The sequence below is a fragment of the Carica papaya genome, chromosome 2, assembly GCF_054855325.1.
Source record: "Carica papaya isolate Zhongbai chromosome 2, ASM5485532v1, whole genome shotgun sequence".
NCBI classification, from domain to species: Eukaryota; Viridiplantae; Streptophyta; class Magnoliopsida; order Brassicales; family Caricaceae; genus Carica; species Carica papaya.
In genome coordinates, this window is record NC_142310.1 from 30,711,506 (window position 1) to 30,781,118 (window position 69,613).

At 35.6% G+C, this 69,613-nt stretch overlaps 8 protein-coding genes and 3 non-coding genes across 22 annotated transcripts; 3 read left to right on the plus strand and 8 right to left on the minus strand.

Moving 5' to 3' along the window:
* Positions 1–12,090: 12,090 nt before the first annotated feature.
* On the minus strand, positions 12,091–22,906 carry LOC110823853 (RING/FYVE/PHD zinc finger superfamily protein). 2 transcript variants are annotated; one of them, XM_022054346.2, is made up of 4 exons: positions 22,464–22,906; positions 21,571–21,814; positions 19,635–21,167; positions 12,091–13,425 (listed from the first exon to the last, which is right to left on the minus strand). In XM_022054346.2, exons 1-4 carry the CDS (start codon positions 22,756–22,758, stop codon positions 13,422–13,424), a joined length of 2,076 nt encoding a protein of 691 aa, XP_021910038.1. In that variant the 5' UTR covers positions 22,759–22,906; the 3' UTR covers positions 12,091–13,421. The 2 variants fall into 2 exon arrangements, with proteins under 2 accessions (XP_021910038.1, XP_021910037.1); XM_022054345.2 differs by having other exon boundaries at positions 12,091–13,656.
* A 1,215-nt stretch (positions 22,907–24,121) lies between these two features.
* LOC110823657 (RNA-binding (RRM/RBD/RNP motifs) family protein) lies at positions 24,122–26,866 on the plus strand. 3 transcript variants are annotated; one of them, XM_088214031.1, is made up of 6 exons: positions 24,122–24,253; positions 24,778–24,870; positions 25,048–25,151; positions 25,235–25,310; positions 25,402–25,497; positions 26,052–26,866. In XM_088214031.1, exons 1-6 carry the CDS (start codon positions 24,248–24,250, stop codon positions 26,637–26,639), a joined length of 963 nt encoding a protein of 320 aa, XP_088070157.1. In that variant the 5' UTR covers positions 24,122–24,247; the 3' UTR covers positions 26,640–26,866. The 3 variants fall into 3 exon arrangements, with proteins under 3 accessions (XP_088070157.1, XP_088070160.1, XP_088070159.1); XM_088214034.1 differs by having other exon boundaries at positions 25,414–25,497; XM_088214033.1 differs by lacking the exon at positions 24,122–24,253 and adding an exon at positions 24,319–24,460.
* A 73-nt stretch (positions 26,867–26,939) lies between these two features.
* SDS (Cyclin family protein) lies at positions 26,940–32,405 on the minus strand. Of its 7 annotated transcripts, none has more exons than XR_015817226.1 (8): positions 31,186–32,380; positions 30,797–30,964; positions 29,659–29,825; positions 29,058–29,207; positions 28,706–28,886; positions 28,052–28,096; positions 27,663–27,820; positions 26,940–27,376 (listed from the first exon to the last, which is right to left on the minus strand). XR_015817226.1 is itself a non-coding variant. In XM_088214027.1 (8 exons), the coding sequence occupies exons 1-7, from the start codon at positions 32,260–32,262 to the stop codon at positions 27,788–27,790; spliced, it is 1,821 nt and encodes a 606-aa protein (XP_088070153.1). In that variant the 5' UTR covers positions 32,263–32,382; the 3' UTR covers positions 26,940–27,376; positions 27,760–27,787. The 7 variants fall into 7 exon arrangements, 6 of the variants coding, with proteins under 6 accessions (XP_088070153.1, XP_088070151.1, XP_021909788.2 ...); XM_088214027.1 differs by having other exon boundaries at positions 27,760–27,820; positions 31,186–32,382; XM_088214025.1 differs by lacking the exon at positions 26,940–27,376 and having other exon boundaries at positions 27,427–27,820.
* A 3,284-nt stretch (positions 32,406–35,689) lies between these two features.
* ABCI17 (non-intrinsic ABC protein 3) lies at positions 35,690–37,123 on the minus strand. Its single transcript, XM_022054399.2, has 3 exons — positions 36,695–37,123; positions 36,164–36,351; positions 35,690–36,086 (listed from the first exon to the last, which is right to left on the minus strand). The coding sequence occupies exons 1-3, from the start codon at positions 37,038–37,040 to the stop codon at positions 35,832–35,834; spliced, it is 789 nt and encodes a 262-aa protein (XP_021910091.1). The 5' UTR covers positions 37,041–37,123; the 3' UTR covers positions 35,690–35,831.
* Positions 37,124–37,667: 544 nt separating this feature from the next.
* LOC110823571 (uncharacterized) lies at positions 37,668–40,225 on the minus strand. The gene is made up of 6 exons (XM_022053970.2): positions 40,089–40,225; positions 38,639–38,700; positions 38,508–38,526; positions 38,335–38,412; positions 38,128–38,232; positions 37,668–38,026 (listed from the first exon to the last, which is right to left on the minus strand). The coding sequence occupies exons 2-6, from the start codon at positions 38,641–38,643 to the stop codon at positions 37,910–37,912; spliced, it is 324 nt and encodes a 107-aa protein (XP_021909662.2). The 5' UTR covers positions 38,644–38,700; positions 40,089–40,225; the 3' UTR covers positions 37,668–37,909.
* On the minus strand, positions 39,061–39,145 carry LOC148268955 (small nucleolar RNA Z159/U59). The gene has a single exon (XR_015817437.1). It is a non-coding gene; the product is annotated as a small nucleolar RNA Z159/U59 (small nucleolar RNA).
* Positions 39,494–39,577, minus strand: LOC148268956 (small nucleolar RNA Z159/U59). The gene has a single exon (XR_015817436.1). It is a non-coding gene; the product is annotated as a small nucleolar RNA Z159/U59 (small nucleolar RNA).
* LOC148268957 (small nucleolar RNA Z159/U59) lies at positions 39,817–39,904 on the minus strand. Its single transcript, XR_015817435.1, has one exon. It is a non-coding gene; the product is annotated as a small nucleolar RNA Z159/U59 (small nucleolar RNA).
* An 803-nt stretch (positions 40,226–41,028) lies between the features above and the next one.
* Positions 41,029–43,601, plus strand: VIT1 (vacuolar iron transporter 1). Its single transcript, XM_022054262.2, has 4 exons — positions 41,029–41,535; positions 41,624–41,709; positions 41,874–41,988; positions 43,146–43,601. The coding sequence occupies exons 1-4, from the start codon at positions 41,279–41,281 to the stop codon at positions 43,441–43,443; spliced, it is 756 nt and encodes a 251-aa protein (XP_021909954.2). The 5' UTR covers positions 41,029–41,278; the 3' UTR covers positions 43,444–43,601.
* Positions 43,602–43,992: 391 nt separating this feature from the next.
* HSFA8 (heat shock transcription factor A8) lies at positions 43,993–47,385 on the minus strand. 3 transcript variants are annotated; one of them, XR_015817227.1, is made up of 3 exons: positions 46,877–47,384; positions 44,354–45,421; positions 43,993–44,194 (listed from the first exon to the last, which is right to left on the minus strand). XR_015817227.1 is itself a non-coding variant. In XM_022054261.2 (3 exons), the coding sequence occupies exons 1-3, from the start codon at positions 47,096–47,098 to the stop codon at positions 44,483–44,485; spliced, it is 1,044 nt and encodes a 347-aa protein (XP_021909953.1). In that variant the 5' UTR covers positions 47,099–47,385; the 3' UTR covers positions 44,181–44,482. The 3 variants fall into 3 exon arrangements, 2 of the variants coding, with proteins under 2 accessions (XP_021909953.1, XP_021909952.1); XM_022054261.2 differs by having other exon boundaries at positions 44,181–44,766; positions 44,884–45,421; positions 46,877–47,385; XM_022054260.2 differs by having other exon boundaries at positions 44,181–45,421.
* Positions 47,386–51,985: 4,600 nt separating this feature from the next.
* LOC110823824 (putative caffeoyl-CoA O-methyltransferase At1g67980) lies at positions 51,986–53,878 on the plus strand. The gene is made up of 5 exons (XM_022054306.2): positions 51,986–52,155; positions 52,931–53,016; positions 53,099–53,243; positions 53,322–53,453; positions 53,536–53,878. The coding sequence occupies exons 1-5, from the start codon at positions 52,105–52,107 to the stop codon at positions 53,821–53,823; spliced, it is 702 nt and encodes a 233-aa protein (XP_021909998.1). The 5' UTR covers positions 51,986–52,104; the 3' UTR covers positions 53,824–53,878.
* Positions 53,879–69,613: the final 15,735 nt, after the last annotated feature.

The window sequence follows — 69,613 nt, forward strand, 5'->3', positions numbered from 1 at the left end:
TAACACATACATATTTTTTAAAAATAATAATAATAATAATGGAATGAACACAAAATTTCTACTTGCTTGATAGGTAGATTAGATCCTCAGCCAAGTAGATCTTTATATATCGGTAATATCACAATAATACTTACAGATTAGTTAATTATCATATCATAATTAATTATTTATTAGTTAGATAGTTGATATTTTTATTTATTTTCACAAAGGTGAAAATTTGAATTATATTCTTCTTAAAAAGCTATACCATCATTGATTGTGATATAATCAACATGCAAATAGCATATGGTTGCTAAAATATATGAATTTTTTATTTAAAAAATAGTGTATTATAACTCACTTTAATATGAACTAAATTGTTAGCGTGTACTATGCATAAGATATGTGTTAAAAGAACTTTTTATAATTAGATAAAAATCATATAAATATTTATTTTACGTATAAGCAAAGAATTTTTAATAACAATGTAAAAAATTCAGTATCTTTTACAATTTTAGTTCCTTTTTACTTGTTACATATCAGAAAATAAAATTCGTACTGAAAATTGTATTCTCAAAGGCATTCATGATTGGAGTAATTTACTTAGATAAATGCTCAGAAAAATTTTACAAAAATTATTTTTAATTAGAGAAATATAAAGTTTTCGTAAGGTAGCTATTTGACAATACACATATATATGTATATATTCATGTTCACGTATTGTTTCTGATTATATATTGGTTTTGGCATATTGAAAAAATGACATGGTTGTTTATTTGACAACTATAGTTAATTTTAATTGTTATTTTTAATTTGATGAAGAATCAAATTGAAAATGATAAAAATATGTGTCATTTCATGTATTTTTTTAATGAGTTATGATCCCAATTTAAATAGTCATTCTAACAGAAAAAATTTACAGATTATAAAATTATTTTAAATTGGAAGAATCAAACTTTAATCATCAAGAACAATTAATTTTATAACGGATTAAGGTATGTTTTCGTTAATTTCTTTACTTTTGTTTTTATTATATTGACATGTAGGATGATTTTGTATTTTAAAAATTTATTTAAATCTAATAATTATTACTTACTGCGAATGTATTTATTATTTGTTATGGTCCCGTAAATTATTCTAATTTAGTTTCTACGCTAATTTTATATTTAAATCAATCTTTATACTTTTAAAAATATTTAAATTAATCGTTGTCTACTAATGATCATGACATATGTTACTAATTTGAAGACATTATATTATTTAGTTAGTTTTCAATTTTAGAGTAAAAATCTCATTTTCTCTCATTCTTCCATTCATAATTTTGTATTTTTTGTCTTAAGGTGTATGAAATTTGGATTATTATTTTATATTTGCAAAAAGGAAAAATATGGGTAAAAGCTGTAACAAACCCCCATGCCTTTGATGTTCCGCTTTCACTTGCTGGCATATCAAACACTTTGACACGTACTCGACCACATCTTTCTCCATGCCCTTCCACCAGAAACTTTTCTGTAAGTTTTTGTACATCTTAGTACTTCTCGGATGTATGGCAAATTTAGTGTCATGTGCCTCATTAAGTATTTCTCCTCGTAGTGCACGATCACGGGAAACACACATTCTAGCTTGAAATCTGAGTACACCATCACCTTCCACCCCAAAATCCTTCATTGTCCCCTGTTTCACCCCTTCTTGGATCCTCTACATTTCGGTGTCCACCAATTGCCCCTCTCTGATTTTCTGAACCAAAATAGGTTGTGCACTAAAACTTGCCACATACCTTCCGCAATCCCCTTCTTGAATACATAGTTGTTGCATGGCTTGCCGTAAACCCCACTCCGACACCATCAAATGCACCAGTGCCCCTGTATTCTTACAACTGAGAGCATCTGTCACCACATTTTCCCGTCCGGGGTGATACTGGATTCTACAGTCGAAGTCTTTCAACAGATCCATCCATCTCCTCTGTCACATATTCAACTCCCGCTATGTGAACAGATATTGTAAACTCTTGTAACTATTTACTTAGCTCCAGTAATTCTGATCTCGCCATCCTGTATGGGACCTTGGAGATTGGCTGGGTGTCGGGCTGGAGTTCTATGGTGAATTCGACCTCTCTATTGGGGGGGCAGTCCCGGAAGGTCGTCTGGGAACACGTCCAAGAAATCTCTTACCACTGGTATCTCCTGAAGTGTCAGCCTCTTACTCTCGTTCCCTATCAAAGACATAGATAAGTTTGTAACTCATATGTATATATATATATATATATTAACACATTATGTTAACGCAAAACTTCATTTATTCATTGATTTTTCCCATACAGAAAAAGGTTATTCGTTAGGGATCTTAAGCACTACCTTCTTCCGAAAACAGTCTACATGAGCATGTTGTGCCGCAAGCCGATCCATCCCCAGTATTAAATCAAAGTCCTTGATGTCTAGTAAAATTAAATCTACCTTAAATTTTCTCCCCTCTACTTCTACACTACATGAGTTAAATATTACATCGGTACATAAAGCGCTATTAGTTGGCATAGCTATTAATAATACCTGATCCAACACCCGAGGTTCCCTCCCTATTCTAGACGCGAACCTAGGTGATACAAATGAATGTGTGGCGCCAGGATCAATTAGTACTCTAGTAGGAATATTTAAAATGTAAAGTATACCTTGTATTACTCTAAAGTAGCGGCTGCCTCCGGCACTGTTATGGAAAATGCCCGTTCTTGAACCAACGGTCTACCCGGCTCCCTCGACAAAGGGGAATCCCACACAAAATGTTGAGTGTTCCCGCACCAAAAACAGCCCTGACCGCCACTCATACATGGTCGATCCCCATGATTCTTACCGCACTGCATGCAATTTGGGTTACTCAGGGACACCTGATGACTTGGGGCGGAATCTGGTGCCATTCTCTGCCTTTTCTCTGTTTGGCCGGATGATGGTGGTGGGCATCTATAACTGGAAGACCCCTTATTATTCTCAACCTATTCTTTATATAGTGCCTCTACTAACTGTACCTTTTCTAATACCATCTTATATGTGGGTAACGCAAACACAGCCACATGATGATACAATTCTGATCGTAACCCCTTCTCGAACCTACGGGCCTTCTTTGTCTCGTTCATCATAACCTCTGGTGCAAACTGGCCCAAATCTATATATCTCTCAGCATATTCCACCACCGAAAATCTTCCTTGTCTCAGTCCGACAAACTCTGTTTCCTTCCGTTGCCTCAGGAAATCTGGAAAATACTCCGCATTGAAAGTTTTTATAAACACCTCTCAAGTGATTGGGGGGATCAGGGCTCTCCTTTTCAATTTCCACCAACGCTCGGCAGACCCTCTGAACATGAACGTAGCCAATTGTACCTTCTGTTCAGTGGTCACGGTTATCACTTCAAATAGCTTCTCTGTCTCTTTTATCCAATCTTCCGCCACTAATGGGTCAGAACCCCCATTGAAAGCAGGAGGGTTTAGCCTTCAATATTTCTCAATGTTGCTTGTATCCACTATACCCTGATGAACTCCCTGTTGTGGCACCGAGGCTGTCTCCGACAGTAGTTCTCTATCTCTGATTATAGTAGCCAGACTCTCAACTACCCTGCAAAGTCGGTTAAAGTCCTCATGTTGCACACCGAGATACCCTGCCTGGTTTGCCAATGGATCAGGAGCGGGTCTCGGTTGCGCGAAAGGGGCCACAGCGTGGTACGGGGGCGACCCTTGAAATGCGATGAGTGGCACCTAGTGGAAGCCTGGTGCTCGTCGAGAAGCTCCCAGTGAGCCTTGCGCCCCTGGAGCGGTTTCACGACGGGGTCAGCCCCGTCCTTTCTTCGTCACCTCCCTTGATCCACCTGCAGAATAGTTATACCAGTTAGTAGTATTCTTAGTGTGCTCTGATACAAACTGTAACGCCCAGTTTTTTTTTTCTTTAACGGCGCAATCTAAGACAATCCTATGACCCAACACGCAAGTCCCATGCCAAATCAATCACACATAAAGAAAACTTGTAGATCACTCCCGGCTTCATCCCTACTTCATCTGTTAATGATAAAAAGTGAGTTCACATAACTCAATACGGTAAAAATCAAGTTGCGGATATAATATGCAATAACAAAAAATTCAGTATGTCTATATGCATTTCATCCACACAACCTAAGTCATACCTTAGAACCACCCTAGAACTAGTCATCATTAACTTACTCTGAAACTCTAGTTATGGTTACCAGTAGCACATATAACAACAACAAATCCAATATTCCCATAGGTACCCTATCTATACAACCTAAGTCCTGCCTTAACACCACCCTAGAACTATACCAACCCAACATGTCCCGGTAAGTTAGTTATATTGCATGTCAAATGTGATCGCCTTCCAAAGTTACACCATGAACACACATGTTCTCACTCATCATCAACATCGGCGACCAATACTCAATCTTCTACTCTCGACCCCTAATAGGCCACACACACACACACAAAAACACCATTCTCTCATGTCACCAACATCGGTGACCCAATCCCTTACCCGTCGGGGTCTCTCGACCATCACCACTATTGGTGATCAACCTACTCTTTCTAGATAGCGACACCAATATCGGCGTCCCCCTAAAGCTACCACTCAAGGACAACACCATCCCGTACTCGCTTCACCATGTTATCTTGAGACTCCCATATTCCTTTACCCGGTATACCGACCCTAAACACATCTCCCCGTATGTCACACACTAACATTTCACACATACGCCGGCAATGTTCCCTCACCAACCCTTAAATTTACAGCAGTTATACCAACCTATATCCAACCCACACACTCACACCACACAACTACCAACACACCCCTACTCCCACACCTTAAACCACGCCTTACAGGCCCCTCTTTTACTTTCCCAATTTCTAGCATCTACACTCTCCTCCCCTTCTATACCTACCTCTCCCTACAGTCATACCGCGCCTCCCTCACTCGAATCTCTTCATACACACCGAACTCCTCTTCTGCAGCCCACTCTATCGCATAATCATGAACTTTCATCTCCCTCACGGACCTCACACCCCACTTCCCTTCTTCTTCTACCTCCCAATGCCTGTTCGAAACATCTCAACTCACACAGTCACCATCACCAACACTCATCCCTCTCACGGAACACTCACCGAATGAATTCTTCCTCTCTCTCCTCTCGCGACTTCCTCCGCACACCCCGCTCGCACGCACACAAACTCTCCTCATCATCCCGGATCTCACACACTCACCAACCTCCTTGTTCACTATCTCTTCCTGCGACCTTCACTATGTGCTTACACTCAATTTACACAAAACATCCACTCTCTCCCACGAACCTCTCCTACTCTCCAACGTCTTCATCCTCTTTCTTCCCGTGGCCTCCTCCGTGAACGTCTCCACTCTTCAACCTACAATCCACACTACCTATCTCTACATCTCAGTTCAATCACTCTACATGCTAACTAAAACCTGGATTTCTCAACCTACAACCAAAATTTTGAAATCACACCGCACCTATACAAAAACTCAAAATTTTTACCATACCTCCTATCTCCATCTTCCTTCCTCCCATAGCTCGCACTGTTCCGGTCCTCCTTCCTGTTCACTCACTTTCCTCGTTCCTCTCTAATCCAGCTCCTCTCATTCTCTCTCTTTCGAACCTTCTCTTCCCGCCCCCCATCTCTCTCTTCTCTGTTTTCTTTCTTTCTTTCTTTTCTTTTCTTTTTTTTTTCTTTCCCTTCTCTTATTTATACCCCACCAGCCTCTCATCCTACCCGTCCATCTCACCTCATCCCAACCGTCCATTTACCCCTTCTCGAAACGACGTCGTTCCTTCCTCAAACGACATCATTTTCCATCCCCTCTCCTCTAAACGATGTCGTTTCCTCCCCCTCTTCACCAAACGACGCCATTTCACCCCTGAGATTCCCACCTTACCTATACATCCATACATACATACAAATTTTCTTTTTTTTCTTTCTTTCCAGTTATTACATACATACACCCCCTATATATGTATGTAGCACCTGTTGTAGTGCAAGATTGTTGTTTGCAGTTAACACTCAAGCAATACCTTGAGCTTAATGTGCTTTATGGGATTCTGTAAGAGAAATTCCTTAAGCTGGATGTGTTTTATGGGGTTCTGCAAAAAAGAAGAATATTGCAAATTAAACAAACTAAATTGAATTACAATAATTAGAACAAAAAAAAATCAACAGAAATTATGTAGTTATAGATGTAAAAATCATAAATACCTCTCATCCCAAAATTTTAATTAATTACTGACTCTACTGAATGAAAATACAAGAATATCTTCATCATCATGTAGCGCCCGGGGAAATTGAAGAAATTGAAGGAAAAAAAAAAACAAAAAAAACAAAAAAACAAAAAAAAAATGCGTGTGCCACGTCAGCAGCCACGTCAGCAGACCCAGTCAACAGGCCTGGCCAACCGGGACCTGCCACGTGGTAAAACCACGTCGACCGGAGACGGGACACGTTGGCGATCCGCGTGCGCGCGATCGGACGGCCCAGATTAAATCAAAATGGACGGCTGATATCAAAAGGCAAAAGGGTATAAATAAGACCCCCACACCAGACCCCAAACCCTAGCCACCTGCCCTCGCCGGAGAAGACGAACTAGAAGCCGGCCGCCGCCACCCGCCGCCGCACCGGAGGGATTTCCGACCACTGATCGAGGTAAATTTCATACCCCCAACTCGTTTTTCCACGCTGATTTCTCCAGTGGCCAAATCGGAGCCAAAATCCTGGCCAAACGGCCGGAAAACACGGCCGAAAGCCAGCGGCGCCGCCGCGCCCCTTCTCGGTTTTTGCCTCCGATGAGGCCCTTTCCGGCCTCCGTTTAATGCAATTTTTATGTCACCGTGATCACCATTCTTTTCTCTACAGGTTGATCGGAGCCGAATCACCAAAACACGAACTTCACCGGAGAGCCGCCGCACCCGAGAGCACCGCCGCCGGTAAGCTTCGGTTTTTCGTAAATTTTCGGCCCCCCAAGGGCCGTAGGGTTGGTTTATCGCAGGAACCAATGCGAGTGTGGCCGAATTCGGCCAACCCGAGGCAAACCGCCGCCGCAAGCAGCGGCGCCGTCGCCGGAGCACGGCGGAGCCGCCGTGCCGGAGTTGTGATATTGGGCGAAAGGGGCCCTGGGCCTAATTTTGGATTTTTTGGAACACGTGCAGGTACCAGTAGTGCGTTTCAGTTCCCCGAGAAAAATTCAGGGAAAATTAAGGACAGCCTGTAGGCGCACTGTGAAGCCGTGTTCGGACCCCGAAACGTGTAAGGACCCCTCACCCTATTTCCTATCACGGTTTTAAAGTTCAATAAATGATAAAACGGTATTTCATGAATCAACGAATGTGTGAAATTGTTTAAGGTCGCTAATGGAGCTCGAGTCTAGTGTGTTTGTCGGTTAACTGTTATTTGCCCTGTTTTACAGTTTTAAATGCAGTATGAGGTTTGATGTTTTCATTTAATAGTTCGTATGCATATTTTACTGTTTTATTGATTATGAATCGAATGACTGGGATATTGATGCTGCATGTTGTTTGTTTGGCATAAATTACTGTTTTGCTTGTTCGTATGTGGATTAATGATGCTGACTGAGGAAAAAGAGAATGAAAAATTATGTAATTGGGTAATGATATAATGTGGTCAGCCTGACTAGATATCCTGGGAGATGGTGGACGGACCGGGTCCATAGGGAACCCTACCGGGATTGTGGTCTCTCATATCGGATGGAGTATGGAGATCTTATGTGTTTTGGTGCCCATACCAGACGGGGTATGGGGACGGCCCGTTTCACCCTCATACCGGACGGGGTAATGAGGTCTATGTTTTGGCGCCCATACCGGACGGGGTATGGGGACGGCCCGTTTCACCCTCATACCGGACGGAGTAATGAGGTCTATGTTTTGGCACCCATACCGGACGGGGTATGGGGACGGCCCTGAAATCTGATTTCAAGTGTTAAGGATTAACGGGTAGCGGGACCCCTATGGATCCCCATGGATACTAGTGGGCTGGTAAATGAGGAAAACATGTTGTGTAACGATTGAATTACGAAAAGTTTGATAGGTATTATGTTATACAGTTCATATATATGTTTTCATGATAATGATGATGTTATTGCTTTCGTATATTGTTTTATGAATTTCACCAAGGTAAGTGAATGGTAAAAGTTTTATTATTAATAAAATGATTTGTTGTAAATTATGCTCCATTGGTCTTTTTGTGTTTTCTACCCACATTTACCTCCGTGACGGTGAGATATCGTGATGTCTTTACTGGGGTAGTGTAACTCATTCCTTATTTAATCATTTCAGATCAAGAGGACATCGTTCCCGAGCCGGTTCCGCAGGAGGACGATGAAGGGGACGCCTAAAGACTCCATAGTCATATTCGTAGCTTTTACTTTCAAGTCTTTCCTTTAGGTAGTTTGATCTTTTATATTTTGTGAGCACGTTTTTTGTTTTAGTGTAAGGGATGTTATTCAAATTTTGATTTCGCTTCCGCATTTGATATTTATAATATAAATTTCATTTTAAATTTTCGGGGCTGCTACAGAAAAATCAACAGAAATTATGTAGTTATAGATGTAAAAATCATAAATACCTCTCATCCCAAAATTTTAATTAATTACTGACTCTACTGAATGAAAATACAAGAATATCTTCATCATCATCACTAGCATTATCATCACCATCGATAATGTTGTCTTTCTTGTACATTGTTTTTTTACAACATACTACCACCTTTATTTTAATAAATTTTTGTTCAAGAGATTGTGAGATAAGAATTTAAAAGTTACGTACTCACCAAATATTATGAAACATCTTAAGAAAGCAATCTACAATTTTAATATTTGTAAATGCAATTTCTCAAAAAATCCGAAAAAATACTTTGAATCTAATTTGATATTGTTCGTCAACAAATCTGGCAAAAGTTATAAAATAATAATGGATAGCAATTTACAATGGACGTGATTAGACTTTATTTTATTTCAGAAAAACTTGAGAGTTATGTTCTCTAAATAAAACATAAAAGTTATTTACTCACTAAATATTATTAGTGATATGAGACATTTTTAGAAAGTAATTTAAAATTTTAATATTTGTGGATGCATTTTGTCGAGAAATTTGAAAAGATGTTTTACGTGTGATTTGATATTATATATCAATAGATTTGAGAAAAGTAATAGAATAATAATGGATAACAATTACAATAAATGTCACAATGATAACATGGAATCGGACTTTATTTTATTTCAAAAAGATCTAAAAATTATGTTCTCTGTATAAAACATAGAAGATATATACTCGCCAAATATTATCAATGATATGAAAGATTTTTACAAAGTAATCTAAAATTTCAATATTTGTGGATGCAATTTGTTGAAAAATTCAAAAGGATACTTTAGATATGATTTAATATTATATGTTAACAAATCCGATAAAAATAATATAATAATAATGGTGCAAGTGATAGTTGATCACGTGGGATACATATTTCATGCAAGTATATGTGTGTATATATATATATATATATAATAGAGAAATCTAAATAGCTCAGTTTAAAGATTTCAAAAAATTCACTTTATATACTATGAATATTGGTGGTATTGTAACACCACTGCATGATAAGATCGATTAAACTAATAGAAAAATTGAAACCTTTAAGCACATATCTAAAGAAAGTCAGATTTAATTTTTGTAGACTTTTCTAAGATTGATCTTCAAAATCATAACATCAATTTTCTTTTTATGATATTCATGTTATAGATTGTTTCTTGGACAATGATGATATTATAGTTCAAACCCTAGAGAAAAACTAGCATACAATGAAGAAACATTGGCAGTATAATCTTTATCATAATTTTGTAAGTCATGATCTGAATAAATTGAAATGGTTAAGCTTATTGATATTTAAAATTTTAAAACACTATGGACGTTTTTTCTTTTTTAAATATATATATATAAATTTAATAAACATAAAATTTATTCATAAATGTGATAGTATACATTTGTCGTATTAGTTAATTTTGATATTATAATTAACTATTCATTAGTTTGGATAATTAGTATTTTTATTTTTCTTTATCTAAGTGCAAGATCTGAGTTATATTTCTTTTATAAAATTATGTTATCATTGATTGTAATATAATCAATATGTAAATATTACATGGTTAATGAAATCTATGAATTTTGTATAGAATCATAATTCACAGTAATTTACGAATGTATTTGTTATTTTTCCTGGCTTGCTGTTTATTTTGATTTAGTTTTTGTTCTAATTTTATTTTAAATTAATGTTTATACTTTTAAAAATCTTCATATTAATATTTTTTTTGTTAATGACTGTGGCCTATGTCGTCAATTTAAACACACGATTTTAATTAGTAAGTTAGCTTTCAATTTTAGGGAAAAATCTCATACCATCACTTTCATTTTATTAAGTTTCTGATTAATGGGTTGTGGGATGAGGACTTGAGAATTATGTACTCTGTGTAGAGTTTGGGAATTACCTGCTCATCAAATATTATGAGATATATTTTAAGTGAGTAATCTCAAAATTTTAATATTTGTGGATGTAATCTGTTAAGAAATTTGGAAAAATAATTTGAATCTGATTTGATATTTGTATGTTCAGTAAATCTCGCAAAAATAGTAGATTACCACCACAACAGTTATGTATGACCGGACTTTATAAAGTAAAATTTTATGTTTTAAAAAAAATAAAATTGCAACTAATTATATTTTAGGTACCAAAATATATATACTGGTCCGCTGAGGAGAAATTGAGTCAAGAAAATAGAACCGAATGAGAAGTAGTCGGTGAGATAGCATAGGCTAATTAAAAAGAAACACATGGAATCCAAAGACCAAAAACATCCTTTAATGAAATAAACTAATAAACTAATGTGTCCGAAGTAGAAGACTTGGTTAAAGGAAAAAGGATTTTATCAAACGATACAATATCCATTGAGAACCACATACGAAGACTTCACCTTTATTTGAAAAACCTAAACTTTCTCACCTATTATTTAATCACGTTTAAAGCCCAAAACAGCCTCTGTTTTCTATTTATTTTATTTTATTTTCAAACATTATCATTTTTCTAATTTGGATTATACGAAGGAAACATAAAATGTTTAGAACCAAAATAGTAAATGCAAAGATCACCATAAACAGCCCTGATTTTCAATTAGTTTCATTGTCAACCAGTGGGTAAACTCATTCAACAATCGCCAAAGAGCTCCCTGAGACAAGCAGAACCGAAAAGTGGCGAAAAAGGTGAATTGGTAGAGATTTTGAATGCCATTCTTCAAGTAAATTCATTTTTCCAGTCAAGATTGAAGGAAGCAAAAAACTTACTACTTTTTAAACAAACAGAAAGCAGATCGAGTTCTAGACACCTAAACGGTACCAATACTGCCAAAATCATATATCTCAAACACCCCAAAAGTCAACCATCTATGTTATAATATAACAATATATTTAGGCACCAAACCTGTGTAATTAGATTTTGAAAAAATGCCCAAACAGTTCCCTCAAACCTCCAAAGAGTGGCCTAAATTACTTTTTGTCCAGTGTATCAACATAGATGTAGGCCAAGTCATCCATCTTGCCACTTAAATTTATACTCAAAAATAATCCATAGACTATCTTGATTTCCTTATTTCATATCATCAAATGAAGCATCGGAAACAATGATGAATTCTAGATTTTATTCTATGAAGGCACATGAGAATAACCTCCAAGCAATATTGAGAATGACTCTTAGCAAATGGCGGAAACATATTTTTGGCATCAAAACAAAATTTGAAAGACCCCGAAAAGAATACGTACAAGTTCAAAGAGCAAGATTAAAGAAGAAAAAATAACAAAGCAAATGAAAAGTTGCAAAAGAAAGTCAAAACACCTTTAAGCTAAGTTTGAGAATGATGACCATCTGGAGCTTAATGCAAACCCCACAGGAACATGCATGGACTAAGATGCTTTGACTTTGCTCTATTATTCAAACAAGGCCTTCTAAGAGGCAAGGAAAAGAATTTCTCTGATTCCTCCATTCATGCGTTTAACTATTCACAAGTCTCCTTAACAATTCACAAGTCTCCATTGTAAATTAGATTAATCTTAATAAATCCTCAATCCATCTCGTATATTCAATGAGACAACATTAACAGTTAATCATACATAAAATATAAGCAAAGCAGTAACGCTAAACTTTGATTTACATTTTCATGGCATCCTTATTTCAGAAGAGACAACAAATCAACTAAGAAAATAGCAGTTTAGGCTTTTGATTTTACCTAAAGGAGCTCGATTAAGATCCCTATGCTTGCCATCACTACGCCTCTGTCGTCCCTTTTCTGGATCCCTTGCCTTCCGCTTGAATTCTCTGTTTCTTTGCCTTTTGTTTCTCTTTCGTTTTCCTAATTTCTTTTTTTTTTTTCTTTCTTTCACTTTTCTGGTCGTCTCCTCAGTTTCCTTCTCTCCTTTCCGGAGCTTTTCTGTTCTTTCTTGTGGAGAAGGTCAAGTCTTCTCCTGAAGCTCGAATGACGAGTTGCAGGCATGCATGAACCCAAAGTTTTCTTTTCTTTCTTTTGTGAAATTTTTATTTTTAAGTTTTCGTTAAAGAATAACATTCTCTAAATATTTCCATTGAACTCTGAAATTTTATTTATTTGCATTGCAAATTTTTAATTTGAAAAACAGAATGTATATTTCATTTCACATTTCATGGTTTCAAGCAAAAAATACAGTATCAAAAGGGAAGAAAATCAAGTACCAATTCTTAAGTGTGGATTTAAAATAAAATCATAAAACTAAATAGAATCAAGTATCAATTGAGGGCATTCATCATATTATAAGAAAATGTTGTATATAATAAATCTCCAATCTTGAACAGCCTTCGTGTATTTTTTTCAATTTCAGGCTTGTGCGAAGAATGAAGTGATAAATATTTGTGTCTTGACTTCTAAACATCGAAAGGATATTTCACTCATGGTAACAATAGCATTAGGAATGTCAACTTGTCATATTAGTAATACCATTTTCATCAATCTAAAAATTATCACATATGCAATATGGTCAGTATAGATTTACGACAGGGAAGCTTATCCACTAGAATCTAAAATCCCACATTCCTAAGACACCCTATAACATATAAACACCTTCATATAATAGCATAAAAATTACAACCAAAAGCACCAAAACTAAACAAGAAAGTGCAACAAAAAGGAAAAAGAAAGGGCTACCCAAATTACCTCTTCAGCATATCTTTATATTGCAATGAGACTCAGAGAAATCTGGAACATGGATAAATGGAGGCTGATGAGCTTGGATTTGATGAAGGGGATTTTGTGGTTTAGTGTTGTGGTTTTGCAGAGATGAAGCTCCTCCAAGTTGGCATGCCTGCTTTTTCTCTATCTGCAAGCCCAGTTTCCTATCACTTTGATTTGTCGCAACCAAGTCAATCTTCACCACGATCTCTTTTGCTATGTACTTCAATAATTCATTTAAACATGATGGTGATGTGAATTTTCATTTTGGGGAAGGGGGGGAACCGAGAGTTATGAGGATTTTTAATTTTAATCTTCTGTGAAAGATGGAATAATAAAGGAGATAGTCTAATGGTGGGGAAGATGAGAATGAAGAAATCTGCATGAGAGATTAGAGAATGTTGTTTAAAAGTTCATAGAAGAATGAATTGGAGGCTAAGATATTATTGAGGATTTTGAAGGAATTTGAACTTAAGCAGGAATATTTAGAACAGCTAAACAATATTTGAGTGCTATTAAATATACAAAATAATTTTACCTCTAACTTGTTAGGAAATAATTCACAAACTTTTCACTCACATTGGTAATTCTATATTCTCAGCAACACAAGATTACCATTCATATTCTCATGTAAAAAACTAGTGGAACATGAGGATCCATAATGGATTTGGTAAACCAAAAATAAGTTTATCTCCAACACAACTAATCCTTTCAGTTGTTTAGATATTTTTTAAAAAAGAATTTGTATGATGTGCATGCATTACATTATACAGATCTTTGTTAAATTGGAAAAAAAAAAGTTCCATGATAATAAAAGTATAAAAAGAGATGATAATAATAGTTAATAAAATAATAATATGATTAATAATCTCAATGCAATGAGTCGATTTATTGAGAAAACAACATATACAAATAAAATATAATTTCTTTGCTCAATTGATTGCAATCAGAACCTAAGTTTGATTGTAACAACCCAAGAAACCCTACATTATTAGGGGATTGTAATATCTGTAAACTTTTCTCTTGACTAATCAAAATATACAAATTTTGGTGAAATTTCCATTTTTATAATTGTTGGATCCCTTAAAATTCCCCAAAGAAGGAATGAATCGTCCAGGAGGGATAACATCCCTTGGGGAGGGGATAAATCTTCCAAGGGGGATAAAATCCCTCAGGGAAGGGAGATAATTCCCTTAGAGGGGTATTAAATCTCCCAAAAGAAAAATAATTCCTCAAGAGAGATACGAAAAGGCGGATTTTCCGCTAAGAACGAAAAATTTCAAAGGAGAAAATCACAAGAAAAGAGAGAGGGGAAATCCCCCGAAAGAGAGAAACTCCCTCAAGAGGGAGAAATCCCTCGAGAAGGAGAAGAAATCCTCCACCTGCAGGAGAAAATAGGAAGGAAACATGAAAATGGCAGTGGAGACCCCAACTGACTGCAATACCCGAAAGTGCCCATGTGGCCACAACCCATCGGTCAGTACCCAGTTGGTTGGCCACTTCCACCAGCAATGGCCCAAATCACATGCATGTGGTCCGATGGCCCAAAATGCTTGGAATTCCCACTTAAATAGCCCATTTCGGGTGGTTGAGAGGGAGAGAGAGCTCGAGAAATTTGAAAACAGGAGGAAGCTCTGGGAGAAGAGAGAGAAAGAAGGAGAAACAGAGCACGAAAAGCTCTGTTGAACCTTTTCCTTCACCCTCTAACGATTTTTCGGTAACCATATGCATATTGTGTCGGGGTAACTCAGGGAACCCAAATGGAACTCTCGCTGCTCCAAAAGGAAGAGAAGAGAGAAAGGTAATTGGATGTCACTCGAGCCCAACACCAGGTAAGGAAAACTGAGAACCACAGCTGATTCATTCAGAAATTCCTTACCGTTTTCGTTTAAAACCTAGAGCCAAATGTATGGTAATGTAGGTTAGAAGTTAAGGGAATTTAGGAATGAGAAATGACTAACCGAAAACCAGCAGAGTTTGAAGAGAAGACTTCATGAAAGACATTAACCTACAACATGCAATCTGTCTGCAATCTGTCCAGGTTCATGTGCAAGCCAAGGCTAAAGGAAACTTGTGGATTTTAATCTTTGAGTTGGGGTAATCCCAACTTCGTTAAGGTAAGAACAATTGATAATCTGATTCCTATATATGGGTGGCATTTTATTCGAGTTGTATTGCGGATATATTCTTTTCAGTTTTAGGCGGATGTGTGTATGTGTTTTTTTAGTGCATTCCTTTTGGTTTTATGTGTTTGCATATATGTAGAATCTAAATAGGGAATTTAATCCACCGAGATGAGGGCCACCATGCCATGCAGAGGCCTCCTGGGTGCCTGAAAATGCTAGGAGAGCCGGCGCAATATGCCCAGATGCCTTTGGGTTCACGCGAAGGCATCCTGGGCGCTTAAAAGCGCCGGTAAAGCCACTGAGCTTGCCGAGTATATGCAGCTTGCCTCTGCAATCTGTTTTTCTGTGCATTATATTTTGATTTCTGACATTTGTTTTGATGACTGCAAAATTTTCTGTTGAATGGATTTCATCAAGATAATGCCAACGAAAAATTGTTTTCTTAAAAGATGGACATGGTAAAGTTGGAAGAAAAAGCGAAGATTGCATTAAAGGGGTCTCGAAAACAGGTTAACAGAAAGTTTTGTGTGAACTAATAAGGTTTTCGGAATTGCCTTAATGAAATCTAAACACGATTGGTAATAATTTAATAGAAAGCGGAGGCAAATTAGGTTAATAAACAAGCAGTAATGTTTAAGCGTCGGCGATGGAAAGCAATTGGTATATATATGAAACTTGGAAAATTATAAATTTACAAAAGAAATCAAAGAAATTGACAAGGAAAGAAAAGCGTAAATTAATTGCTTGGTATCTAAGAATTTTCTAAAATGAGAAGTTGAGTGTCAAATAAAGAAAATGTTGGAAATCAAATAGGTATATAAATCAATCAAAAAATTAAATTTAAAGTTGGAATAAGGATTTGAAAATAAATAAGGAGGGTAATTTATTTGGTAAATGGAGCTTGATGAATCAGGTATAATTAAGGAAATGGGAAATAAACAAAGAATTTAATGTTGAGAAATTGTTTTAAATAAATCAGAAACAAGTTAATAAAAAAATTGAGATAAATAAATAAAATGTGGAACTTTAGAGAAAATAAGTTCTATTGAAAACTTCAACATATTAGGCATGAGTGGATACATACAAGGAAGTCACTTAAATTATAAAAAATTGACTTTTTACGAATAATTCAATTGAAATAAAATAAAATCGTATAAGATTCAAATGAAAAAAATATTAAGTAGCAGTCCCATGAATTTAAATAGGTAGTTTGTGCTAAATAGAAACTAAAGGATTAAGATAAGACGTCTCACAAGTCACAATTAAATCTAAAAGGATGAGATTCTAAGTCACTCGGTAAAATTATAAAACCTAAGTTTAAATGAAATTCATAAATGAAAAACAAAAGAACGATTAGTATAGTTGAAGGATAAGAATGTTCGTGAAATCATTTCACCTAGTATCACAAAGGGGTTTCCATTTGTGTATGGCCAAATTTCGGCATTTTCACAAGTGAAACCTATCTTGTGGATAGATGAAATAACATGGATGAGCTTTTGTTTTGTTAGTGGCCACTTTGACAAAGTACTGCTGTAACATGTTGTATCTGATTTTTTATTCGCATGCGTCCATCCATAGTGGTAGTTGGGGAATTCCTTTTGCCCTCCCTAATATAGGTTAGAAGCAACATCATAAAATGAAGTGTCCATGTCTATCTTTCGTTTGATATTTTTGGTGAACATTTGAAAAGGGATACTTTTGTGAATTTTCCAATAAAGTAAGAACCTTTGGAAAGGATAATTTTGTAATATGCCAAGCTAAGAATAAAAATCCTAAATTTTATAAGGTATTTGAATTAATATGTAAAGAACTGTGCGGTATCCATTAAGAATTAATCAACTAAGATCAGAAAGAAGGAAAGAAAAAATAATAATAAGTACTAGTATTGTAAGTATTCAAAAAAGAAAAGAAGCGCAAATCTTATTCAAACGATTTCGAAAAATTTCATAAACTATGAGTAACAGTAAGAGAAGTAAACGAACAACAGTAACTGTTGAATATGATATTTTATTATTTTATTTTATTATTTAATTACTTGATAATATATAATTAGAATTCTATTAAAATAGAAATCTCATATAATTAAAATTCTAATATAATAGTTATTTTCTAATTAGTAGATTAAAAATTTTATAAATACTCCAAGTGTAACAACCTAAATGGTGAGAATAAAATTAATATTTTTTCTTTAAAAATCTACATGGTATCAGAGTCAAATAAAACTATTTTATAGTTTTAATTTCAGAATTTCCTTCAAACACTAAAATAGCACAATAAACTGGATTAGTACCTATTTATCTAAATCTACCCTTATCATCACCCTAAACAGCGTCGGAACCTCATTACAGATCAGACCAGAGAGAGAGAGGAAACAGCCGCAGTGATGGCAGCGGCTGTTGACAAATCTGCAACCAAACGAAGCTAGTACATTGTTTGGTGGCGCAGCCTATAGAGGAAGAAGCAGATACGCGGGTGCGAGGAGGAAGACAGCATGTGCCCGTGGTTAAAGAAGACGGCCTGTGCCCGCAGTTAGAGAAGACGAACTGTGCATGGTGGGAAGGTGAGACACGCTTCGACACAACCAAACTTGGAGAAGGTGACTCGCGCAGCGGCTTTTCGACGGACTATTGTGTGATCATATCTGTTGCACTGAGGAAGAAAAAGTTGTCCGATGATTTTCTGAAAGCAAAGGGCTGAACAAGAAGAGACTGCAGCTGTCTGTATGATAAGAGCCGAAGACAAATCACGCGGCAGAGCGCGCTAGAGAAAAAGACCTAGCCGCCGCGGCCAGCTTCGTTTTCAGCGCGATTTCATCATATCCATGCCGGATCTGAGCAGGCGTAAGCTTCTATGCTGATTCCTAGCGAGTTCCTGGTGGCGGGTGGTGTTTCCGGTGGCGGCACGTGGCAGTTTCCAACGGTGGACATGGTGGCGCATGGTGCTCCAGTGACAAGGCGTCTGACGGTGCGTGAGAGCTTGTGCCGTACTCCGGTGGAGGTCGAGCCATTTTAGAGTCAAGCCCGAGCTGTTTTAAGCCAGACCGAACCATTTTGAGACAGGTCGAGCCATTTTGAGACGAGCCGAGCCGTTTTGAACCAAAACGAGCCAAGTCATTTTGAACCGAAACGAGCCGAGCTGCTACCTGAAATATTTTGTTCCAGTTTGCAACTTGGTCTGCAAGTTGGGCATGTGTGATATCGATGCACCAACTTAAGGGAGATGTTGAATATGATATTTTATTATTTTAATTTATTATTTAATTAATTGATATTATGTAATTAGAATTTTATTAGAATAAGAATCTCATGTAATTAGAATTTTAGTAGAATAATTATTTTCTAATTAGTAAGTTAAAAATTCTATAAATATTTCAAGTATAACAACCTAGATGGTGAGAATAAAATTAATATTTTTTTTCCAAATTCTATAGTAACGAAATAAGAAAATTTTCTTCTATTTAATATAATATTAAAACAATAGGTCTATTATGAAGTTTTCAGCAATCATCAAAACCAAAGTTTTCGTAAACCTCTATCATAATAGTATTAAATTGCATTTATCATTGAGTAAATCTGCTTTTGGAGAAAAACTCTGCCCCTACTCTTATATTATTATCTTGTACTTACTGAGTATGTAGAACTCATCCTAATCCACGTCCCTTACATATCAGAATCAAAGGCAGGACCCAGGTCCAGATCAAGACCCAGATCAAGGACAAAATCAGTAAAAATCCTAAGTTATTTTGAAGGCTAGAAGCTGAATCCTAGTACAAGTAGCATTTTGATTGAATTGTAAAATAGTGATTTAGACTCATTAGAGCCATATTTACTAATAAGTTTATAAGGGATGTAAATTACTATTTTCACATTTTGTTTATTTATTACATGAATGCGTGACATGGGCATTGGGATGTCACATTGATATTGCAAGACACCATAATCGTTTTTGAAATCTTTGAAAGTTAATTTTATAACAAGAATAACTTTATACAAGTGAAACCTATCTGAACTTTGAATGAGTGACTGGTTATCTCCTATCCACTAAAACTTGAATAAGTGTCCAATCCCATCAAGTTACAAAAGAAACACAAAAGTAAAAAATCAAACCTCCTCATTCTTTGATACTGTCACCATAACTTATAATAATCAAAAGTAATAAACCATTTGTTAGTATGAAAAAAATTTAAGAAAAAATTGAAAATCTTTACACGTATAGTCAGTTAGAAAGTTACCTATATTGGGATTCGGTGACAGTGCCAGCGCTACTGCTACACAAACTACATAGAAAAACAGAAGGTGCAGCCTCATCATCTTCAATGCTGTTGCACTTTGTGTGCTGCCAAACTCTGCAAGCATCACAACTCACCATCCGCTCCCCATCATCATCCCTGGCCCCACATTTACAATCAACTGTCCAATTATCGACCCCACCCTCGTATCTCAGTTCTGTACGCAGGTCCAGCCCACATCCTCTCACCACAACCTCCCGCTTTCCTCTACTCCCTGCTTCATTGATATTTGTCACTCGAAAACTCTCCATTATGCAGTAAGTGTCCCTTAGTGCACATTGCACCACCAATTGCAGCTCACTGTCACTCGCATCTCGAGGGATCACCACTTGCTCAGCCGGTGGTAATGACCGAGTCAACTGGGTAGCCAACTCCTCAAAACTCGGCATCACACGGCAGAGTATCCTCAAATCCTGCTGCTCTTCATTGCCCAGATGCCACTCCTTCACAAAATGTTTGCTATCTAAAACAACCATACTTGCTCCACTCAGTAAGTCAGAGCTGGGATAATCCTGCAGGACATTCCTGTATAAATATAAGAGATCATTATTAACATTGACTCCTGGTTCCTGATCAAAGGAGTCAATCGTATCCGATTCTGTTTTCCTCTCTGTTTTTTTCTTTTTAGCAGCATCTGCTAGAGAGAATTCTAGCATCCTGGTTATTGGGTTTACGAATCTACGAACCACTTGACCACCAAACATGATTTTTTCTATATGTTTGAGCGAATAATCAATAAGCCCCGTGTCACCAATATACTTTCTGACCGCATTACGCAAGTCTTGGCGGGCCATGCTAGCCCCTCTGCCTCTGCTTTCTTTGTGTTCTTCCAATGTTTTGGCAACCAGTTTTGCTACCTCCTCTAATCTCCTTGCTGGCCATCTAGAATCAAGTTTCTCACAGATGAAACCAAATGATCTATCCTCAACTAGTCTTTCATGGGTAGCCGTCCTGTGTTGATGAGCTGCTTTTTTTTGCAGGCTCATTGTGGACTGTGCAGAATCTCTTTCTCCTGTAATTATAGGATAGGAAAACGAGCCCCCATCCACTGGGTTCTTCTGTCCGATCACTGCAGGTTCATGTTGGTCGCTAGTTTTGGCTGACGAAGATGAAACAATAGCAGCCAATGCCATGGCGGTTTTTCTTTCAATGAGGGCTTTGGATTTGAAAACAAGCATGAATTGGAGCAAATCAGAGATAGTGGCCAAGTGGGTCTCACTTGCTTCTCTGTAGCAGTGAATTATTTGTTGGATTGCTTTGCCTTGTTTTCTATTAGTAAAATCATGTATGATTTTCTGGAGCTCTAAAGAAGCAAGAATTTGGATTGCCCTATCATACTTCTGCTCTGTTACTCCGAAGCATCCATGAGAGAATTTGTAACCCCATTTTCCAAACCAGGACAGCCCGTATGCAATCCCATGAAGCAACCTTAGCTCCATTGACCTCTTTTCAGACTCGTCATGAACTGAAATTTTTCTGAAAAGTAGTTAACAAAATAGTCTAATTAAAAATGTTTATGTCTGTACAGAGTTGGGATGTCATGAAAAGTTTAAGAGAAATAACATGCACATGCTAACATAGGCCTCTTATCTACATTATCTCAATATTTCATTAATTAATATTACAATGAGAAAGCAATGCTAACAACTCATCATTGAGCTCAATACTCCTCTCAATTCCTAATTTTGGACAGTATCTTACATTTTAGTTAGCTCTTGCTTCACTGCGAAGAGAATCAGGATTCAAATCATGCTGATATTACAGTCTTTACCTCTATAAAAAGGAAAGCAAGAATATTCTAGCTCACCAAGTAAGAAATCTTTACAGGTTACGTAAAATTGAAAGAAAAGCAGATATTATTTGAAAGTTGAATTTGTACCGAGTTTGGAGGATTGTGCAAAGACCATCCCAAATATCCATTATTTGTTCTCCAGAGAGGAACTTGGATCCAGATTCAATTCCATTGATGCAGACAAGATGGCCAAACCCATTGCAGTGAATCAGACCATGAAGGAGATGAGAGGAGAGCTCAAAAGATTTTGGCCTCAGAGGCTTGTTCCATTCATCATCTTCTGGGATTATGAAGTGATATCTTCGTTTGGATACATAATGATGAGCCCATCCTTCAAGTTCCACCAAAGATTACCAGAACCCACTTCAGATAATAATCAAAAGAACAGAGAAAGAACAAAAGAATCCAATACAAAAAGGAAGGTTAATGACAAACTAGCATCAAGGAAGGGAAAAAGAAAGCATTCAGAGACAAAATTCATCAACTATTAATAGAAATCAAACTCTCAAATTAAACAAGACAATTTTGAATTGACAATTTCATATGTAGGAAGACAAAATTGCAGCATACCTAGAAACAACCTTTACAAACAATTATTTGATTGACAATCTTTTAGAAAAATTTACCAAAAGATCAAACCATAAGCAAAATTATAGAATAACTTCTGCAGAAGCCCAAACGTATTCCAAAATAGACAAACAACCTAAATAATAAGGTACACCCACGAAATCCAATACAAAATTCACTGTAATAGACAAAAATATCTAAATCAGATTTTTAAAAAAAACGTGATATTAACAGTTTCAATTAATCAAATCCCAACTGACAAATTCAGTGAAAAACTTAACAAGATAGCGTCAGTTTTGCTAAGTTAAGACGGATGTTAAAAAGGTCTACAAATATCCCAATCCAAAAAAAGAGGGGTGGTGCGACTTCTCAAACAAACAACAAACTGCAAAAAGAATCAATCAATCACTCACCCACGATTCTGCAAATATCACAAAGAGGCTGCGACGAGGATTTCACATCCTCCTCGACCACGTATAGAGGGAAAACGACGCCGTTTGAATTGTTTACAAACAAATTGCACCATACGGTATTCCCTGCAACAAGGTAACCTTCAATTTGTCCGCAATTCTGAAGAAATAGTCTGATATTATCCCGAAAGGAACCGTGAAAGTCCACGAAGGATCCTGGAGTGGCGAAGTTGCGAGTATTGAATATTTGCGCAGTTCTTTCCCTCTTTCTGCATGCTTCGAAAATGGTCACCGCCATTAGAGAAGGCAGTAACTGCAAATCGAGAGAGGAAGGAGAGAGGTGCTACCGTAGATAGAGAAGAGTCAAGGGCTGAAATGACAAGAATGTCCTCGTAAGCGCGGGATACATTCATCGATTGAGTTTACTCGTGTTTTTTCTGGTTCCAATTTATATCTGCAGCCAGGATTTTGGAATTACTTATTTCCCCTATTTATAAATAATTTTTAATATTTTATTTTAATTTTTATATTTAGTTAGATAAATTATAAAATTATTAGATTTTTCTAAAGCAACTTAAGAAATAAAAATAATTAATTTATTGGAAAATACTTATCATAAATGCACAAATACTTGTTACTTTTTTACCAAAACAATTATGTTTAATATTATAAATCATACACACACTATCAAAAAATTTATTTATGAAATCAATATAACATCATTAATAGTATAAATCATTAGTAATATAATATAATATTTAATTAATTAAAAACTATAGAAAACAAAAATAATGTTTATCATGATAATTTTTTTAAAATATCACGTTACAATGAAAAATAAATAAAAATGAAAATTAATAAGATTATTGGACAAACTTTGTGTAGTTAATGATATAAACTTTAATGAAAAATTAATTTGTTCTTTAGATAATATTAGCAATAAACAAATTAAAAAAAAACAATTTATATTATTTTTAGTTGATTAAGAAATAAATTATCAACATCAACTTATATTATATATGAAATTATATTAGGTTAGAAAAATTTGATAGTTAATAAATTAACAATAAACTTGATTTTAGAGAAAAAATAAAAAAACATATATTATTTTATCATATCAATAAAGATTTAAATGTTTATTAACAAAATTATTGATACTTTAAATACCCTTAGTTTTGATTATAAATGTTTCAGTATCACTTATCTCAAAATTAAATTTTTTAACGAGATAACTAAATATCATAATTAACTTTAATATGATAATTTAAAATAATAAAATATTATTTCAATTGAAACAATTAAAAATTCAAAATATATATCGACATTAAAATAAATTTTCAAAAAATAATTATTCATTTGAATCTTTAGACCAACTTGTACGATGACTCTATTTATTTAAATTTAAATGAAATTTATCTTTTTTTTCCTGTTTAATTATTTTTTTTCTAATTTTTTAGGCATGTGCACTTTTGTTAAATATATATATAACATAAAAAATAATACATTTTGATAATTAATTAATATGTGCACATTAATAAGACATAATTATTAATATATATTTTAATAATTGATGTTTTTAACTGAGCATGGGCCAACTTTGTTACCTCCCAAAATTCAACACGCTTCCAAAATTCGCGCGCGAACTTCCTGTGATTTACGCAAACTCGTTCCTTGTTTTGTTTTTTTTCCCTTGGTAAAAGAATTCATCGACCACCCTTCTCTCTGTGTTCCATTTTCCTCGTTGATTCTTGGTTTCTGTTTCTGGAATTTCGTCAAATACTCTCCCAATGTCGGTGAGTGCTTCTTTTTCTTCAGTTTCCACTTTGGTACCACGTGCTTATTCTTTGCATGTTGTTTGTATCTGAAATTAAGTGAATGTACGTGCGTGTTCAATTAGATCCATTGCTGCTTCATTCTATTGCAAGATAATGCGGAGAATTAGAGATCCCTGCGAAATTCTTTCGTGGATTCTTAATGCGGATTGAAACTAAAACATGGGTGTACGATTACAAATTTATTTTCTGTCTCGTTCCTGAGAAAACGTAGGAAAATGACATGAGTATAATGGAAATATGAATCCTAGATCCGTTTATTAAAGAACACGAGGCTGGTATAAGCTGATGAAGTTTCATTTTTAACAAAAATCAGGGTGTTACATTAAGACCCTTTGAACATGGATTTGATTGAGAAATCTACTCCTGCATAAACCAGATCTTATCTCTAGTCCATTTTTTTTCTCTTGGTTAATAATTGTGGACTCTATAACATTTAATTTCCTCTCTGATCCTGTTTCTCATAGCAAGATTGTAATTTTTAGGTCTCAATGAGCCCATCTGATCAGGCTCCCGAGAGCATTGCAACGATTCACCAGACAACAATTGCACCAAGCTGGACAATAAATGTTTCAGATGTAAGGAAAATAATATGTATTTTGCTTTCTCTTTAATTTTGCATGAAATTCCCAACATATAGGTAATAACATTTTTGCATATATTGAAGTTTAAAATTGTAATACTGTCATAGCAACAGTAGTGAAATTATTTGAATGATTTTTCTAAATGTTCTTATAGTTTTACGTTCTTGCCAGGTAAGAACAGTAAAGATCAGTAATGTTTCTCAGGCTGTTTCTGAGAATGATATCAAAGAATTCTTCTCCTTCTCTGGCCATATTCAGTATATCGAAATGCGAAGGTTAGCATCTCTTGATCTTTATCAGGACAGTTGGTTATTTTACAAATTTCATCCTCAAGAAATGTTAGTGGTACTGTTTTCAGGGAGTCAGAAGAGACTCAGGTTGCTTATGTTACTTTCAAGGAGTTACAAGGAGCTGACACAGCAATGCTCTTGTCGGTGAGTTCATCTGGCCCGTATCATGCTCATTGCTATATGTTTCTGAAAAAGTGTACGTGTCAGCATTCCCTGGTGTAATAAAAAGTAGTAGTTATTGATTCAGGGAGCCACCATAGCTGATCATTCTGTGATTATTGAACCTGTTGACAATTATCAGTTGCCCCCTGAAGCTTTTCCCTTGGACACGGTAATTTCTATTCCTCCTGGCCTCACAAGACTTGATTTTGTACATCTTCTATGTTGTTAAGCATAATCATCTAAAATAATGTTATATTTTGAAATGGATGATTGAATGTAGAGGAAAAAGGATAGAAGTATAATTACTCAAAGATTGGTAGAATACTAGTAGTTGTTAACTCTTTCCTCTTACCAGCTAGTATGTTTTCCCGTTTCTGGGAACAAGAGAAACATTGAATATTGCTAACTTCATCTGTCATTGAATCTGAGGTTTCAAGATACAATTACAAATTTGGTATATCAATATCTGATATGGACACGCATAACATGGCAATCTATCTATACAATTGTCTTTTCTTCCTTTCTTTTGAGGGATATATTATGAATGAAATTGAGTCACAGGCTGAACCGCCAATGGTAGCAAGCTACTCAAGTCGTAAGGCACCTCATCTTAAGAACACTCATTTCAGATGTTTGCACACGAGATGTAAAGGAAATTGCTTCTTTTCTTGGCATGTAGGCTTATCTCATATTAGTTTCTCTTGTTTTTTTTCATTTTTGAAGGAGAAAAGCCCAAAAAGTACAAATGAAACAGCGGTTAAGAAAGCTGAAGATGTTGTTAGTACCATGCTTGCAAAGGGTTATGTACTGGGGAAAGATGCCATCAATAAGGCAAAAGCCTTTGACGAGCAGCATCACTTGACATCAAATGCATCTGCTACGGTTGCTTCCCTTGACAGAAAGATGGGTCTGAGCCTAAAGCTAAGCATTGGAACTGCTGTTGTCAACGAAAAAATGAGAGAAATGGATGAGAAATTCCAAGTATCAGAAAAAACAAAATCTGTGTTTGCAGCTGCTGAGCAGAAAGCAAGCAGTGCAGGTTCTGCTCTCATGAGTAATCCCTATGTGTCAACTGGAGCTTCATGGGTTTCTAATGCATTCAGTGCAGTAGCAAGGGCAGCTGAGGATGTGAGCACCATGACCAAAGAGAAAGTTGAGAAGGCTGAGGAAGAGAAAAAGGAAACTCTCATCAAGGACAGCGTAGAGATCATCAATGGCTTGGCAGATAACCACCAAGATGATCAGTCTCCGACCACAGCACCTCCTTTGGTCCCAATTGATTCATCTGACCGTAAGCTTGGAAATATATGACTGCCGATTGGGAATAGCGTAGTTGAGCATAAATGATCTGAGACCATCAGTTAGAAGCTGCCACTGGTTTTTGCCACCTATGGCCTTGTTGACTCCTGAAATCCATATCCATTGCACAAAATACACATCATTAAATCGTGTTATAAATGCCATAATTTGATAGGGGCTCCACTGACATTGTTTTTTGTACTCTCAGTTCTCTTAAATTTATTCATTCTTATTTATCACCAGATTTGAACTTTGATTCTATATATAAACTATAAAATATGCGCGTACTAAGGAACTAAATAAATGCGAAGTTCACGGCATTTGCGAGCTTGTATAACATTTAAGAATTCTAACTTGCTTGTTAAAACTTTGGGATTCTTTTACCAGCATAATTTACCAGCCTAAGACTAATCAATGGAGGGGCAACGCTGGAATTGTGAATCTCTAATGATAGAAATTTATTCATGAATGCATTGATATGGTACTGGTAATGACAATTGATGAAGTGTTGCTCCATAATATCATCAAGGTATCTGGCAGCAGGAACCGGCTAGCTTATCTCCTCATATTGTTAAGTGTTTCCCTTCATGACTTTGGCTCTTCCAATTCTGTTGTCTGTGCCATTTATTCTTAAAGGCGAATGTGAAAAACTTTGTTGAAAAGTTACCTTCCCAAGATTTTGTTTTAGAACTTGTAACCAAGACTTCACTGTTGGATGCTAAAAGTTACTGGCTGCGATTAATTTTTACCTGTTAAGATAACAGAGAAATATAAAAAGAAATAAAATAATAGGAGAACATTTTCCCTTAAATCTTCTAATTACCTGCACAATTTCAAAAGTTTTCAACAGAAATTTGACATCCAATTCTAGAGAATTGGATAAGAATTTGAGTTTGTTTCACTTGGCTCAGTTCATTGAAAAATGAATTTAATTTTCTTCTCTATTTATATGAATTACAACTAGCATCAACAAATGTCTCTGAGGTAGAAACAAATCGGGTTTACATTACGATTGGATGATCATTATTAACCAACCTTACAAACGTCTTTTGGTCGGCCTTTTTATTGTGTGCCTGTAATGAAAGAGGAAAAAGCGTAACTGAACAAAACGGAATGCCATATATATACATACGTTCCTTTGCTGTTAGTCCTTTAGGTTACTAGCTTACAAACTGTAGCAACCACTGCAGGCTCTGTCAACACAAACGAGACTATCAGAAAGCAGTTCCTTTTAATTTTTCAAAATTGGCCATCAGAGACCATTGATAAAGAAAAAATTTCAGCTTAAATACGGATGAGAAATTACAATGAACAACTGCAATTAAAAAAAATATATATTGCATCAACTACTCGCATAGGAATGAATTATGTCAAAATAGTGGATGTAAACTAAAACAATGATAACGTGATTCTGTTTTCTATACCTTTATGCATTCAGGTAAATCACTATCTTTTGTTCTGACATGAATCTGCAAAAACAGCTGAGATTGATCAAGATCTGAAAATCAATTACTTAGATAACACCTATTATGTCTACATCTCCGGTGCTAAGCAGGGGAAATTATTGCATACTCTTGCACTACAAGTGATTTGGATTCTTGAAACACCCACTTTTTAATAGTGTTACATTTATATTTTGCGTAAGAAAAAGCTGATATGGCCCGACAAAAGGTCTGCATGGGTCAATAAGTTTATAGGGTCTTGTAGTCCAGAACCACATAAAAATTTCTAGCTAACCAGATGCTAAGGTTGTTCAAAAAATTGGAAAAGGCAAAAAACACGAAGAACATGTCCTTCGTCATCCAATAGAAGTAATATTCTCATGTAACTTTTCCAAAATTTAAGGCTGATCCTTGACCAAATCAAAATCACGGTAGTCATATTAAATCTTGTAGCAGAACATAATGCCATAGGTTTCATAATAGTACCCAGTATCCAAACTATTCGAAACCCACTAAAGATCAGCCGAAATGGCTCGATGCAATGTATCTTATTTCAAGACACCTGGAGGCACAAGCACGCGGTAAAGAAGAGGGGAAGAGGGAAGAATATGTTTCCACACACTTATTAATTTATACCTCGATGACACGTTTGCAGGATGTATTTTGATTGTTTTCCATGGAAGCCAGAATGACGAGACCAGCTGCGACTGTCGAGGGCCAATAGCACAGCTGCTCATGGTCGGACAGAGCCAACACAGCAAGGTACTTCACCTTCTTCTCCATCTCTGCATCAGCTTTAGCAGCTTTCAAGTAAAACCTAAAGATGTATTGCGGAACCTCAAATTAGATATTAGCAAGAACAATCACGAGATGGTATTTAACACAAGCTTCCAACTAAAGGTAACAGCAATGGAAATCAAGCAAAGAGGTGAATCAATCTACTTTTTCCAACGGAAAGAGCTCTGGGGATGCTGGGGAAAGAGTTTACCACAAGAAGTTGTAGATGGTGGGCAAGAAACATTGGAAGTTGAGAACCTCCTGCACCAGCCATTCCATGGCTACGACTTCATTTCTGCTATACGTGTCGCTCCCAATGCAGAAACTCTTTTGCCGCACGCTAACATGCCGACAAGAAACTCTAAAGTGAATGAAATTTACTAATTTAGACATAATTTTCTTATAAACTAAGTACTTGGATGATGGACGTGATGATTATGAGTGGATCTGAAATTGTTTGGTAATCGTTTCGCCAAAAGATGGTTTCATTTATGATAAGAATGGACTATAGCTTTCAATTTAGTGAGAAACACTATGCATGAAGTATCTGCTTTGTTTTCTCTATTTGAAGTCAGGCATATAGCTAGTCTACTGCAGGATGACTTACCAGACCACCCCAACCTGTAAATACGTACCTTCACCCAGTTATTTCAAGGAAAGGAGGTGGACAGCCTATCACGCTTAAAGTTTTGTAAAATAAGCCTTGGCTTACAACCATTTCTGCGTAATGCATTTGCCTTACTCCTTTCCTTCCAACTTGGTATAGCATGAAATTAGGGATTGTATGGACAAGCATATGGTAGATGATTTACCTGTTGTAAGGCTGGTTTTCTTCAATTCTGGTGGCCAATACAAGACAAGCAATTCCGACAATCTGAAGACTTCTTTTGTTTTTGAAGAATCCTCTGCTCAGAAATCGGTCAAGCAGGCTAACTCCTAGAAACATCGTCTCCTGCTGAAGCTCCTTTTTACTGCATTGCTACAAAAACCGGAAGTTCTAATTAGAGGAGAGAAAAAAACAGAGATGATACATAATGAAGTAACCTAGGTAATTGATTGATAATCTCACTATATAAGCGCTACCCTTGAGGATTTAACAGAGGTAAATAGAAAGGCACATTTTGGTTCGTACATATTTTAACTCCTTTGATGCGGTAAAACGCAACCAAAGGGGACAAAAGCAAAAGAAAATACAGCCAAATAAACCTGCAAATCTATGGCCAAATAACAAATTAATAGTCTAAAAAAGGAAAAAAATCTGGCCCGTAAATTATTTCAGCCTGCCAGCACGTAGAATTCTGGTCCTGTTTCTTTTTTTTATTATTATTTTTTTTTTTTGCTTAAACGGTCTTGTGATATTCAATTTCTGAAAAGAAAAGTTTGTTTGAAGTCCGGTAGAACTCATTTGAGTTATCTTGTATTTCAATATGCGGAAATTCGTTATGTATGGAAAGGGGACATTTGACACCAAAGTTTATACTGACTCAAGATGTCATTGGCTCCCCGATGGTATTCCAGTTTAAATCAAGTTTGCTTCGGTTACATTCTGAGGCACAAAGTTACATGCTCCCATGGATCACCTCATGATATCAAATATACGTGTAGATGTAAAGTCAAACAGGAAGTCCAGTTTTGTTCGACCAACGAAATGACCAAAACACCCCTAAACGTTCATTGACAAGTGCTAACGTCACCAACGGAAAGCACTTAAATGACTCGTCACGACATGATTAGAATAAGAGAGACTACGAAAATAGTCGTATAAATTTTTTGAGCTTCATCATCCAAACTGACTGTACTTGTGCTTCTGCATGTCTCCAACTGAACGTGAAACCATGTGTACAAGTGCCATGGCAATTTCGGGGAAAAAAGAAAAAACAAAAAACGAAAAATTGGAAACTTAAAATGGCCACAACCAACGTAATATTTAACCAGGGATAATTTGCTGACCTCAACTATCCAGTGGATCATGTCCGACCGTTGCTGGAGGATGAGATCGCCGTACTCCGTTGTGCAGCGGTACTCTTCGGTATAGTCGCGCAAAAACTTTTCTCTTCTTTCTCTCTCCCTGAACATCTGATAGCTCTGCTCGTCATCCTCATCGTCAAATCTCACCAACTGACAAAAGAACCAGAATTCCAGATTTAACCAACAATACGGGGTAAAGTGACTGAAGCACGTATTACAAACGCAAACTAGTTTATATCTCCACTCGAAAATGAAAATATTGAATTCATCAATCATATTGGAATATCATGCCAACTCTGTTTATTTGCAAAAAAACCGCGAAAACGATGAAGCAAAAAAACAACATTAAGAAAAACTTCTAGCAATCTTACTGTAGGTTGATTTGGATAATTTTCTTCAAGGTTTGAAGGAATTGCAGCATCTAGGGGAGTAGTTGATCTAGAGAATTGTTCTCTGAATTCCAGCAACAGAGAGTAAGTCATAGAAGGAGGAGAATCACTGTATGATTTTTGCGAGAATTCGCTTCCAGAGTCGTAGAAAATTGATGGAGTATATTCAGAGAAATCGAGGTCTGAATTCTCCTGAAAAATGTCCTGCAACTCCGAGTATTCTGAAATGTCATCGTAGGAGAACTGCTCTGTGCAAGCGAGATCGGAATCAAATCCAAAGCTCATCAGCTTTTGCCTCTGCTCCAGAACTGACTCCGAGTTTGAGATGGATAAATTGGCTTCAGCGGCATTGTCTGGCTTGGATGTCTCGGACAATTCACCTTCTTGTGGTGCTCTGTTTCCGTTTCCTTTGACTGCAATACTAAAGACCGCTTCAGAGCAAAATTCCACTCCTGAAATATTAGAAACAACATCATTTTCCTTATTCTCCAGTGATGTTTCCAGATTCCTGGAATCGGAAACTTGCTCAACACAAGAAATTTCTGATTGCATGACCGAAACTGCATCGTTCACGCTTCTCTCAATTCCTGTCAAATTTCTCCTTGCTTTCTTCAACTTCTGGTTCCTTACTCCAAAATCAACTCCAGAATTCGACTCGACACAAGACGATTCACTCACTTCCAACTCATTTATTCTTTTCTCATTTTCCATCTGTCTATAGTACGATCTTGTGATCCTCCTAAACTGCCAGTCGCCAGTCCTTTCAATTCTCAGAATACTAGATCCAGGTTCTTCAGTTTTAGTAAACTCTCTCTTCTTCGCAATGAAATTCTTGGAGACTCTGTTGGAATCGCAGGAAACTTCAGTATCTAGGTGAGTGTTAGAGCTGGAATCGGCAAAGAGAGAAGACAAGCCGCTCTTGTTACAGAGAATAGAGGAGCATAAAACCGGAGAAATATGTAATCGTCTCCGTCGAGGTCGCTTTGACCGGAGCTTCTTCCCGATGTTCGCTACTGGTTCCATCTTTCGCTTCACTTTTCGCGATGTTTTCAACTTCATTTTCCTTCTCTTGTCTGAATTTAAAATTCGAATTTAGAGAATGGAAATGCGATGCAGTTGTTGGTTTTCAGAGAGAGAGAGAGAGAGAGAGAGAGAGAGAGAAGCGGTTATGGACGTTGGGCGGGGACTGTGCGGGATCGTGGATTCATGGGGTTTCTATATCGTGTGTTTGGGCCCTCGTGAGCGTCGTTATCATCGACAAGAGCGTAGGACGGAATATTTGCATCAACATTTTTGGAACTACCTTGAGCCTTTGGGTGTCCTTCGAGACGGGCTGCCCGGGTTTTAATGGGCTCTGGGATAAGCAGGACTCAGTACGAGCCCAGTGGGTACTTAGGGTGGGGCTGAGCCTACTAGGCGTAGGTGATCTAGTCTGCAAATTTTTTATTTAATTTTCTTATTTTTAAAATCTTAAGAAAGCATTAAAAATACGAGAAAAAAAAATGTAACACCTGATATCACCATGTAGTGGGAAGGAACCAATTTATGATATACCACAATTTTTTGCAATATCTATTTATAGAGATGTATTAAGTCATTAATTGAATTAAAAATAAATTATAAATTAAATATGAAGTTATGAAAATGGAAGAGATATGCAATGGAAAAAGGTATGAATATCCACACAACCCATAAAATTTAAAGAGTTCATAATATGAATAATGTAATATCTAAATTCGAAATTTAGCTCAGAAATAATTTTAACATTTTAAATATATAAGAAAATTATTTTAAATTAATTATTTAATTTTTTGTTAAATTATTGGAAAAAATATATATTATAGCTAAAATTAAAAATAATTTTAAGAAAAAAAGAATGAAATTTTGAGTTCGGGATGTGTTTTTTGAAAGAAAAATTGGGAACTGCAAGTCAGAGTACAAATAAGAAAAATTTTGCCACGTAGGATTGCTCAGTCAGCAATCTCGACAAATTGGAGCATGCTGCGTGGTAAAGCACGCCGACGTCGATGCCACGCAGGCGATCCGCGTGCCTTGCAATCCAATGGCCCATGATCGATCCCGCACACGTGGATGGTCCATATTTGTTTTCTCTTCAAACACAATCGGAGGTCTAGATCAAATCGTAATGAATGGTTTAGATTTATTTTCTTTTTAAACGCGATTAGACGGTCGAGATCAAACGCGATGAATAGTTCAGATTAACGCGAGATATATACAAATATTTCGCATCACACTAAACCCAAACTCTAGCCGTCAGCCTCCCGCTAGAAAAGAAGAACCAGTCGTCAGAGAAGGGAGTCAACCGCTAACCGCTGCTGCACCAGAGCCACTTCCGACCGTTAAAAAAGGTAAAAAAAAAAATTTATCCGCTTGAAATTTGATTCCGAGCACTCCCATGGCTAAATCGGAGCAAAAGGAATAGCGGATGAGCTGAAAACTGCAAGTAAAGCCCGGCGGCGCCACCGCGAGTAAAACTCGCAACCTCTTTCGATGAGCCCCTTCTCGTTTTCCGTTTCGTGTGATTTTTTCACCATTATGTTCGCCGTTCTGTTTTCTACAGATTGACCGAAGAAAAACTTCTAGCCACAAAGGTGAGCTGGCGGAGCCGCCACACCTGAAAAATTCTACCACTGGTTGGTTTTTGTTTTCTAGTTTTTTGACTAATCGAGATCCTCATAACGTATTTTTTTGCAATGATACGTATAAAGTCAGCAGAAACCGGCTAAAATCAGCTGAAAATAGTCAGGTCTAGGCAAACTGCCGCCACAGGAGGTGATGCTGTCGTTGGATCATGGCGGTGCCGCCCTGTTGGAACTCCGAAATTAGCCAAAACAGATTTTTTACATTGATTTTGAATTCTTAAGGTATTTTTAGGTATATGACAAGTGTTTTGGATCCTGTATGGATAATTCAGAAAATTCGGGGACCGCCAGTAGGCGCTGTAGAAAGTTTAGCATTCCAAATACCGATTCGGGTAAAGATTCCTCACTATTTTCTCTGTTACGACAAATTGAGGCTTAATAATTAATAATTGTGTGTTTTTATGAAAAATTAAAGAACTTTATAAATAATTACATGTCACTAGTGGAGCTGGAACTAGTTAGTTCACAATCGTTTTGATTTCCTGTTTATTTTTCTATATTGCATATATTTGTTTACTATTATGCTGTGCATAACTCAATTGATGATCTTTAGGGTATTTTTGGTTATTTTATTATTTATTTTTCCTGCATTATGTGCCGGTATTCTGGCCATTAGTTATTTAGCTGTGTTAAACTATATTATTGTTTAAGTGAACGGTGAGTATAAAATGAGTTTTGGTTATTGCATGATTAATTGTTATGCTGATGGAAATCTGTATGGGAAAGACTTACTAGGTACCCGAAAAATGGCGGAAAGGGCCGGTACATAGGGAACCCTACCGTTATCTCAGTCGGACGGGGTTAAGAAGTCCCTTAGGAAGTCATTTACCAGTAAGGTTTGGTAGATATGGTTCACCTTCATACCGGATGGGATATCAAGGTGGTGAAATGTTTGGCACCCGTTACCGGACGGGGTATGAGGACGGCCGGTTAATTATTTAATTGAATATTAGGTTCACGAGTAGAAAGACATCCATATGGACCCCTAAGGGTTTCGATAAGCGGGTAAAAATGTAAAATGATCGTTCTTCTTATCTTCTATGTGATAAATAATAGTGCATGAATATGAGTTTTTATAAGTTATTGTTAGGAAAGACTTGTTATACAAAACGGAATAAACGACTTTTTTATAATAAATGAATTTATATTAAATTAAGGGCTCATTTGGTTGTTCTTTTGATTTTTACTAATATTTAATTTTCTGTATCTATGATAGTGTGATATTCTTACTGGGTTAGTGTAGTTCACATTTTCATTAACTATTTCAGATAAAGAGAATTAAGATTCAGATCTCAATCAACAAAAATGTTGCAAATAGTTCACTACCCGAACTCTCTTCAAAAGGTATTGAATGTCGTTTTAGGATTGTTTAGTCATTTACTTTTCGTTTATTTCTTTAATTTTCGTTTGTTCTTTAATAATGGATATTCTAATAATTGTATTGAACATTCTAAATTATTTTATAAGAAATGTAAATCTTAATTCTATTTATCTCGTTTACACATTTAATTTATAACTTTATTTTCATTTAAATTCCGAAACTTTACAAATAATGTTAATCTCATAAAAATTAAGTATATCACTGATTTTTTTTTTTTATTTTTTATTTTTACATTTCATTAATTAACCACATTTTATCTCACCAAGGAACGAAAATAGTTTTGGTCTCATAATAATTTGACAAATACATGCCTTATTTTATTTTACTACTATTCATATCCAGCTAAATTTAAATTTAAATATGTTTCAAATATATCCCAACTATAGGAATTTAGAGACAGAACTTGCACAAGTCTAGGTAATTATGAACATGAAAGTAAAAATTACAGAAAACACAACATAAATTATAGTATTCTAATTCTTAATGAGATAATTACACAAGTTTATGCGATTGATAATGTCTTACAAATACAACCAAAGCCAGACTTATTGAACAAAATGCTTACAATGCTAAATAAAAACTTGTTAAGAGCTGAGTTGAAGGAACTTGAGTGCCATAGGATGTTTGGCTTGAGAGAGCTCATCAGGTTTTAGAACTTCAACAACCTCACCATTAACAAGAAGATAAACAATATCAGCAATCCTCTGGATTTGTTTGATACTGTGAGACACCATCACTGTTGTCATTCCATTTTTCTTCTTCAACTTCACTAAAGCATCTTCTATATTCTGCGTCGATATCGGATCGAGAGCGCTCGTTGGCTCATCCAACAGCAAAACCTTCAACAACTCAAATGGGTAAGAGAACATTTGATAAAATTTTTATAAATTTGGTAGTTTTTAATTTCTGGGTATACCTCTGGATTATTAGCTAAGGTTCTAGCAAGTGCAACTCTTTGAGCTTGACCAACTGATAATTCATTACCGCTCTTAACCAGAAAGGAGGAATCAAGATCTGCAAGCATCAGTAATTTGCAAACTTCACTATCTGTTAACCTTTGTCCTCTCAGTTGCGGCCCATATCTTACATTATCTGCAACTGTGCCTGAACCAAAGCATATTGTTTATGTTTATTACAACTAAAAAAGGAAAAGGATGAAAGTTGATTTTATAAGAAATTTTAATTTGGGAAATTTTCCAAATTATCAATTTTTTTTATTATTTGGCAAAATTTTCATCATCCCCTAATTTAATCATATATAAATTTTGAAATAACAATTAATTTATTTTTCGGTATGACTTGATCTTGGTTAAATTCCAAGTTAAGATTATATATGCACTTATCATTTAAAGTGAATTTGTGATGCAGCTCAGATAACCATAAGAATTAAATTTTTATTTGTAAATAAATAAATACTTTAATCATAAGAATTAAGGTACACCCCCACCTTGGAATAGCGCCGGAAGTTGGAAGAGCATGCCGACTCGACGGCGAAGGGCTATAACGTCGAGATCCCTAATATCACGACCGTCCAAGAAGACGGCTCCAGCAGGTGGCTCCCAGAGACGATTGAGAGCCCTGAGAAGCGTTGATTTGCCGCTGCCACTGGGCCCTATGATCCCCACGATAATTCCTTCAGGTATATCCATGTTCACCCGGTTCAAAATCGGAGTTCCCGAGTCGGATAATCGGCTCAAGTCGGTAACTCGGATCTTGAATCCCTGGGATCCGAGGCCACGGTCGATCTGCAGGAGATGCTCACGCGCCTCCTCATGTTGAGGAACAGAAGGCATGGTTGAGGGAGAGAGAAATTGAAGTCAAGGTTTGATATTTGACTTCACCAGAATAGAACCGTACCCAGTTAAGATCAAATCTAAAATTTTCAATTTAATATTCATTCCCAAGCTCATAAATGTTTATGAATAAACTTCTCTGATAATTAGTAAATCAAAGTAATGTTTAAAAGATAATTATAAAATTAAAACACATAAGTTTTTTTATTTTAATATTTTTTTTACTGCACATGCACACCATTATATGCAAATACGTATAATTAAAAGGAAAGCTTATTTATATACACCAACTATAACATTAACCCACGATTCTACCCCTTTTCTGCTAAGCAATGTTTGGAATACATCTATAAATGATATGCAAATTTATATTAGCTAATTGGAAAATCACATAAATACTAAAATGATAATAGTTTAAATTTTATTTGAAATTCAAATAGTAAGTTAGTTATATATTATACAAAAATTGATATACTTGTTCTAGTTAAAATGAGTACATGATTGCTTTATAAAAGATTTTTGAATAATTCCGTTTCAAAATTCATGTTTAGCTTTAAGAAGAACAAATATTCACAAAGGTCTAGAAAGAATGAGAATTTTACTAAGTTTATACATTTTCCATGATGCTAGAAATAAATTGTCATACATATATTGATACTTCTCCATTTTCAAATATACAAAATCGTTACTACTGCTTCCACAAAATACACTACAACCATGCTCTTGATCGTCATGTTTCAGCATCCAGCAGACATGGATTTTGCAGAATACATATCCATGAATATCTTCAGCTTGAGTTCATGTTACAGATTACAAAAACTCCCTCCTCAATTCATTCAAATTCAAATAGTTAACTAAGTCAGTCAAAGTTACTTAGGATTCCTAAGAACAATAATAACTGAGTCACCGCGAAGGAACATTTTACTGATAAATCTATCCTTGTTAACTGGCAATGCCTTCTTCTTGCCCTTCCCAGTCTTTGGTACCTGCAGTACACCAAAGAATTGAAGTTCAATTTATAGAGATAAATACAAATATGCAACCTTTTGTATGTAATCACAAGTGCTTTTTGACCAATGAAACAAACCTCAGTCCACATCTCCCTAACATTCTCTAGAACCATATTACAGTGCCGATCAAAGGCTCTTACTCTACCTAGAAGCTTTTTGTTGTTCCGACAATTGATGAGCACCTGTTTAGAGATTAACAATTATCAATTTCAAATCCTTACATTCTCCATACTATAAAAAGCAACATACAAGCAAGATTCATGAGATAGTTAAGAAACTATTACCTGAGTGTTATTCTTAACACTCATCATCAGAACAGAGAGCGGTCCTGTGTTGAACTCTTCTTCCTCATTCTTACCACCCTACAACAGTAACATAATCTCTCAAGTATTTAGAACTCTCGAGGAATTTACAGAACCAATATATATCAAGGAAATTACTATTGCCAAAAACTTACATCTTCTTCCATTGGCCGGCTGTAAAGACAAGCAAAATTTAAGACAAAACTCATCAGTGCTGAGAAATAAATAACCAGAAGATACAACAAAATTATTGTGATAACTACAAGAAAAGAAGAATTTGTTTCACCTCATTTTTTCAGAATGTCAGAGCCTGCCAAAGAATACTACAGACTGTAGCTTTGCAAAGACCTGGAAAAATACATCCAAACAAAATCATTAAACATACAAAACATTAACAAATCCAGAAGGCAAAGCCAGAACCACACATGATTCAGAATGTAAAAATGCTAAAATGGCTTTCAGCTGTAGCCATTGCAACCTTCTCATACCAAACAAAAACATAGATTGAACCGAACTGAAAAGTAACATTGCTACCTTGATTATTTAAACGTAAGACACTGTGTACGCAAAGATTCTTTACATGAATATAAAGGAGAAAAGAAAGAAAAAAGGAGAACAAGCATCCCTGTTTTTCAAAAGGAAAAAACATCAATTTCTCCTAGTATAAATTGTAGTACATGAAAGAGGAAAAAATAAATCTTCTTGATAAACTCTTCAGCTCAGGTCTCCACAGACTTTTCAGCATTGATAAGCTCAGGAGAACGAAAGTTTTATCATGAACATCATCAGAGAAGAAGATTTGAATATCCACTCAAGCTAAGAGACGGATAGGAAAACAAGAGAATTATTTTCACCCAAAATTTGCATATTAAAGAAAATTTTTGAAAATCCCAACTGCCAAATGGACCATTTATGAAAGCAAAATTTCCAAGTTAAAGAAGGTATCAACAATGGGTTATACATCTAAGAGTTTAATACATAGTGATAAGATTTTTGCAAATCCCCACTGCAAATTATGAAGATGTGATCTCATACCCAACAGCATTACCAAATTAAATTCTTATAAATCTAGACTGCACGTCAAGATCACGAATTTAGAAGGAAAATTACAATTTAACCAAAGATAACTAAAACAAATCGAGCCTCTTCAGTTCAGGTCTCCAGAAAGCTTCCGCATGGATCATCTAGGAAGAACGAAAGTTTTGTTTTATTCATCCTTAGAGGCAAAACCTGAATATTAGTAAACTTTACGTCGTTGAAAACAAAAATCAAGAAACACAAAGCACAAAGGTGTCAGTTTCAAGAAAAAAGATCATGAATGAAGAACCACAAAATCACTCGACAGAAACGTGTCTTAGTTGGGGGGTGGAAACCCAACTTAAGGTGACCTCAGTTCCTCTCGTTTAACTTGACCAGTTAGCAAAAAGACAGCAAGTGCAAGACAGCATACTGCAAGAAATGAATGTCTCTTCAGTTCAGGTCTCCATTAATGATTCCTCATAGGAAACTCAGAAGAACGAAAGTATTTTTAACTAACATCATCATCAGAGACATCAATCATCAAATAAATATCAAATGGAGGTAACCCTAACTCCTAAGGTCTCGCAAATTCAATCAATTAAAACGAAGGCAGAAAAAACCCAGCTCTTAAATTCAGAGAACAAATCATTCTTTAAGAGCCCAAAATTGAAACTAATGGAGTAGTTGAAAAATCCTACAAAGGAAAAGAACGCTACCTGGGTGTAACAGTAGATCAGGAAAACACACCCGACGGCCGACGCTGCTCAGATCTCCGAGAGGAAAAGAGGTGAGGAATTTATAGGCTGAGATGAGGAGGACAAGAAAAACCCTAGCACTTTATTTTGGGCTAGGGTTTTAAAATGAGACTCACAGATTGGGTTTTCCCAAAATAGCCCAACGAGATATTTTGAGGATATCCATCTTAGCATGCTTAACCCTGATGATGCTTTCGAGGTATAGGACTTAAAATAGTAAAATACCACATTTACTATTTCATTTTATTTTATTTTATTTTATATGAACAGTGATGCTTTCAATATAACACTGTTAAAACACCGTTAAGTCAACACATAAGTCAACATTACATGTTTGGACACGTGGCCTTAACTCGTTTACGTCAAATTTTTTTTCAAGTCATCGTCCACTTGTAAATTTTGATGAAAAAAAAAAAAATTTTTTGACAAGAAGAAATAGAGATCAAAACAAATTAGTAAGAGAGCAAGAGTGACGATTTAAGGAAACCACGCACACAGTAACATTTGTACTATATTATATTAGTTTATATTAAATTTTATAAAAAATTATTAAAACAATATCTAATGTAAATAAATTACAAATATAGTTTTTATTTATACTATTTTAATCATATTTTTGATTGCATAATGTACGACATTATAATATTAACAATTATGTTAGAACTATTTTCGTAGAATTGTGATGAATTTTGACTTTTTTAAAAAATAATTGTTATTTAGTTGAATAATTGGTTAATTATTTTTTCTATAAAAATTAAAAATTAAAATTATACTATATTCTCAATTTAGAAATTAATTATATTATATTGTAATTAATATTTATATATTACTTAATTGATAAAAATAAAAATAAACTTATATGGAAAACTAAGAAAAAAGAAGAAATCATGTGATATTCCCCTAACTCATACTTCCACCCGAAATAAACCTTTAGAACAAAAAAGGAAACAACAACAACCAAAAAAAAAAAAAAAACCAAGACAAGACGCCCATTAATGTATCAGAAAGCAAATCAACGCCCCCTCTTTGATCAAAACGCTCCCGAGATTCCCTACCTTTTTCTGTCTATCGACTGTAATTGTCCGATACCAGTACGGCTGGTAGTACATATATACGCTCCATCCTAGCTTCTAACGAGTCGCACGGTGAAAATGGCAGGAGAAAACAGCATCACCACCACCACGGTCGTCATAGAGCCCGAGAAGCAGACGCTTCTCAACCAGCACAAAGAAAAGCACTTCACCGCCGGCGAAATTGTCCGCGACATTATCATCGGTGTCTCCGATGGTCTCACCGTTCCCTTCGCCCTCGCCGCCGGACTCTCCGGCGCCAATGCCCCCTCCTCCATCGTTCTTACCGCCGGAATCGCCGAAGTAGCTGCCGGCGCAATCTCAATGGGACTCGGCGGGTAAATTAAACACCTAATATCTGCTTCTTAATACCAGATTATTTATTGTAATATACGAGATTGATATAGCAGTCTCGTGATTGTTAAGGTATCTCGCGGCTAAAAGCGAAGCCGACCACTACGCGAGGGAGGTGAAAAGAGAGCAGGACGAGATCATCGCGTTTCCTGACACAGGTGCGTTCATGCACGCCATTTCACTCTACCTCGAATATATACCGTCACTTGTTTGAATCAGGTCGAGTCGTTTGATTTTTTTTTTTTTTTTTTTTTGAAAAAACAATCGGACGGTGTTTGAAAAAGAATTGAGTCTGACCGAGTCTATTGTGTTTGAAATGCAGAGGCCGCTGAGGTGGCGGAGATATTGGCGCAGTATGGGATAGAACCGCATGAATACGCGCCTGTGGTGAATGCTCTAAGGAAGAACCCTCAAGCCTGGCTTGATTTCATGATGAAGTAAGTTCACCCTTCTTTAGCACAAATTTCATGAATATATATATATATATATAACGATATGAATAAGTGTTATTATATGGACATGGAGATGATTTGGACTAGTGGAAGACTTAAGACTTATCTTTTTCAGAAACTCAATCAACGTAGTATATACATTTCTGCTTTTATATGTAACCAACAAATTTTCAAATCAATAAACTCACCATTTTTCAGAAAGAAATCTTGAAAACCCAACATATCCCTTTTCTTTTTATTTGTTTTCTTAGACGCAATGAAACAAAATATATACAGAAAAATGAATCCAGCAATTCAAACCATTTCCATACCAAGCATTAAAACGCGTATATTTGCTTTTCAAAAGTTTCTCTTTTTTTAGAAGAATATTCTTCCAAAAGCTCCATTGAGATAAAAGCCCGTAGGCATGGTTCAGAATCTGATGGTGGTGAGAGGAGATTCAACTTTTGTCGTTGATAGTGAATTAACAACTAACATGATTTATGTTTCTGTACTTACAAACTTTTTTTCTCCTCTTCTTTTTCACTTGTTTTAAGTAATTAATTAATTTAATGGAGCTTGCTTTTCCAAGTGAATAACTTATTAATAATTAAGGGAGGTGGTTTGTTCTGGAAGCTATGAGATAGAATTCATTAGTTAATTATATTGTTTTATGTTTCGACACATACTATTTGTTTATCTTGAAATTTAAGGCTTAAAAATGTGAAAGCACCGAATTTCTAAAGCATGATAGTTGTTTATTTTTTTTAAAAAAAAATATATTTTTTATTATTTAAATGAGACATACATTAATAATAATATAATCTTGTAATAAAAATACATAAAAATGTATAAATTAATTCAAATTATAATTTTTTATTAAAAAAAAAAAAGTTGTCAATTATTCATATAAAAAATAACTCATATCATAAGTAGATATAATATAATGTCATAATTAATCCTATTTTTAACATGAGAGCTTACATATCATGAATGTGTGTGTGTGTGTACGTATGATTTACAAAACTACACAATGAAAATATGTAACCTCAAAGAGAATCTTGAACACTGCCGGCACTTGTAGAATTCTAAATCATCACATTTTGAGGATTAATAACTGTTGTCTGGATGTTGGTAATTTGATTAGCATGTGAATAATGCAGATTTGAGCTGGGATTGGAGAAGCCAGATCCAAGAAGAGCAGTGGAGAGTGCAGTGACAATAGCGATAGCATACATAATGGGGGGACTAGTGCCACTCATACCTTACATGTTCATTCCTCGAGCCACAGACGCTGTGGTTGCATCCGTTGGCTTGACCCTAGTGGCCCTTCTGGTCTTCGGCTTTGCCAAGGGCTATTTTACCGGTAACAAACCACTGATCAGTGCAATCCAAACTACCCTTATTGGAGCCATTGCCTCTGCAGCAGCTTTTGGCTTGGCAAAGGCTGTTCACCCTTAGTTCATTGCCCTAAACCTACACTTATAATTAATTAATGAATCATTTTGTGGAGGTTCTTTTAATTACTTCTACTGTCGTTCTTATCATCTTATAATATTTTGGACCATTTCTTGTACCATTTTTCATAACACAAATAATTACATCTTCTTTTATGCAAATTCATGCATGATACAAACATTTGTGTGTGTGTGTGTGTGTGTATGAGAGAGAGAGAGAGAGTAATAAGAAGAAGAGGCAGGGCTGAAGTTGCAGTTTGATTAGGACAGAAGCATGGCACAACGAGACTGGCATAGCTCTCAGTAGGTGCAGTGTTGCACATTCTTTCATCCTGAAACAATCTAACTTCAGGTGGTCGGACAAATTCAGCAGCTTCTGAAAATTGGTTATAGAGCTTCACATGTGACCTGAATCCTCGCAATTGATGATATGCCCTGCTACTACATACAACACAATTAGTAACGACAACCACCACAAGTCAGAAGCACCATTCATATCAAGAGTATGCATCCTCTTCTCATGAAAATACAAAATTCCGCAAGTGCTGTCACATGATAAAAATTTCTGGTTTTCATTTCTTGAAAGGCATTTCCAAAAATTTGTTTGCTACAACTATAATATAACATTTACAAAACTATAGTATGTATGTACACTTCCTTGCAGCAGCCGAATGGCATCATGCTTAGATCTTCGGAGTCGTACAAAATTTATTAATGCTTCCCATCAGCAACAACAAACCGTGAATTTAAATATACTGCATAGCAGTTGAATATCAATATATTCCCCAACTTTAAAAAATTATACTTTTTAATAGTTTGCAGCATCAGAAAAAATAAATAAACAAATAAGTATATATGTATATATGTGTGTATATATATATACATATAAATATTTTCGAAGCAACTAAACTTACATCTCAAAATGGAGATATCACTCTCAGCAGGAAATGTGATAAGAAAACCATTCATTATGACCTATATACTATTTAACCAATGCTGATAGCCCAAAGGTACCCCCATGCGCATAACTTTTCTGTTTCTTCTTATGGCAGTCTTCGTTTACGATTAGTTTCACCAGAACCCAGATGGTCCATCTTTTCAGTTAGAAGTTCCATAGTTGGAGATTTCTCCGAGTCATGGGATTTCTCAATTTGTTGCATTAGAAGCTCAAAATCATGAACCTTGTCCAGGTGGTTTCCAGAATCTGTTGAATCTGTTTCCACTCTGCAGTCATTAGACCCCTCGTCATCATGTTTAGGATCCTCAATGCTCTCTTTGAGGGAACTCGTTAAGAGAAGTTGTTCCCATGAAAAATCATCATATAAATCTGGCAGAATAAACGGGGCATGATTTTCTTCCATGAAATTTTTCATGAAATCCGAATTCATACAAAAATCTTTCAGCCCATCAAAAAAACTATCAGATTCAGATAGATTTTGTGAACCTGTTATTGCTGTGACTGCAGGATTTGGGGTTCCATCCACTGGAGGCTGGTAAGGGACTATCATACCATCAGAAGGAAATAGCTCATCCTCCTCTGTCTCTTGTTCCAGAATAGTTCCCGCCTCAGCCATTCGCCAATTGTTTTCCTTAGGGTGAAGCAGCTTAACTAAAAAGCTAGGGCTTTGCATGGCCATCACTAAGAATGACAGCAACTGCTGCTGATTTTTCTCCATTCCTTGAAGGCGATCTTTCAATCGCAACAATTTACTGTCTGCAGTCTCCTGGTGCTGCCTAAGTTTAATCAGCTCCTGCCCAAGTGCATTTTTATCTGTCTTCAAATCCTCAACTTGCTTCCATAAACCAGTACTTTCAATTTTCTCCCATGGTTCAACAGACTTGTCCTGTTTTTGTGACTGTTTTTGCTGGTCAACAGCCTGAACATTTTTCCTTCTAGATATGTTCTTCAACAGATGCTTTTGACCTCTAACAAATCCATCGTTGGCAAATTCCCAATTATCTGTATCAATTTTTCTAAAACCCTGAAGGAAAATAATAAAAGTTACTAATTGCCTGATTAATACTGATGGTTCTATTAGAATAATTTCACACATATATACAAACACAGAGAGATAAAAATGCAGGGATCTACATCTCACACAGAATTTTCAAGAACTTGGAATTTGATATTTTCAGTATAAATATATGTAACTCAATTTTTTTAGATGTAAAAGTATCTACTTCAATTCAATAATTCTCTTTCTCCCTCTGTCTGTTTTCTTTTTTTTTTCTTTTCATTGAGTCCTTTAAGTAAAGGCTCAAACCTAAGATAGGTAGCGACAAAGGAAAAAAAAAAAAATTTACTAGGTGCTCTAGGAACAAGAGTAAATTGAAAGACCCCGTAAACATGATTTCTTCACTCTAAATCTTCATTTCATGATTTTCTCAAGAAGACTTGAAATAACCAATCACATTTATAAAGTATTCCAACTCACTATTCCTCCTGTAACACTTAATAATTACTGCAAAGATTTGAGCTTAGCTCAGTTGTCAAATCTATCTCTCAATCTACAAATCAGTCAATAGAGCCTTCTTGGATGACTAGGCCCACAAGAGTAATTGCAGATTATCTGAATCCTCAGAGGTTCATTATATTTTTAACCATCCACTATTCTGTTTACTTGTTTCAACACCGATTGCGAAATTAAACTTCATTTATTGGCCGGGATATTCTTGTTCATCCCTTATGACAGGCAGTACAATCTGGTTACTAATACACTTGAATTCGGCAAATATTCCTAAACCCCATTGTCAATGTTCAGGATAACTAAATCGTATGCACCACTGGGAAGTAAACTTCACTTAATCCCAATGGGAAACCTGGCCTATGCAACAAAGTCTCACTTGAGTGCAAAAACAGAACGTACAGTATGTACATAAGAGAACTTTGCTTTGAGCTGAATTAGCTAAAAATAAAATACCCATACCCATTATTGCTTTGTTCTATCGATTAAACTTTTAGTAGTTTCTAATTTGAAATTGAGACACAATCAATTAAACCTTAATTAACAATGATATTCATATCCTACTTCACCCATCAAACTAAAGCAAAAGCCCAATAAGGGTATTGAATCTCTCTTCATATCATGTTAATCAGAATTCTGAAAGCTAAAACCAATAAACCATTGCCAAAGACCAAGACATAGCCTACATAATCAACACAAGAAACCAATTCAGAATATGAAAAATCAAAAGTAATCACAAATGGAATATCAAGGGGGCGATTTTTTTCTGTCTGATCAAATTATGCCATAAAATACCCCCAACATCAACAATTAAATTTCTAAACACGCCCAAAACCACTTGTAACACAAAAGCTAAAACCTCAAATTCAGAATTCCCCAACCAATTACCAAAAAGACAAACCACCAAATCGAGAAAACCTAACAACAGTAGCCATAAAAGCGAGAAGATAAAGGAGAAACAAAGCGACTCACATAGATATTGAGTTGCCTGATAAAGCTAGAGAAATTGCTGTGCTTGAAGTGCTTAGGCAACAATTGAACAGAGAACTCAGTCATGTCCCAAATAACAAAACTGTTGTTATTGCTTTGACTCCACGAAATTATGGAGTCTGTGGACTCGTTATCGACCATCTCGTAGCATTTCTTCAAAAATGGCGCAATTGACACAGGCCCATCATCTGTTGATTTCACCATAACTTCGGGATTCTCCGAAAATCAACGATATCTTCAACCAGAATATAGTATGTATGTATATATATATATATAGGAATCAAAGAGTTAACAAATGAAAACTGGGCACTGGTTCAGAGATAATGATAAAGACAACATACTTGTAAACGAAGAAAAAGGGATGAGAATTGTACGGAAAGCGTATAAGAAAAGAGGGATGATATTATGTTGCAGTCTCAACAAGTTAGGAATGTGGAGGGGAAGGGGGTGAAGGACTTGATACCTGGTTTGGAGAGGCCAAACGGGGTGGCCTTCTCTACGGTTAGGCATGGTCCAGTGCCTGCAGTTATATGAAGCTTCAGAATTTAGCCAATGAGAAGTTGCCATGTGTAATATTTTGGGTACCGAGTTTACTAATTTAATGCTCTTTTATCGTTTTCTCCTGTGGGGTTAAATAGAAGTAACGAAGAAAATGTTAGGAAATGGGAAACGCGTTGGTTGCTTCCCCATTCAACCCATAAAGGAAAAAACCTCTATTTTTTAGCTCTGACTTTTCTTTCTTTAGAAGAGATTTGTATTTCACACTCAGCTATGAATCCTCCCTATTTAAATTTAGCTTAATTTTATACGTGAGTTAAATATTAATATCAATCGCGCAGAATAATATTACGTTTTAAATTCTTAAGTGTTCAGTAAAATTAAAAAATTAACATTCTTTTATTAGTGTTATTATTGTTTGAGACATAAAATATAAATTATTTAAAATCATATAGGTTTCTCATATCCCTTTGAATCTAAAAATTTGCTTATGTTCGATCATGTCTAAAATGATTAAAATTAAACTGTAATCAAAATCACGTCAAGTAAGGTTTTAAGATCGAACTTTTAAGGAATTGGATTTGTTGAGCAGTATTAGAATTGGTTTTGTTCAATTTGACTTTCATGAATCCTCTCGTCCATGTGAACTTAGGACTGATGAACTCTCAATTGAGTAGACCACACCCCTCAACTTGGGTATGAAAAATTTGAGTACGTCTCTAAATAGCTCAGCTCTCTCACAACACCGCCACAATTCCATAAAATAATAGTTTAAATTCATATAAGAAATAAGAAGGAATCCAATATCCTCCTCGGCAATCACAATCTTATTTCTACTTAAAAAGAGCCAAAATTTCATAAGAGCAATGAGGCTCACCTGTTTGATTAACTCTTCTTTGTTTTATGGGCAATGGTGCCCTTCTCTGTGGTCTGGCCTTAATTCGAATATCGGAATGAGATTTTTTATTTTTTTTGTTTGGGTCCTTTGACATTCCTATGGGTATTGGGCTTAATAGCTAAATTTGATAGTCCATGGTTTAATTCCTTCTTTCTTCTTCCGATCTCCTTTGGTTTCCTAGACTTTCAGAAAAACCACATGGAGACTCTCTCCGTCTCACACTTTCTAGAGCTCACCTGAGTATTTTCCATTTCGAAATCATGATCTTCACCAGACTCCAAAATCGGTGACCCACTACCCAACTGGGTTTGACTTGGTGTAATAACTCCCTCGTTAATATTAATATTTTCTCCTTAAGCAGAATCTACTTCCTCAGTAATCATACTTCCCTTTTCAGTCTCTCCTTCTCCGTGTCTGCACTGCCAAGTGTAGCAAAGCGCGATTACTTTCCTCGAGTATTGGGAAGATATGTTCCTCATTCTCTTCTGTTGCCAGCTTGGAGGAGGTAGTGAGAAGATAAACAAACAGTTCAGATGCTTCTAATGATACCTAAGATGACTTTTTCAAGACCGTATGAGGACTTAGTCCCTAATAATTTTTTATTACAATTTTACTTCGAAAGTTTAATTTTTTTTTTTTTTTAACTGAAAAAGTAATATAATGATTTACCCTTTTTAATTAAAGGGCTATACTGAAGCTGTTGAACCAAAGCTTCTCCAGTTTGGTTTTACTACAAATGACAAAAACTCGTTATCCACCTACCATCTCATTTTCAAGGTCGGTGAGTTTTGTCTTCTTTTAAATCAAACTTTATACACACATACACACACAGATATATATATATATATATATATATGGAACTTTTTAATCAAACTTTCGTTTTGTAAGTAATTCCGTCTGAAGTTAAATTTAATCCGCTGAAGACAAAATTGTCGTATGCTATATTGAAGTTCTTCCAGACACAGAGAGAAAGACACTTTTCAAAAATAAATCACATGAGATTAAATGATGAAAATTTGGCACCATTAATTAATTTATTTAAAATTAATTCACCACCTCCGGTTAATTCCTCTCTTTCCCTTCAATTATCTCTCACTAAAATTACATTAGCAAGTAACTAAGTTTGCTTTGTTTATGCTGGTTCTTTCTTTTTTTCCTTCTTTTGTTTAAAGTAGGAGGAGGTTGATAAATTATTTTCGTTTTGACTCTGCATAAAGATTTGTGAATAAGTTAATTTGGGTGAATGCTTGGGTAAATGGGTTCGAATTAGTATTTTATAACAAATATGGTGTATAATGATAATAATGGGTATTATGATTTATATTTTTCTTGATATTTTGATATTTGTACGTATTGCTTTTTCTACTCACTAATAAATGGATTCTTGTTTCTTTAAAGGCTTTTTAATCTTGTTTTGGTTCAAATTTCCAAAAACAAAAATCATTATAGTTTTTTGGATTGATGGAGCTAATATAAGTAACCATGAGGTTCACTTTTCAACTATCACTAGATTTGGTAGGATGGCTACTTGTAAATTTTATGTTTTATCATATTTTTAGTTTGTGATATATTCTTAAACCCTTCTAATTAGTGAATTTTTTTATTTAAGAATGAATCACACTACCACATAACCCACAAATAGATTTGTATTTTGTATTTGACCCTATACTTAATTTTTGCATGTAAATTATTATATAAGTAATCAATTAGTATACTTTATTGAATTAGTACTTTATATTTTCTTACTTCATATCATTCTTGAATTTAAAATATATCGGATTTGACTAGTAAATATCTAGTATTTAATCTCACGTTAAATAAAATTGGTAACAATTTTAAATTATTTTAAAATTAATAATTTTATGGATTTTTTTTTTCACTTTACCCTCGTGACAACAAGTAATTAGTAATACTTTTTATAGGATAGTTAATTCACGACAATAGAGAATTTTGTATAACAGGTTTCATGAGTTATGTTAGTATTATGAAGCATATGATGATGGAGCTTCCATAAAATTAATTGTTGACACTAATTTTCTTTTCGTATACTTGGTCTGTCAATAGTATATAGGCACTACTTTGAAGATTTTTATTGAACTTTATATCATAGAGATTCCTGCACAAAATTAGAAAGTTTAGATCTCCCAATCAATAAAGTTAAAAATATTTGTGCCAATTATTTAACTTCTCAAGCGCACTACATATATAATTTGTTGGTAGACCTTATTAAAACATTCATATAAGTTGTTTTAATCATATAAGTATAAGTAAAAAATATAAAATATTACAAGATAATAAATAAATAGAGTCAAAAGTATATACTGAATCATGATACCTTTTTTTTTTTACAAAAGATAAAGGTTTTCTCACATATGATACAAATTTTTTTATTTATTATATTATTTATATTTAAATTCATATTGATATAAAACTGTAAATAACGTGACTATTATTATAATTATATATATTTAAAGTATAATATAATCAACTTACAACAAATAATTTATCTCAATAATATTTATATACCATTAAAATAATAATTTATTAAATATTTTAATTAGTTAATTAATTAAATTTTATAAAATTATAAACTTAACGTAATTTTGTTTGAGAAGCTGTCGAGACTTGATGCTTTGTATATATAATATAATTGGATCATTTTCTTTAATTTCATAAATTTAAGTAATTAGTAGCATATATTTTAATTTAATGTAATTATCTTAATTATTAAACTTATAATTCAAAATGCATATATATATATATATATATATTAGGTGTATTATGATGCTATCATTAAACATCATGCTATCGATCGATGTAATGATCTAGAAAATAAAGTTTTTAACATAGTTGTAATCTTATGTTAAAAGTACAGTGTATTCAATAATTTTTTACTGTAAATTAATTTTTAATTCAACAAAATAATACGATAAATTTTATTCTTATAAATGATAATTGCAATTCGAATATTTTATAATAAATTAAAGTTGTCACAATCACGTACAATATGATACTTCTCTTGCACATATTCACCACCATTTATCGATCATAATAATGTTAGAATATGATACAAATCTTTACGAGTAAGACTCATTTGGTAGTTGTCCAATACATATGTTATAGGTTGAGTGACATTTTCTTAATTTATTCCAAATTTTTATTTACTTTTTGAGAATACTATGAATTTTTTTATCTTTTATTATTTTTTAATTTTGTAATTAAGTACTTAATGCATTATTTAGAAAAAAAAAATTATTTATACATAGTAATTTTATAAAAGAAACACAATTGGATATTTACAATTATTGTAATTACACTAATTTAAGAAACTTAATCATTAAAGAATAATAATTTTTCTAGTAATTAAAGTGAAATTTAAATTGATCATCGTAATTTTATTAATATATTAATAATTTAAATTAAATTTTACATTATTCGAAAGGGTTAAATTATAGTTTTTTATTTCGTTGCTGTTTTATTCTTATAGAAGTGGGTTGTGATGTGGTTACCTTTTTTATTTTTTATTTTTTATTTTTGCCCTTTGTCATATAATAATGAAGTTTTCTTTTTAAAAAAATAAATAATGTGGCACGGACGGATGTAAACCCGTAGTTCTATAACATTAATAAATATTTATTTATTTATTTTATAATAAGAAAGAAAAAGAAGAGCATATAAATTGAAGAAAGCGAGGCGGTGGTAAATTAAAAAGAAAAGTACATAACTAACTCCTTAAAGAAGGGGAGGGTTGTTGGGTCACGCTTGCTCATAGCAGCAGTCTGCAGAGAAAACAGATCACTCCATTTCCATTTCCATGGCGTCCTTGCCTCCTAAAGGTATTCTCAAGACCGATTCTCTTTTGAAGGTACTCTCCTCCATCCTCATTCTTCTTTTTTTTATTTTTTTTATTTTATTATTATGTTATTCTACTTCTTCCTCCTTTTCTTGTTTCTCTTTCTGTGAGAGTTGATCATCTCTAAAACGACGCAGTATTGGGATCTGAGGATACCCATTTGAGAAAGTTTCCTCTCTCTGTTTTCTTTTTGTTTTTGGGTTGCTGGGGGGTGGGTGGGAAGATTCGCAGAGAAGAAAAAGGAAAACAGAGAGAGTTTAGCAGGCAGCTGCACTCCCTCCAGGAAAATACTTTAAACTATTAGTATTGTTATTAGCTTGTTTTAATTTTAATGTAAGTGAAAAAGAATATATTTATATTGATAAAGTAAATGTGTTTTATGTTGAATGCTCCTGCAACGCATAACATAGAAGTTTCCGATCCGACGTCGTTTCGTTGGATGCATCCCTCTCTCTGCTAAATCTGCAAACTCCGGCCCTCTAAAATTACTCTTAAATCTTTGGGTAAAAAATTAAAATCCAAAAGGGTGGTAGAAAAAAGATTAACTCGAATAATTTGCAGTAAATGTTCGTTAGATAATGCTTTTGCGGTATTGAGTTTCGGTCTCTTTTATTCAGTAACAATTTTTTAATTCTTTTCTTACAATAGGAAAATTATAAAATATTTTGTAATTAATTAATTAATTAAGTCTCTTTTCTAGAAATGAGTAATGGTAATTAATGAACGAAGCTTAGGTCATTGGTCATAAAATATAATAATTTAATTTAATTTAATTTATGATGTCCAGTACGTGTACGAGACAAGTGTTTACCCAAGGGAGCACGCCCAACTGAAACAACTAAGAGAAGCCACTGTAGAAAAATACCCTGAAAGGTAAGTGATATAATTACTTTACCTAATTCATTAATTAATCAATAATTAATACAAATAAAAAAGTAATTAATGGTATTTGCAGAAGCTTAATGGGTGTACCAGTTGATGAAGGGCAGTTCTTGCAATTGCTACTGAATGTGGCCAATGCTAAAAAGACTTTAGAGATTGGTGTATTTACAGGCTATTCTCTCTTGGCCACTGCACTTGCCTTGCCTCCTGATGGCCAGGTAATCACATATACATATATATATATATATATATTTATGTATCGTTAATTCATACATGGGTTATTTTTGGCCATGCAGATCACAGCAATAGATATAAATAGAGAAGCTTATGAAGTGGGATTACCATTCATAAAAGAAGCAGGAGTAGAACATAAGATCGACTTCATAGAGGCAGATGCCCTTACAACCTTAACCCACTTGTTAAACCACGTAAGTTCCAATTCAATCTCTTATACCAGATGAAAATGTTAATATATATTACATGATGATGAAAATCTTAATATACATGCAGGATAATAAACCCGAATTTGATTTTGTATTTGTCGATGCTGACAAGGTAAGTTACACAAAATATCATGAGAAATTAATAGAATTGGTTAAGATTGGAGGTTTAATTGCCTACGATAATACATTATGGTTCGGATTCGTGGCCGAAGAGGAAGAGAAAGTACCGGATGTAGCAAAGATGTCAAGAAAGAGCATTTTAGATTTCAATAAACAATTGGCTTGTGATGATCGTTTTCAAATTTCACAAGTTTCAATTGGTGATGGTCTTACATTGTGTCGAAGGTTGTATTAACTGGAAAATGTCTTTAAACATAATCAAATCTAATGTGACCGTTAATTATGTTTTATGTTCTAAAAGTAATAGACAACTTTTTCTTTAAATACATAATATATTATATTTAGATATATTTATATATTATATTTATAATATAAATATTGTAATGACTTGAGACTTAAAAGGAAATAAATTTATATTTTCAAATGCAGAAGCAAGCAATAATATTAAAATTTACATTTCTTACACAATAAATTAGAATACATAATAGAGTTACGGAAATGTCTCTACTACAGCGACTTGTAAAGAGAAACAAATAAATGATTTAAAACATTAGATAAATGTCCTAGGGGTTAATCTTCACAAACTCTTGAAGGAGTCCGAAAAGTAAACTACTCACAACTTTCTTACTGATCGGCATCTAGATCTTGGTGCTCTTGATTTGAAATATTTAATAAAAGAATAAACTACACTATCCTATTAAGAATATCACACTAATCACTGATACGAAAAATTGAAGGTTAATAAAAATTCCAAAAATAACTAATTGAGCCCTTAATTTAAGTAAATTCATTTATCATGAAAAAAAAATTATTTATTCTATACTTACCATTACGAGTTTTTCAAAAATCAACCTATAAAGACCCATATCCATATAACTTTCAATTTCACGCACAAGTGAACAAGAAACGATAATTTTTCTTTTTTTTACATGCTTACTAGTATCCCTTAGGGTTCATAGAGATGTTCCCCTACGCGTGAACCCAATATCCAAATTTATCAATTAACCAGTCATTCACATACCCCGTCCAGTAATGGACGCCAAACATTCCATCGTCACGATACCCCGTCCGATATGAGAGTGAACTATATCTTCAAAACCTTTTCGGTATTGAATTTTCCAACCCGTCCGACTGAGGTAACGCTCAGGTAGGGTTCACTATGTATCGATCCCATCCGCCCTTTCTCAGGATATCCAGTTAGCCTTTCACATAAAGATTCACATCAACAAAACAACCACCAAGCGCATACCAATATCTTATATTATATTCACAGATTAATTAAACAGTATTTATGTAAACAATACAATTTCATACATTAATAGCCAAAAAACGTAGTGAGGGCCTTTATTTCCAATCAGTCAATCGGATCAATAAAATAATGATTAGGCAGTCCATAAACGAGAAAATAATTAAAAATAATAATTAAAGCACATGACGAAATAATAATCAATTTAGACAGCATAGTAAAATGAATAGGCAACACATACAAACTATGACAAATATAAACTGACCGGTTCTACCTCCACTAGTGACCTATAATTATTTTTAGGATTTTTTTGTTTAATTTTTCACAAAACATAAAATTATTGATTATTAAACCTCAATTTACCGTAACAAAGAATAGGGTGAGGGATTCTTACCCAGATCAGTATTTCAAAATATCGTACTATCTACTATGTCTCCTAACGGATCCCATATTTCCTTAATTTTTCGTACGAAAATCAAAATACTTATCACATACCTAAAAATAACTCAAAAAATCTAAAATTGGTGTTGAAAAATATTTCTGGCCAATTTTAGGGTTCCAACACGGCAGCAGTTCACCTCGGTCTGGCCGGTTTTAATCGATTTTGGTCGATTTTACATGTATCCTTGCGAAAAAATACATTAAGAGGCATCGGTTGGATAGAAAATAAAAAAATAAACCTACCGACACGATCGGGGGGGAAGGGGTACGGCAGCTCCGTCGGTTCTCCTTCGCGATTGAGGTTTCTTCTTCGACTAACTTACATAGAAAAATGACAATGAACACAATACTCAAAAATTTATGTGAAACATAAAATGGAAAGAGGGGATCATCAGAGAGGGTTTAGCGTTTTGGCCGCGGCAGCTTTATCGGGCTTTGCCAGCATTTTCTAGCTCACTTGCTGTCCTTTTTGCTCTGATATGGCCATAGAAATACTCAAAATTGAATTTCGAGTGCGGAAGAAATTTTTTTACTTTTTTTGGTGGTCCGCGATGGCTTCGGTGCGGCAGCGACTAGGGATCAGCCTCTTTCTCCAGCGGTTGGGGATCGACCTCCTTCTCCAGCGGCAGGGGATCAACCTCCTTCTCCAGTATCTGGTTCTTCTTCTCCAGTAAGGGCTGGGCGGCTAGGGTTAGGTTCTCATGTGATGGAATGTTTAAATACTCATCTCGTGCCCATCTAGGTCGTTCGTTCGAGGACATGTGGAACGATGGGGTCCGTTCGATGATTTTTCATTTAGGTTGATTGTATGGATGAATCTAAACCGTCCATTGCAATCAATCTCTTCCATCTGATCGCATTTAAAGATGTGATATGGGCCGTCAGATCGTCCAGGCACACGATTAGCCACGTGGCCTTCTTCATGGAGCCGATGTTAGCCTGTCTCGCACGCGACATGCTCTGATTCACTCGAATTTGTGACTGAGCCGTCCCACGTGGTCAAACATTTTTTTTTACGATTTAGCACTATGTTTTTAATTTTTCTTTCAAAAACGCCCTGCATATTCAAAATTTCACCCCTTTTCCCCAAAATTATTTTTAATTTCACATCTTTTTTCTCAAAATTTAACAAAATTATATTGAAATAAAATTACATTAATTATTTATATAATTTTTTTAAACAAAAAAATTATCCCAGGCTGATTTTCGGGCCCGGGTATTACAACTCTCCCCCCTTAAGAAAAATTTGGTCCCTCAAATTTGTTACCCTCTCTCTTAGGTAAGCAAATGAGAGTATTGTGTTTTAAAGTCTAATTCTAGTTCTCAAGTGGCATCTCCCTGCGTGTGATTCTGCCATTGGACTTTGACGAAAGGAATCTCTCTGTTGTGAAACAATCTACTTTTTTTATTCACAATGTTTACTGGTATCTTTTCATAGAATAGATCCTTCTGGAGTTAAAGGGGTTCGAGGGACAAGATGTCTGAAATATCTAGGTCGTACTTGTGTAGCATGAACACATAAAATATATTATAGACTCTAGATAGCTCTTGTTGTAGTGCTAGTCTGTAGGCAGACGTACCAATTATATCTAAAATTTCAAAGGTCTCAATGAACCAGGGATTTAATTTTCCCAATGAAAGGGTGACTTTAAGAAATACTTGATCGCCTTTCTCAATTTCTAAATTCCTCTTCTAGGTATCCGCATAACTCTTCTGCATTCTCTGAGCTGTTTGGCTATTTTTCCTAATCTTAATTATCTTAACTGTAGTCTCATCCACAAGATCTTGGCCAAATAATTTTCTATTACTCACCTCTTCCCAGCAGATGCAACTTACAAGGTCGGCCATATAATGCCTCATATGGGACCATGTCAATGCTTGCTTGATAGTTGTTATTATAGGCAAACTCTATCAAAGGTAGACGATCATCCCAATCTCCCCCAAAGTCTATAACACAAATCCGGAGTATATCCTCCAGTGTGCGAAATGTCCTCTCTGATTGCCCATCAGTTTGAGGGTATAATGTGGTGCTAAGAGACAGTTTCGTCCCCATGATTTGCTAAAAATTAGACCAAAATCTAGAAGTGAATCTAGTGTTTCTGTCGGATACCACTGTCACTAGAAGTTCATATAACCTAACTATCTCCTGAATATAGATTCTTCCTACCTTGTTCAAGGGGTCGGTCACCTTGATAGTCAAGAAGTGAGAGAACATGGTGAGTCAGTCGATAATTTACCCAGATAGCATCATGTATTGACCGTGTCTTAGGCAATCCTGTCCCGAAGTCCATTGTGATATGTTCCCACTTCTATTTCGGGACCGATAATAACTGAAGTAACCCCTCTGAGTGTTGATGCTCTGCTTTAACCTGTTGATATACCAGACACTTGGAGACAAAGTCGACTATCTCTCTTTTCATCATGCTCCACCAAAACTAAGGTCAGATACTTTGATATATTTTAGTACTTCCGGGATGTATGACGAACTTTGAGGTATGAACCTCTGTTATCATGTTCATTTTCAGTTCACTGTTACCTAGAACACACACCATGTTTTGAAATCTGAGCGACCCATCGGTAAAGACTCGAAATTCTGAATTTACTCCCACTTCTGCATCCTTCTTGAGAGCTGCTATGGTAGAATCGGTTAATTGGGCTTCTCTTATTCTCTCGATCAATTCAGGTTAGATAATCAGGTGGACCAAGCATGTAATCTTCTTCAAATCCTGAAGTCGTATCTGTTGTGCAGCCCCTATTACCTTACATTTAGAAATCATTAAGTGAGCTAACATGGTTGTACTTTTTCTGCTAAGCGTGTTGGCTACCACATTGCCCTTGTCTAGGTGATACAAAATCTTACAGTCTTAGTTTTTAAGGAACTTTATCCAATGCCTCTGCCGCATGTTGAGATCCTTTTATGTGAATATATGCTTCAAGCTCTTTTGGTATGTGTAAATCTTAAAAGTCCATTCATTCAAATAGTAGCGTCAGGTCTTTAAGGTATGGATAATAGCAACCAACTCCAAGTTATGGGTGAGGTAATTCTTCTCATGACTCTTTAACTGCCTAGACTCATAAGTTATGACCTTCCATGCTACATCTGAACATAATCCAATCTTAGAAAAGAGGCATCACTATACACTGTGTATCCACCTATCCTACTCGGTAAAGTCAACACGGGTGCAATAGTCAACCACTTTTTGTGTTTTGTAAAACTTCTCTCGTAATCCTCGCTCTATTTAAACTTAATGTTATTCTTTGTGAACCGGATCAAAGGAGCAACAATGCTAGAAAATCCTTCCACAAACGTAAGTAATAATCTGTCATTCTCAGAAAACTACGAATCTCCTTAACTAAAGTCAATTTCTCCCAACTAAGTACTGGCTCGACTTTTTCGAGGTTCACTAATACTTCATCCCTTGATATGATGTATCCTAGAAATGTAGTCTGCTAAAGCCAGAACCAACACTTACTCAATTTTGCATACAATTTCTTTTTCTTGAGAACTTGTAAAATCTGAGTCACGTGTGAGTGTGTTCATCTCTACTATTTGAATATACCAGGATATCATTAATAGACATAATGATGAACTGATCTATAAATTATCTGAAAATCCTATTCATCAAGTCCATAAAAATTATTGATGCATTGGTTAGCCCAAACAGCATGACCAGGAACTCATAGTATCCTTACATGGTTCTTAAGGCTGTCTTAAAAATGTCCTCTGTCCTGATCTTTACCTGATGATAACCCGAACGTAAGTCTTTTTAGGAGAAAATCATTGCACCTAGTAACTAGTCAAAAAGGTCACCAATTTTGGGGGGGGGGGGGGGGGGGTACTTATTCTTGATCATGACTCTGTTCAATCTCCTGTAGTCAATGCATAATCTTAACATCTCATCTAATTTTCTTGCAAATTTGACTCCAGCATCCTAAGGAGATATACTATGTTAGATGAAGCCACTATCCTGCAATTCATTGATCTATTTTCTCAACTCTTCTATCTCAATAAGATTCATACGGTAAGGGGCAACCGAGATAGGCTGAATGTCAGGCTGAAGATTTATGGTGAACTCAACTTCTCTATCCACTAGTAGTCCATGTAGTTTATCACAAAACACATCCGAAAATTTTTGGACTGCCGAGATCTCTTGAATACAAATTTCTTTCTTATGTTTGCCATATATCACGTCCGGGTTGCCTTCAGCATCTTACTGGGTGAGGTTGTAAGTTCTGCCCTTGATAGTAGGTCTAGCTTAATTTTGATTTCGCAGGCACTCTCTCGCATAATATTGGGTATTCTCACATATGTGGTAGGTATTATTGAGATGATAGCAAGATCGGTTCCCATAAACTTTGTCACAGTATTGGCAAGTCCTACAGTGTTCTTTTACTGGAGACTTAGGATGAGCTTGAGTCACTGGTCTAGGTCTCTTGTTCTGCTGAACCGGTATAGTGGGTGCTGGTCTGTGGTGTGAAATCGACGGTTTGGGATTTCCCACTGCTGGAGAAAAGATATGAAGGTTTTTATCCACTAGTTGTGCCTTAGCTTGAACGGCTGAGTAGGTGCTGAGCTCAAATATGTACAACCGCTATCTGATTTCAAGACGGAGGCCCTAGTCGAACTTCTTTACCTTCCTGCTTTCATCTATCATACTATTGAGGGAATATCAACAAAACTCTATGAACTTTCGGGCATACTCCAACTGTAACGGCCCCGAAAATTTAAAATGAAATGTATATTAAAAATATCAAATGCGGAAGCGAAGTCAAAAATTCGATTAACATCCCTTACACTAAAACCAAAAACGTGCTCACAAAATATAAAAGATCAAACTATCTAAATGAGAAACTTGAAAGTAAAAACTACGAATATGACTATGGAATCTTCAGGCGTCCCCTTCGTCGTCCTCCTGCGGGACCGACTCGGGAACAATGTCTTCCTGATCTGAAATGATTAAGTAAGGAATGAGCTACACTAGCCTAGTAATGACATCACGATATCTCACCATCACGGAGATAAAGGTGGGTAGAAAACACAAAAAGACCAATGGAGCATAATTTACAACAAATTCTTTTATCAATAATAAATCCTTCACCATCCACTTACCTCGGTGAAATTCATAAAACAGTATACGAAAGCAATAACATTATCATCATCATGAAATCATATATAAACTGTATAACATAATACTTATCAAGCCTTTTGTAATTCAATCGCTACACATCATATTTTCCTCATTTACCAGCCCACTAGTATCCATGGGGATCCATAGGGGTCCCGCTACCCGTTAACCCTTAACACTTGAAATCAAATTCCAGGGCCGTCCCCATACCCCGTCCGGTATGGGCGCCAAAACTATAAACCTCATTACCCCGTCCGGTATGAGGGTGAAACGGGCCATCCCCATACCCCGTCCGGTATGGGCGCCAAAACACATAAGATCTCCATACCCCGTTCGGTATGGGGGACCACAATCCCGGTAGGGTTCCCTACGGACCCGGTCCGTCCACCATCTCCTAGGATATCTAGTCAGGCTGACCACATTATACAATTACCCATTTACATAATCTTTCATTCTCTTTCTTCCTCAGTCAGCATCATCAATCCACTTACAAACAAGCAAAACGGTAATTTGTGCCAAACAGACAACATACAGCATCAATATCCCAGTCATTCAATCCATAATCAATAAAACAGTAAAATATGCACACGAAACTATAAAATGAAAACATCAAACCTCATACTGCATTTAAAACTGTAAAATATGCCAAATAACAGTTAACCGACAAACACGCTAGACTCGGGCTCCATTAGCGACCTTAAACAATTTCACACATTTATTGATTCATGAAATACCGTTTTATCATTTATTGAACTTTAATACCGTGATAGGAAATAGGGTGAGGGGTCCTTACTCGTTTCGGGGTCCCAACACAGCTTCACAGTGCGCCTACAGGCTGTCCCTAATTTTTCCTGAATTTTTTTCTGGGGAACTGAAACGCACTACTGGTACCTGCACGTGTTCCAGAAAATCCCAAATTAGGCTCGGGGCCCCTTTTTGGCCAATATCGCAATTCCGGCACGGCGGCTCCGCCGTGCTCCGGCGACGGCGCCGACGCAAGCGGCGGCGATTCGCCTCGGTTTGGCCATTTTCGGCCGTTTTTGGCCAAATTCGCCCACACTTGCATCGATCCTTGCGATAAAACAACCCTAGGGCCCTCGGGGGGCCAAAAAATTACGGAAAACCGAAGCTTACTGGCGGCGGTGCTCTCGGGTGCGACGACTCTCTGGTGAAGTTTATGTTTTGGTGATTCGACTCCGATTAACCTGTAAAGAAAAGAATGGTGATCACGGTGATATAAAAATTGCATTAAACGGAGGCCGGGAAGGGCCTCATCGGAGGCAAAAATCGAGAAGGGGCGCGGCACTGCCGCTGAGTTTCGGCCGTGTTTTTCGGCCGTTTGGCCAAGATTTTGGCTCCGATTTGGCCACAGGGGAAATCAGCATGGAAAAACGAGTCGGGGGTATGAAATTTACCTCGATCAGCAGTCGAAAATCTCCCCGGTGCGGCGGCGGGTGGCGGCGGCCGGCGTCTCCGGCGTCTGGTTCGTCTTCTCCGGCGAGGGCAGGCGGCAAGGGTTTTTGTGGTCTGGTGTGGGGGTTCTATTTATACCCTTTTGCCTTTTGATCTCAGCCGTCCATTTTGTTTTAATCTGGGCCGTTCTTTTTTTGATTAAATCTGGGCCGCCCGTACGCACGCTTGATCTGGGCCGTCCGATCGTGCGTACGCGGATCGCCAACGTGGCCCGTCCCCGGTTGACGTGGTTTTGCCACGTGGCAGGTCCTGGTTGGCCGGGACTGCTGACTGGGTCTGCTGACATGGCTTTTTTTTTTTCCAATTCCCGGGCGTTTCACCAACACAGTTATATCATTATGGATTATGTGTGAAACTCCATTTCCTTCAAATATCGGAGGTGCTTTGGGAGGTATTCTGCATTGAAGGCTATTAAGAATTGTTCCTAAGTGACTAGAACGGGCAGAGCGGCCTGCTTCTGCTGCCACGAGTGACCTGCCTCTCCCACGAGTATGTAGGTGGCTAGTACAATCTTCTGTTCAGGAACCACCCCGAGAGTTGTAAATGTCTTCTCTGTCTCAACTAACCAATACTCGGTCTCTTCGAATGAGGATGCCTCAGCAAAGATAGATGAGTTTAGTCTTTTATACCTTTCAATGTAGCATGTGTCCATCATGGGTGGAACTGGATCCTGTGGAAGGGGGACTAGATTGTGATGGGGAGGGGTCGGGTGGCCTTCTAGTGGCACCTAATTGTATGGTGGGGGCACCAGATTATACTAAGGCACTGCCGGATGATATGGTGGAGGAGCAGGGTTGTACGACGGTGGCTCTGGATATTTCTGCTGCAAAGGTGGTTCAAACTGTGGCAGCGGGGGAGGGTTAGACAGCTCCCTCCTTTCCCCCTGGCCTTGTTGGGCATAGATAAGTTTTCCCAACATCTTAAATAGTCTATCAACATCCTCTCGAAGCGAATCATCTCGAGCTGCTCGATTTCGTGGGGCCTTCATATACTCATGTCTTTGTACCTGCATTTCACAAGGAATGGTTGAACGACAGTTTGTATTTAGTGTTTTTAAGTCTTTGTGTAAGGAATGGTTCCGAGGAACACAATTTTAATACCAACTGTAATGACTCGAAACTTAAAGAAAATGAATTTGTATTTTTAAATGCAAAAGCAAGCAATAATATTAGGGTTTACAATCTTTACACAATAAATTAGAATGCTCAATAGGGTTACGAGAATATCCCTACTACAGCAGCTCGTAAAGATAAACAAATAAATGATTTAAAATAATTAGATAAATATTCTAGGAGTCAACCTCCACTAGCTCTTAAAGGAGTCCGGGAGGTAAACTACACACAACTTTATTGCTGATTGGAATCTGAATCTTGGTTCTCTTTATTTGAAATGTTTAATAGAATAGTGAGCTATACTAATCTAGTAAGAATATCATACTAATCACTGATATAGAAAACCGAAGGTTGGTAAAAATCACAAAAATAACTAATGGAGCCTTTAATTTAAGTACATTCATTTATCATAAAAAACTATTTATTTCATACTAACCATTATGAGTTTTCTAAAAATCAACCTATGAAGGCCCATATCTATACAACTTTTCAATTTCACGCACAAATGAAAAAGAAACGACAATTTTTCTTTTTTTTTACTTGCTTACTGGTACCCCTGGGATTTTATAAGAATGTCCTCATACGCGTGAACCTAATATCCAAATTTATTAATTAACCGGCTGTCTCTATACTCCTCCGATAATGGGCGCCAAATATTTCATCGTCTCGATACCCTGTTCGGTATGAGGGTGAATCATATCTCTCAAACCCTTATGATATGGGACTTTCAAATCCCATCAGACTAAAGTAACATTCACGGTAGGGTTCCCTATGTACTGGGTCCATCCGCACTTTTTCAGAATACCCAATAAACGTTTCACATAAAGATCATCATCAACACATCAACCACCAAGCGCATACCAACATTTGATATCATATTCACAGATTAATTAAACAGCATTTATGCAAACAATATAATTTCATACCTTAATAATTAAGAAACGTACTCAAGGCCTTTATTTTCAATCAGTCAATTGGATCAATAAAATAACAATTAGGCAATCAATAAATGAAAAAAATAATTAAAAGCAATAATTAAAGCACATTGCAGAATAATAATACGTTTAACCAACAAAGAAAAATGAATAGGCAACAAAGACAAATTAGGACAAATATAAACTAACTAATTTCAGCTCCACTAGTGACATGTAATTATTTTTAAGATTTTTCTAATTTTTAATAAAATACAACATTATTAATTATTAAGTCTCAATTTATCATAACATGGAATAGAGTGAGGAATTCTTACCTAGATCGGTATTTTGAAATGTTATATTATCTACTATATCTCCTAACGGGTCCCAAGTTTTCTGAATTTTCTATGCGAAAATCAAAATACTCGTCATGTACCTAAAAATACCCTAAAAAATCTAAAATCGGTGTTGAAAACCCTTTTCGACCAATTTTAGGGTTTCGGCATAGTAGCATCACCGTGCTCCGGCACCAGCTCTGCCGCCCAGGATGACGGTTCACCTTAGTTGGCCGATTTTGGCCAGTTTTATACATATCGCTACGAAAAAATACGTTAGGATGCATTGGTTGGTCATAAAATAAAAAAACGAACCAACCGGCATGGGGGGTCTCCGGGTGCGGCGGCTCTACCGGTTCTCCTTTATGGCTAGGGTTTCTTCTTCAGCTAACCTACACAGAAAAGGATGGTGAATACAATGGTCGAAAAATTATGTAAAACGGAAAACAGGAAGGGGGTCATCGGAGAGGGTTTAGGGTTTTGGCCGCGCGACTTCGCTGGGCTTTGCCTGCGGTTTCTAGCTCACTCGCTATTCTTTTTGCTCCAATGTGGCCATAGGGAGGCCCAAACTTAATTTTTGAGCGTTGAGGACAAAATTTTACTTTTTTTAGCAGTCGGTGGTGGCTTCGGTGCAACGGCCTCCTTCTCCGACGTCTGGTTCTTCTTCTCCGGCGAGGGCTAGGTGGATAGAGTTTGGTTCTCATGCGATGTGATGTTTAAATACTCATCCCGTATTGATTCCGGTCGTCTGTTCGGGGACTCGTGGTGTGATGAGGATCGTTCGATAATTTTCTGTTTAGGTTGATTACATGGACGAATCTTATCTGTCAATCGCGATCAATCTCGTCCATCCGATCGCGTCTAAAGATGGAATAGATCTGGGTCGTTCGCGTTAGCAGGATGCGATCTGGGCCGTCGAATCACCCAGGCACGTGGATCGCTCACGTGGAGCCGATGTCAACCTGCCAGCCACGCGGTGTGCTCTGGTTTGCTCGGGTTGCTAACTGAGTTGTCCCACGTGGCCAAACTTTTTTTTTTGTGATTTAGATTATTTTATTTAATTTTTCTTTCAAAAACTTCTATTATATTCAAATTTTCGTCTATTTTTTCCAAAATTGTTTTAAATTTCGTTTCTAATCCATTTTTTTCTTAAAATTTAACAAAATTATATTGAAATAAAATTATATTAATTATTTATATAATTTTCATAAACAAAAAAGATTATCTCGGGCCAATTTTCAGACCCGAGTATTATAAATTTATTATATTTTTTATTTAAAATATATAAATTTAATAAATCATAATTTTTTCAATGGACCAAAATAAAAAATATCAATTCAATTGGGCCTATAAAATAAATAGCGAGCGTTTCAATGGGCTGGTGTCTGAAAGAATTTACCTCATTGCTGGACATGCAAAATATCTTGGCCCACAAAGTGGCAACACTTTATAGGTATTATATTATAATTTCTTTATATTATTTTCAAGTCAAATAAATAAACAAAATATCATTTGGGTTGGTGATTAATTATGTGTAATAACACCATTAATTAATAATGATATTCCCTAATTCTTCTTAATTTAACTCCTCGCTTAATCAAAATAAACCAAAAATAAATTATTTTTTAAAATTTTAAATTTTAATTTAATTATTTTAATTTTTCCGACTAAAATTAAAATTTAAAATAAATATAAAATATGTAAATTTAAAGAATATTTTTTGCATATTATAATTAATTAGCATGTGTTTTTCCTTAAAATTAATTCACATTTATAATGGGAAAGTCAGGACCAAAGCTTGCAGGTACAGTAATTTACGGTAGAGCGTGCTGTACCGTAACAGTACTTTCCTCCCTCTTTACAAAGTCCAATCATACTGCCAGAAATCTTCTACTTTTAATGATATCCGGATAAATCACGGATGCTACCCCCAGACCGTCCGATTCACGTGTCAATGAAATTCTGATTCCTGTAAATCAACGGCTGAAAACTTCCACGAAGACCCAGGGCGAAGTGCTAAATCGTGGCATCCGCCTATTTATACATATATTTTATATTTTTGTAAGGCCCATTAATTGTATGTATAAAACCTTATCGTCTGTGTACGTAATTGCAAAAATGGGGGCTTTATGCGTTGTCGTTTTGTAATGCACTTTGATTTGTCATTTTCGCAGTAAACTAAAAAACATAGAACAGTGGACACATGTCAAATTGCAATGGAATAGTATAAATTAGTGCCATTAGCCCGCTCATATATTTATATATATATATATTTTTTTTTCTTTGTCTTTTTCTGTTTATCAATAGTTTATTAAATCCCATTCCTAAATTTTTATTCTTAAAGTAATAATTTGAGACTTTTACTTGTTTAAAAATTTTTATGAGTAGGTTCTATTTTATTGACGTGGCCACTAAAAGATTACTAGGTATTTCAAGAATATAAATATAATTTTTAAAATTATATTTGATAATTTGATTACTAATTTAATGATAGAATAATAAAATTATGAAAAATATAATGTTTATATTATCTAGATATGTTATTTATTGATAATAATTATAAAAATATACAAAAAAAAACTTTTTTTGATTGAATATTCCTTTTTCTTTTTCTTTTTTTCAATATGTTCAAAATCATTTCCCTTTGTTTTTCTCTCAAGAGTTGGCATCAATTCCTTAAACTTAAGGGATAATTGCACTTCTCTCTTTAATATGACTACCTTTATAAAGGCAACACTTGCTAGCCTCCTCGTACCATTACTAGAGGGGCTTAAGATAAGGATTTTACTTTTAGTTACATAAGGTAACATATATTATTTGAGCATAACTCTAGTTTATGCATAACTTTAGTCTATGTTGTGATATTTTTGCAGGACTCATCGAGACCCATTAAGAACTTTATTATGTGATTGGTTTCTTAGTATTCAATGATAGCTTGGAGAAATATACCCTTACTGATTATTGATTATACATTAACTTTATTATGAATTGTTAAATTTGATACATTTTTGGTGTATTTTGTTAAGCGTGTCTTTACTCCAAATCAATTTATAATTGATGTATTGTTTCAACATAAAATATACTAGCTCTAATATAGAGGAAAAGTGCATTTCGTATCCAAGTAACCACGATTTCATTACACAATATCTAGTGGTTCCTTTGTAGATTCGCTGGATCTTTTGGTTTTACTAGGGTTCTATATATGAACCTTAGTTTGTTATAAATACTCAACGCACATCACATGGATCTTGCCCATGTATAATAGTTGTTTCTGTCAAGCAACAGAGGGATCAAGACCGCGCTTGAGTTTAGAGTTTTATCGAGGTAGTATGGTTTATCTAAGAAGGATTTAGACTCATCTCTGTTAAGGGTTCAAGGTTTCAATTTATGGTAGTTTGATGTGAGTTCTAACTTTTCATAATCACCGACACTCTGATGCCATGCAATAAATCCAACTTTTGGTCTTTAACTTTGCAAGAAAATGATGTTTTCTTCGTAGAAATCTTTTATCATGCAATATATTCAAATAGTTAAATAAAAAAGTAAGAAAATACATTTGGCTCCGTCAGAGATGCACTCGCCGTTATGTCCCACAAAAAGAAATTTTTTTTAGGGCTTTCTGTATCTGTTGGCCGAAAAGAATAGAAAAGCTAGGGTTTATGAGAATGAGAGATTTTTATACATTGGTTGAACATGTATATATACTATAATTGTACCATAACACATACTACAAGGGTTTAATGGAACACACATTTTGAAATTTGGGTCTCCCGTGGATATGGGCTTGGTTAAATGCACGCTTGGGCTCACAAACTCTCTCAAGCCCAACAACACATTTTTCTTTTTTCCCAAGGTTTGTATAAAAGGTTTTTTTTTTTTTTTAGTAAAAATTAGAGATAGGGGGTGATGTTGAGTGCATGGAAAAAATGAAAGGGAGTGGGGGGATTTTTCATTTTTCTTTTGCGAGTGAAAAATAAAAAGCAAGCAAAAAGGGAGAGTGAGTCGATTAAAAGCTGATACAAAGGATAAAGGGGAAGGATCTTTGGAGGAATTCATTTTGTGTTTTTAATGAGTCAAAAACAGGAAGTGAGGTAACTGATATAAAGATTAAATATTTTTTTGTATCTTTTTTACTATTTTTTGCAAACTAAAATTTAGATTTATACTTAGGATTATTTGATTAACATAGAAATATTTTTATGTATTTGATTATAAAGATTGAAGGTAAAAAGTTTATGAAATAAATGATTCAAGCTAATTTTCTTTGAGGCTTTCTTCCCATTTGGTTTAAATTTTATTTTTAGTATTTCAACTATTTTTTTTATTCCAGTTACTTGTTATTGCATATATATGTTACATTTAGCCATATTCATATTTTGTTTAATTTGAGTGAGTTTTATTTTTAGTTAGATGGTTTAGCATGTTAATTATTATGACATCATGAATCATTTTTTAAAGCAATTAAAGTTTGACAAAGAATGAAAATTTCATAATTTTTACTATTAAGTTATTCCTATTAATATAGATAAAATAAGGTACCATTATAATAGCTCATATCTGTACTCGTTTATATTATCTAATTAATATTCTTTTATACGCTCGTTTATGTTTTTATTCTCTGTCTACTATATAGAAGCTAATTTTGCTACATTTTGAAAGGTTTTTCTAATGGTATTTCTAGACTAATTGCAAACAAGAGAGGCTAACTAGTTAATTCCCAATACATATCTTATCTATTTGGATTGTATTCAAGTAGTTTATAAGTAGAGTTTGCATTGGCTTATTTATTTATTTATTTAATAAATTTGGGGTATATTTATTAATTATTTCATTGAAGATGTAGCACCTGGAAAGGAGGGGAAAAAAAAAAAAAAGGGGCCACGTCAGCAGCCACGTCAGCAGGCCCGGTCAGCAGTCCCGGCCAACCAGGGCCTGCCACGTGGCAAGACCGCGTCACTCCGAAAGGAGCCACGTTGGCGATCCGCGTGGGTGCGATCCGACGGCCCAGATCAATCGCGCGATCGGACGGCCCAGATTCAATCGCACGGACGGCCCAGATTCAATAAAAAACGAACGGCTCAGATTAAAACGAAATGAACGGCTGTGATCAAAAGGCAAGGGGTTATAAATAGAACCCCCACACCAGACCACAAACCCTAGCCGCCAGCCGCTCGCCGGAGAAGACGAACCAGAGGCCGACCGCCGCCACCCGCCGCCGCACCGGGGAAATTTCCGACTGCCGATCGAGGTAAATTTCATACCCCCGACTCGTTTTTCCCCACTGATTCCTCCTATGGCCAAATCGAGGCCGAAATCCCGGCCAAACGGCCGGAATACGCGGCCGAAGCCCAGCGGCGCCGCCGCGCCCCCTCTCGGTT

Coding starts and splice junctions, on each gene's coding strand:
- LOC110823571 (XM_022053970.2), bottom strand. Junction 38,233..38,334: donor GTGTTAAGAATAACACTCAG/GTAATAGTTTCT, acceptor ATCTCTAAACAG/GTGCTCATCAATTGTCGGAA. Junction 38,027..38,127: donor TTAGGGAGATGTGGACTGAG/GTTTGTTTCATT, acceptor GGTGTACTGCAG/GTACCAAAGACTGGGAAGGG.
- ABCI17 (XM_022054399.2), bottom strand. CDS start 37,040: ATGCCTTCTGTTCCTCAACATGAGGAGGCGCGTGAGCATCTCCTGCAG. Junction 36,352..36,694: donor ACTTCCGGCGCTATTCCAAG/GTGGGGGTGTAC, acceptor GCTTTGGTTCAG/GCACAGTTGCAGATAATGTA. Junction 36,087..36,163: donor CCTTAGCTAATAATCCAGAG/GTATACCCAGAA, acceptor GAGTTGTTGAAG/GTTTTGCTGTTGGATGAGCC.
- HSFA8 (XM_022054260.2), bottom strand. CDS start 47,098: ATGGTGAAATCAACAGATGATGGGCCTGTGTCAATTGCGCCATTTTTG. Junction 45,422..46,876: donor TCAGGCAACTCAATATCTAT/GTGAGTCGCTTT, acceptor ATTTTCCTTCAG/GGTTTTAGAAAAATTGATAC.
- LOC110823853 (XM_022054345.2), bottom strand. CDS start 22,758: ATGGCGGTGACCATTTTCGAAGCATGCAGAAAGAGGGAAAGAACTGCG. Junction 21,815..22,463: donor TGATATTTGCAGAATCGTGG/GTGAGTGATTGA, acceptor TGGAACTTGAAG/GATGGGCTCATCATTATGTA. Junction 13,657..19,634: donor GTCACCGAATCCCAATATAG/GTAACTTTCTAA, acceptor TCTCTCATGCAG/ATTTCTTCATTCTCATCTTC.
- VIT1 (XM_022054262.2), top strand. CDS start 41,279: ATGGCAGGAGAAAACAGCATCACCACCACCACGGTCGTCATAGAGCCC. Junction 41,710..41,873: donor CATCGCGTTTCCTGACACAG/GTGCGTTCATGC, acceptor TTTGAAATGCAG/AGGCCGCTGAGGTGGCGGAG. Junction 41,989..43,145: donor TGGCTTGATTTCATGATGAA/GTAAGTTCACCC, acceptor TGAATAATGCAG/ATTTGAGCTGGGATTGGAGA.
- SDS (XM_088214027.1), bottom strand. CDS start 32,262: ATGAAGTTGAAAACATCGCGAAAAGTGAAGCGAAAGATGGAACCAGTA. Junction 30,965..31,185: donor ATTATCCAAATCAACCTACA/GTAAGATTGCTA, acceptor TTCTTTTGTCAG/TTGGTGAGATTTGACGATGA. Junction 29,826..30,796: donor TGATCCACTGGATAGTTGAG/GTCAGCAAATTA, acceptor CGGTTTTTGTAG/CAATGCAGTAAAAAGGAGCT.
- LOC110823657 (XM_088214031.1), top strand. Junction 24,871..25,047: donor GGACAATAAATGTTTCAGAT/GTAAGGAAAATA, acceptor CGTTCTTGCCAG/GTAAGAACAGTAAAGATCAG. Junction 25,498..26,051: donor AAGCTTTTCCCTTGGACACG/GTAATTTCTATT, acceptor TCATTTTTGAAG/GAGAAAAGCCCAAAAAGTAC.
- LOC110823824 (XM_022054306.2), top strand. CDS start 52,105: ATGGCGTCCTTGCCTCCTAAAGGTATTCTCAAGACCGATTCTCTTTTG. Junction 52,156..52,930: donor AGACCGATTCTCTTTTGAAG/GTACTCTCCTCC, acceptor TATGATGTCCAG/TACGTGTACGAGACAAGTGT. Junction 53,244..53,321: donor CCTTGCCTCCTGATGGCCAG/GTAATCACATAT, acceptor TTGGCCATGCAG/ATCACAGCAATAGATATAAA.